This window comes from Rattus norvegicus, chromosome 2 (genome assembly GCF_021556685.1).
Source record: "Rattus norvegicus strain SHRSP/BbbUtx chromosome 2, alternate assembly SHRSP_T2T, whole genome shotgun sequence".
In the NCBI taxonomy this organism is placed as follows: domain Eukaryota; kingdom Metazoa; phylum Chordata; class Mammalia; order Rodentia; family Muridae; genus Rattus; species Rattus norvegicus.
The window spans coordinates 182,997,080-183,060,096 of record NC_141535.1 but is presented as its reverse complement, the minus strand read 5'-3'; the positions used below and the strand labels follow the sequence as shown (position 1 = coordinate 183,060,096).

Below are 63,017 nucleotides of genomic sequence, written 5' to 3'. Positions count from 1 at the left end.
AGAGCAATATCCAGGACAGCCAAGTTTAGACAGTGAAGGAGTTAGAAAAGTGGAGGCTAGTGATAGTATAATAGAGTAAGGGGTCCATGTTCCAGTTCCTGCAAGCAGAACTCAGCAGCTTTAGCCATGTGTCTCTGGCTCTATATTTAAGAGGAGAAGAAGAGAATTGATGCTGATGAAATAAAGTTTCATAGTTTCAGAGATATGAGAAACAAAGCTGTAAAAACAAGGTTTTGAGAAATATATCTGGTGGTCAGGATGCCTATGACAAACTTGTGACCTTTCTGAGAGATACATCTGATGTCAGGATGCCAAGTGATATGAAGTAGTTTTGGTGATCAAGATATTGATCACAGAGAATGTGTCCAAATTAACAAAATCAGAAATGAAAAGGGAGACATAACTACAGATTCAGAGGAAATTCAAAAAATCATCAGATCTTAATATAAAAGCCTATATTCAACAAAACTTGGAAATCTGCAGGAAACGGACAATTTCCTAAACAGATACCAGGTACCAAAGTTAAATCAGGAACAGATAAACCAGTTAAACAACCCCATAACTCCTAAGGAAATAGAAGCAGTCATTAATGTTCTCCCAACCAAAAAGAGCCCAGGTCCAGACGGGTTTAGTGTAGAATTCTATCAGACCTTCATAGAAGACCTCATACCAGTACTATCCAAACTATTCCACAAAATTGAAACAGATGGAGCACTACCGAATTCCTTCTATGAAGCCACAATTACTCTTATACATAAATCACACAACGACTCAACAAAGAAAGAGAACTTCAGACCAATTTCCCTTATGAATATCGAAGCAAAAATACTCAATAAAATTCTGGCAAACCGAATTCAAGAGCATATCAAAACAATCATCCACCATGATCAAGTATGCTTCATCCCAGGCATGCAGGGATGGTTTAATATACGGAAAACCATCAACGTGATCCATTATATAAACAAACTGAAAGAACAAACCACATGATAATTTCATTAGATGCTGAGAAAGCATTTGACAAAATTCAACACCCCTTCATGATAAAAGTCCTGGAAAGAATAGGAATTCAAGGCCCATACCTAAACATAGTAAAAGCCATATACAGCAAACCAGTTGCTAACATTAAACTAAATGGAGAGAAACTTGAAGCAGTCTCACTAAAATCAGGGACTAGACAAGGCTGCCCACTCTCTCCCTACTTTTCAATATAGTTCTTGAAGTTCTAGCCAGAGCAATCAGACAACAAAAGGAAATCAAGGGGATACAAATTGGTAAAGAAGAAGTCAAAATATCACTATTTGCAGATGATATGATAGTATATTTAAGTGATCCCAAAAGCTCCACCAGAGAACTACTAAAGCTGATAAACAACTTCAGCAAAGTGGCTGGGTATAACATTAACTCAAATAAATCAGTAGCCTTCCTCTACACAAAAGAGAAACAAGCCGAGAAAGAAATTCGGGAAACGCCACCCTCCATAATATACCCAAACAATATAAAGTACCTTGGTGTAACTTTAACCAAGCAAGTAAAAGATTTGTACAATAAGAACTTCAAGACTCTGAAGAAAGAAATTGAAGAAGACCTCAGAAGATGGAAAGATCTCCCATGCCCATGGATTGGCAGGATTAATATAGTAAAAATGGCCATTTTACCAAAAGGAATCTACAGATTCAATGCAATCCCCATCAAAATACCAATCCAATTCTTCAAAGAGCTAGACAGAACAATTTGCAAATTCATCTGGAATAACAAAAAACCCAGGATAGCTAAAACTATCCTCAACAATAAATGGACTTCAGGGGGAATCACTATCCCTGAACTCAAGCAGTATTACAGAGCAATAGTGATTAAAAAAAACTGCATGGTATTGGTACAGAGACAGACAGATAGACCAATGGAACAGAATTGAAGACCCAGAAATGAACCCACACACCTATGGGCACTTGATTTTTGACAAAGGATCCAAAACCATCAAATGGAAAAAAGATAGCATTTTCAGCAAATGGTGCTGTTTCAACTGGAGGTCAACATGTAGAAGAATGCAGATCGATCCATGCTTATCACCCTGTACAAAGCTTAGGTCCAAGTGGATCAAGGACCCCACATCAAACCAGATACACTGAAACTAATAGAGGAAAAACTGAGGAAGCACATGGGTACTGGAAAAAATTTCCTGAACAAAACACCAATGGCTTATGCTCTAAGATCAAGAATGGACAAATGGGATCTCATAAAACTGCAAATCTTCTGTAAGGCAATGGACACTGTGGTTAGGACAAAACGGCAACCAACAGATTGGGAAAAGATCTTTACCAATCCTACAACAGATAGAGGCCTTATATCCAAAATATACAAAGAACTCAAGAAGTTAGACCGCAGGGAGACAAATATCCCTATTAAAAAATGGGGTTCAGAGCTAAACAAAGAATTCACAGCTGAGGAATGCCGAATGGCTGAGAAACACCTAAAGAAATGTTCAACATCTTTAGTCATAAGGGAAATGCAAATCAAAACAAACCTGAGATCTCACCTCACACCAGTGAGAATGGCTAAGATCAAAAACTCAGGTGACAGCAGATGCTGGAGAGGATGCGGAGAAAGAGGAACACTCCTCCATTGTTGGTGGGATTGCAGACTGGTACAACCATTCTGGAAATCAGTCTGGAGGTTCCTCCGAAATTTGGACATTGAACTGCCTGAGGATCCAGCTATACCTCTCTTGGGCATATACCCAAAAGATGCCCCAACATATAAAAAAGACACGTGCTCCACTATGTTCATCGCAGCCTTATTTATAATAGCCAGAAGCTGGAAAGAACCCAGATGCCCTTCAACAGAGGAATGGATACAGAAAATGTGGTACATCTACACAATGGAATATTACTCAGCTATCAAAAACAATGACTTTATGAAATTCGTAGGCAAATGGTTGGAACTGGAAAATATCATCCTGAGTGAGCTAACCCAATCACAGAAAGACATACATGGTATGCACTCATTGATAAGTGGCTACTAGCCGAAATGCTTGAATTACCCTAGATGCCTAGAACAAATGAAACTCAAGACGGATGATCAAAATGTGAATGCTTCACTCCTTCTTTAAAAGGGGGAACAAGAATACCCTTGGCAGGGAAGAGAGAGGCAAAGATTAAAACAGACACAGAAGGAACACCCATTCAGAGCCTGCCCCACATGTGGCCCATACATATACAGCCACCCAATTAGACAAGATGGATGAAGCAAAGAAGTGCAGGCCGACAGGAGCCGGATGTAGATTGCTCCTGAGAGACACAGCCAGAATACAGCAAATACAGAGGCAAATGCCAGCAGCAAACCACTGAACTGAGAACAGGATCCCTGTTGAGGGAATCAGAGAAAGAACTGGAAGAGCTTGAAGAGGCTCAAGACGCCATATGTACAACAATGCCAACAAACCAGAGCTTCCAGGGTCTAAGCCACTACCTAAAGACTATACATGGACTCACCCTGGACTCTGACCTCATAGGTAGCAATGAATATCCTAGTAAGAGCACCAGTGGAAGGGGAAGCCCTGGGTCCTGCTAAGACTGAACCCCCAGTGAACTAGATTGTTAGGGGGAGGATGGCAATGCTGGGAGGATAGGGAGGGTAACACCCATAAGGAAAGGGAGGGGGCAGTGGTATGTTTGCCCGGAAACTGGGAAAGGGAATAACACTCGAAATGTATATAAGAAATACTGAAGTTAATTAAAAAGAAAAAAGAAAAAAAAAGAAAAAGGAAACAGACTGAGCAAACCACGGACAGAAGCAATAAAACAGCACCCTTCTGTGGCCTCTTCTTCAGGTTCCTGCCTTGAATTCCAACCCTGGCTTCCATCAGCGATGGGCTTTGACTGGGATGTGTAAACCAAACCAAACTTTCCCCCCAAGTTGCTTTTTGTCAGAACATTTTATCATAACGATAGAAAGCAGACTATGATAATATTATATACTTTTAAATCTTCTGCACACCACAATCCTATACAACTAATGCAAGCGAATGCTTGTCTCACTTTACACATGGGAAAACACACAGAATGGAGACAGGGCTTGTTCATAGCCACACACATAGGAAAGCAAAGAATCACAATTCCACGCAAATCTGACTAACTCTGAAGTCTGTGTGTCCCTCAGGACTGCCCTGCCTTTTCCCATGTGAGTCATGATGACTCTTTTCTCCTGGACATTGTCTGAGAGGAGAAGGACAGATAGGAAGTCATCTATAAGAAGACTCCAGGCTGCTTTTGTGAGATTTGGTTACTGGTACAGTTTGACTATGACATACTTCCCAAGGTCCACATGCTAGAGACTTGGTCTTGGTTCATGATGCTTCTGGGAGGTGGCAGAAACTTAAGAGGTGGGGCTTACAGGAATAATGTTAAGCATTGAGAGTGTCCCCTTGAAGGGGACAGTGGGACCCTGGTCTCTCTGCATGTCTCGAGCAGCTTCTTCCGGCACAGCTTCCACTGAGCTGTATTGCCTTACCACAGGCCCAAAGGCAATGGGGTCAAATAAGCATGAACTGAAACTTCTTAAAGTGTAAATGAAATAAACCTTTCCCCCTCAAAACTTTGTCATCTTAGGCATTCTGTCATAGTACCGCAAAGCTGACTAACACAGTTCCATACTCCTATTGCTCTGGTTGCTTCCTGTTTCTTTGACAGAATCACTGCGTGGGAGTACCAGGAAGGTGAGGAGAGTGTCCAGAGTCTAGAACCAGCGTCGGTAGCAGCTAACTTCGGCTAGCTGGTCAGAGGCATGGTAGGAGAGACAAACCGCTTCAACACTATCCCAGAATTCCAAGGAGGCCTTGTGAAGGAAGACGGAAAGCCAGCTGCACACCCAGATTTGTTGTAATGTGGGAGCAGCAGGGTCTGCACCTCTGTTTCCTCATCTATAAGGCAGAAGACACTGAATAACACCATGGTTTCCTAATGTGAAGCCCTGAGGATTCACAAGGCACAAACTAAATGCCACTCACAGGTGGCCTGAAGTAGCCTTTCAACCGCATACAATGTTATTACAGAATAAAAAATGTCATTCTAGTCAATTCTCCTGTCAATGCAAAAAGAAAGTTTTGTATTGGTTGTTTTTCTCAATTACTTTTGGTTAGCTCGTAATTTCTTCTTAAAACTTTAAAAAAATCTGCGTTTATTTTACCAATATATTATTACATCCAAATTTTTACCATTACCTTCCAAGCAACTGATGTTTCCCCCCAATTACTATAACATTAATTTCTTTTTAAAGTTTTAAGTCTAAGTTGGTTTAAATACAGAACAAACGTGTGGGGTTTTGTTTTCTGAGTAGCTACTATAGACCCTAAACTTCACACGTGTTGTCTAACAAATTTAAGAATCATGGTGTGTAAATGGTTAACAATACAACTGCAGACAAAGTAGTTTGTACGAAGTCAGATGCCTGCTTTGGTTTGTGAAGCAAATCTTTCTGATTCTCAAGGCAAAGCTCTGTCTACAATGTACTCAGCCCCACCCCCCATCTCCTCTCCGGGTTCTAACACCTGAGCTACATTCACTCAGGTGAAACCACCAGAGCCACATCAGGGAACTTGCTCAGACTTGGGCTTGCAGGCTTCTGGTGCATGGGTGTGGCCTGTGACTTTCTCTCTTGGTGTGGCTTTATCCAAGGTCTCCTCTACTCTCCCTAACCTTGATGTCTGCCTCAACTTCTGGGCCCTCGTCTTTCCTTTCATTCTGCTCTAGACGACGGGAAAGCCACACCCATCCGTGTTAGATCTTGAGTACTAGTCTAGATGTAGTCTAGAGCAGGGCAGTGGAGCCCACCTTTAACCCCAGGGCTTTGGAGGCAGAGGCAGGTACATCTCTGAGTTGGACTAAAAAGCACCAAAACTGAGCCTAGATATAGTTTTATGAATAAAGCTTTAAAATTTGCCCCTGATGTTTGACACTATATATTGAAACTTTCCATTGTGTGTCTTTAGAAAACAGAACAAACACCTAGGAATACATGTACAGACAGTGTTGAATATCCTAACCCAAGGAAATCGCAAGCACCTGCCCTGTATGAATATATGTGTGTGTTATTCTGTATCCTAAAATATGTAAATTTATTGTGTAACAAAGTTAAAATGTATTTTTAAAGGGAAAGGAAAGGGCCAGAGAGATGGCTCAGCTCACTGACTGCTCTTCCAGAGGTCCCAGGTTTGTTTCCCAACACCTACATGGGCGCTATCAACCATCTGTAACTCCAGTTCCAAGGGATCCAATACCCTTTTTTGGCCTCTGTGACGATAAGGCATACATAGGCATAAATAGGCATACATATAGTACACTGACATATATGTAAGCAAATACTGACACATATAAAATAAAATAAAAATAATTCTTTTCTTTCAAAAAAAAAAAGAGACACATGCTCCACTATGTTCATAGCAGCCTTATTTATAATAGCCAGAAGCTGGAAAGAACACAAATGCCCTTCAACAGAGGAATGGATACAGAAAATGTGGTACATCTACACAATGGATTATTACTCAGCTATCAAAAACAATGCCTTTATGAAATTCATACACAAATGGTTGGAACTGGAAAATATCATCCTGAGTGAGGTAACCCAATCACAGAAAAACACACATGGTATGCACTCATTGATAAGTAGCTATTAGCCGAAATGCTTGAATTATCCTAGATGCCTAGAACAAATGAAACTCAAGACGGATGATCAACATGTGAATGCTTCACTCCTTCTTTAAAAGGGGGAACAAGAATACCCTTGGCAGGGAATAGAGAGGCAAAGATTAAAACAGACACAGAAGGAACACCCATTCAGAGCCTGCCCCACATGTGGCCCATACCTATACAGCCATCCAACTAGAGAAGATGGATGAAGCAAAGAAGTGCAGGCCGACAGGAGGCAGATGTAGATCTCTCCTGAGAGACACAGCCAGAATACAGCAAATACAGAGGCGAATGCCAGCAGCAAACCACTGAACTGAGAACAGGACCCCCGTTGAAGGAGTCAGAGAAAGAACTGGAAGAGGTTGAAGGGGCTGGAGACCCCATATGTACAACAATGCCAAGCAACTAGAGCTTCCAGGGACTGAGCCACTACCTAAAGTCTATACATGGACTCACCCTGGACTCTGACCTCATAGGTAGCAATGAATATCCTAGTAAGATCACCAGTGGAAGGGGAAGCCCTTGGTCCTGCTAAGACTGAACCCCCAGTGAACGTGATTGTTGGGGGGAGGGTGGCAATGTGAGGAGGGTGGGGAGTGGAACACCCATATAGAAGGGGAGGGGAAGGGGTTAGGGGGATGTTTGCCCGGAAACCGGGAAACAGAATATGTAAATGTAAATAAGAAATGTAAATAAGAAATACTCAAGTTAATAAAAAAATAAATAAATAAAATAAATAAAAAAAAGGGGTCGGGTACAAGAATACCCTTGAGAGGTAATAGGGAGGCAAAGTTTAGAACAGAATCAGAAGGAACACCCATTCAGAGCGTGCTCCACATGTGGCCCATACATATATAGCCACCCAATTAGATAAGGTGGATGAAGCAAAGAAGTGCAGGCTGACAGGAAGTGGATGTAGATGTCTCCTGAGAGACACAGCCAGAATATGGCAAATAGATAGGCGAATGCCAGCAGCAAACCACTGTAGTGAGAATGGGACCCCTGTTGAAGAAATCAGAGAAATGTCTGGAAGAGTTTGAAGGGGCTTGAGACCCCATATGAACAACAGTGCCAACCAACCAGAGCTTCCAGGGACTAAGCCACTACCCAAAGACTATAGATGGACTGACCCTTTGCACCAACCTCGTAGGTAGCCATGAATAGTCTAGTAAGTACACCAGTGGAAGGGGAAGCCCTTGTTCCTGCCAAGACTGAACCCCCAGTGAACGTGATTGTTGGGGGGAGGGTGGTAATGGGAAGAGGATGAGGAGGGGAACACCCATATATAAGGGGAGGGGTAGGGGTTGGGGGATGTTGGCCCGGAAACCGTGAAGGGGAATAACAATCGAAATGTAAAGAAGAAATGCTCAAGTTAGTGAAGATGAAAAAATAAAAGAATTCACTTGTCACATGACCTTGTGCTGAGAACAACCCCAGGTATGTAATCAGACCAAGTGTGGCAGGGTGTGAAGATATGACTGAGTATTTAGGAGAACTGGCTGCCTGCCATTCAATAGAACCCAGGTTTCATCCCTAATAGCAAAGGCCAACTCATAACCATCTGGATGCCAGTCTCATGGGATCTAATGCCTTCTTCTGGTTTCTGTGGGCAACACACCTGGCAAGTAGTGTACAGGTACACAGGCAGGAACAACACTATACATATGAAGTGAACCGGTTTTCTAAAATACGAATGAGACAATGAAAACCAAAACGAGAAAGATAAGGTTTTCATCGCAATTGGAGAAACAGTGAAGTATCTCAAACATCAAGCTTCTGTACTATATTTTACTCTCTTTTTCTTGTGTTGTGTCCTGTTACATAGTTACTGCTGTATTTAGTGTTCCTAATGACATTACACTAAAACAAAATGTGAGGGGCTCTACTTAGTCAGACTTCTTATCTCATTCTGAAAGCTCTGGACAACTACTGTATTTTCTCCTCCCATGCATCTCCTCCTTCTGCCCCTTGTGCAATTAAAAATAGATTCTATATTAATACTCTATCATCTGAGTGAGTAGTGGTTCCCTCAATACTTCTCATTCTTTCCCATTTCCTCTCCCATATAGATCATCTAACTCTCTGTCTCTCATTACGAAAGGACAGCTTTCTACAAGATAACAACCAAAATTTGAAATAAAATATAGTAATATAAAACGAAAACCATCATATCCAATTGGACATGATCAACCAACAGAAAAATATAAAAGACCCAAGAAAAGCACAAGATTTAGAGGCTCACATGTTCACACACTCAGAAGACCCATAAAAAAAACTATAGTACAAGCTAAGTTATATATACAGACATCTGTGAAGGCACTGAGACGGCTGCCTCAGTCTGTTAGTTAAAGGGAATTCAAAGGGTTTTGTTTTCCTGATGTCTTCCATCTCCTCTGTCTCACTCACTCATTCTTGTTATCTTCCTTGAGGTTTTCTGAACTCTGAGGGCATGGATTCAATGGAAGCATCTCAGTAAGAGCTGTGTGTTTTAAGATCTCTGTTTTCTCTGTGTGTGTCTCTGTCTCCGTCTCTATCTCTCTTTCTGCACAATGTCTGTCTTTTTATCTCTATATTTTTTCAAAATCTGATATAGGAAGAATCTTCTCTGATGATGACTTTTTGATTAAGGAGATAACAAAGGATTATTGGGAGTTATATTATTGATACCTTGTCTTAAAGACCAGTTCTTTTTGGTTTTATTCCAGGCCACTGGTTTATGTACTGTCTGATTTGTGATTACCATTTCAGTCAGTATTCTTTTGCTGTGAAGAGACACCATGACCACAGTTCCTTATATGGAACCACTGAATTAGCCCTTGCCTACAGGATCAGAGATTTAGTCCATTCATATAGGATGAAGTCATTATGTAGGTAAAAGCAGGTACAAAATAGAGCGAGGCCTATCTTTGGACGAGATGACAAGAGGATGGGCAGGACGAAAGTTTTAGAGAGGAGGAAGAGATTGGAACCAAGGAAGAAGAGATTGGAACCAAGGGAGAAGCAGCCGAGAGATCCCGGAGGAGGATGATAAGGTTTTTCTCTGTATATTCACAAGTTTTTATGAATATGCTTAAGGGATGCTTGTGTACAGCGCTTTGTATGTCTAGGTGTGCAATTACATATTATCAACTGGATCAGAGGTTATTGTGTTGTGTGTTCTGTCATGTGGTGTTTTAATTAAACTTAAGAGATTATGTGGTTTCTGGAGACACTGGGCTGCCAGGGAATTGCGATATGTTTGTCTGGTATGGTGGTAACATGCCTTGGGAACTAGATTAGAAGACAGATTGTTGCCAGGCTCAAAGAGTAGCCCTTAGCAATGTGATATGAGATAGAGCAAAACAGGTGAGAAGATTTGCTGACTGAGATGAAGATACCTATCAGATATCTTGGGGCCCTACTGTGTGGGATCTAGTGCAGGGTAAAAGAAACACATTAATTTATTATTACAGCAACACATTTGTATCAAGGCAGGAAGAAGGATGGCAAGAAGGCAGACAGAGTACTGGAGATGTAGCTGAGCATTCCACATCCAGAACAGGCATCAGGAAGAGAGACAGACACTGAGCCTGGCTTGAGATTTTGAAACAGGAAACCACACACACAGGGATACTCTTTGTTAATCCTGACTTTCACCAGAGCAAACCAAATTAAACATTGGAGGCCAAATTTAAGAGATGAGAATTCTATATCTTGATACAAACCTTGTCAGGGTGAGATTCAGTTCTGCAGGCAACCATGGCTCTTTTCCTGACTGGTCAGAGCTTGAGCACTAGGTGTCGTGACAAATCTCCAACACTTCAATGCTAAAAAGACTCCCTCAAAGGCCACCTACCCATGACACACTTCCTACAACAAGTCCACACCTCCTTATGGTGCCATTTTACATGGTCCAAGCCTATTCAAACTACCACAGACATCCACCAGATTTCCTACAGCCAAGTGGTCCTTGTACATTTAGATGACTTCCAATGACATCTAAGACCATGGACATCCGCAAGAACATCCAACTTTGACATGGCCTATAGCAGCAGAACACGTATACCGGCACAGGTTCCAATGGCATCACAGAGAGCATAATGGTGGTTTGAGGAGGTCCAATTCAGAAAAAGAAATGTGATTCTTATTGGACATCCTGTCATTGCTCAAATTCCGGGTGATTCTGCAGCTAAGCAGCCCATTTGGGGACTGAGTCTGCACAACCTCCAAGCTGCTATACACCACCCTGATGGCCCTATTCAGCAGTGACTTATCCCAACCACTACCACTGAAAGCCTACTCTCACAACTGTCACTGCCATCCCATCTCCAGTTCTGCCTCTCTTCACCATGTATTTACTGCTCTGTTCCTCCATCTTTGCCACCTCTTCATCCCATATTTATTTGTCAGAGGGGCACTGTGCCACACAGTATGTATCTATCTCTACCAATCTCAACGTTCTTTATATGCAAATATTCATTGCAATGAGTTTTTGGTCTTGTTCAAGTTTTCTGAAACATCCAAAGTATGGGACCATTGCTGAGACTCTTCTCAGATAGTCTGCTATTGCCCGGTCTCAGGGAGATCCTGTGGCAAGCCAGGCATTTTGGGGGGCAGGTTCTATGTCAGCTGCAAGTGCTGCACACCTCTCTGCCCACCTGAGGCTCACGGGAGTGGGGAATTCACTAGGCTCATGGTATGTGCTTGTTGCCTGAACAAAGCACCAGTGCCCTGTGCTCTCTCCCTTCAGGATAAAAAATGCTAAGTGAAGCTGCAGCTGTTCTGTAATAAGGAGCAACAGACAGGTATAGGACAAGCCCTAGTTAGTAGAGACATCCAGTTTTGCAGGACTGGCTCTTCCTTGCACTTCATCAGCTCACAAATGAAGTAGATGTTGTGATGGATTAACTCAAAGTAGTGGATCTGGGCCTGCATGACAGTGAAGATTGTTAGTCCAGGGATTTTTACACATGGGCCTTCTGCAACTCATGATAGCACAGCCTTTCAGTTCTGTTTAAAAACACCTGAGTAATACTCCATTGTGCAAATACACCACATATTTAAAAATATACATTTGGCTGTTGAAGGATGTTAAGTTCATTTGCCATTTTTTGGCTATTATGAGTAGAGGAGCAATAAATATGTTTGACCATGTGTCCCTGTGGTAGAATGAAGCATCCTTTGGGCATATGACCAACAGTGGTGTTGGTGGATCGTGAGGTATATTGATACCTATCTTTCTGAGAATTCACCAGAAGTATTACCTAGTGGCTGTAAAAGTTTGCATTCCTACTAGCAATGGAGGACTGTTCTCGTGGATACACATTCTTGCCAGCATGGCTTGTCCTTTATCTTACTGACCTTGGCCTTTCTGAAAGATATAAGATGAAAACTCAAAGTAGTTTTGATTTGCACTTCCACTTCTTTAAGTGAATCTCAGCCATTTAAAATTCCTGAATTCTCTATTTATACCTATACTCATTTTAAATTGAGTTACTTGGAGATTTGTATAAATATCAAGTGTTTGGTTTCAGACCCTAGGTGAAGGGACTAAGATGCATGTTTTAGATGTCAAAAGAAACCATGCCTCCAGGTTCTTCCAGCGTCCCTTATTTCCTACCTGGCATACTCTGTCCCCAACCTTGGACATTTCAGCCCAGTTTTTAGGTTGCCCTTCCCCCAGATGCTATTTCCTTTATAACACACACATTTATCATTCTCTCTCTCTCTCTCTCTCTCTCTCTCCTGACTTCTTTTAGAGTATGTGCCCTTTCCCTCTCTCTCTCTACTCCCCTCTTCTATGGCAATTTCCCTGGCCTCCTGCCTTGGGGCCAGTGAACTTGCCAGCCTGAGAGCAGCTCCCCAGTAAACCTGCCTTTAATATATTCTCTTCTGACTTGAATAGGCTCATTTCACCAGCAAAGAAATAATCTATCATCAGGTTTCTTGATTTAAAAAAAAATTACATCCTCACTATCAGGCATAGTCAGATGTGCAATTAGTCAAATCGTTTCCCATTTTGTACACTCCTGCTATGTACAAATGACAGTGTCTTTTACCTTACAGAAGTTATCAGTCTTATTAGGTCCTACTTAGTAATTGTTGACCTTAGTGGTAAAACTACTAATGCTCTGTTCAGAAAGTCTTATCCAGTGCCAATGAGTTCAAAGATATTCCATACTTTCTTTTCTTGTTCAAAGATATTTCCCACTTTCTTTTCTTGTTTCAGTACCTGGTTTTATTTTGAGGTCTTTGATCCTTTTGGAGTTGAGATTGTGCGGGATAATAGCTATGGACTTATTTGCACGTTTTACATCTAACAATTTAGTTTGACCAGTACCCTTTGTTAAAGGGGTTGTCTGTTGTTCGGCGCTTATTGCTCTTTTTTTAATCAAAAATCAATTATTGATACTCATGTGGGTTTACAGCTGGGTCTTCAGTTTGATTCCCTTGATCAACAAGTTTGTTTTTATTCTGATTCCATGTGGATTTGTGGGCTCCCAGGCCCGATTATGGGCAGTAGAACATTATCCATACCCTGGACTTGTATCAGAGAGCATGGTCTTAGTTATGGTTTTAACGATGTAAACAGACACCCTGACTAAGGAAAGAATTTTAAAAAATTGGATTTATATTTATTTACATTTCAAATGATATCCCTTTCCTGGTTTCCCATCCATAAACCCCCTATCTCATCCACTCTTCCCCTTCTTCTATGAAGGTGTTCCCCACCCCACCACCCACTCCTTCATACCTCCCCACCCTGACCTTCCCCTACGCTGGGGGGTGGTCCAGCCTTGGCAGGACCAAGGGCTTTCTCATCCCATTGGTGCCCAACAAGGCCAAACTATGCTATACATGCAGCTGGAGCTTAGTCTGTGACTAAGGCAACTCTTAAAAGGCCACATTTAATTGAGGATGGCTTACAGATTCAGAAGTTCAGTTCATTATCATCAAGGCTGGAGCATGCAAGCCCCAAGCAGGCACGGCACAGAAGGAGCTGAGAGTTCTACTTATTTATCTGAAGTCTTCTAGGAGATGCCTCCAGGTAGCATGGTGCTATTAAAGCCCCCACCCACAATGAGATACTTCCTCTAATAAGGCCACCCTTCCTCCAATGAGGGCACATTTTCTTTTTGTATAATTTTATTTGTCCATGTGTTGTTGATTAAATTTGTTCTTGAACAATTTAATTCATGAAAATAAGTCAGTTATTTTACTGTTACTCCTTCCCTCCTGTCTCCCTTTCATTTCTGATACCAGCCCTTCCTCTCCACAAGTCATTTTCGTAGATTCATTAACGATGTTTTTGTTTATTATTGTTTTGTGACCCATTGAATTTTGCCAGGATTATTTGTGTATCTATGGCTTAGGAAATATGCCTTAAAAAGCCTAGTAGGTTTATGTTTAGAAGACAACTAAGGACAAAGATTATCCTTCTGTGATGGTTTGTATGTGCTTGGCCCAGGGAGTGACACTATTTGGAGGTGTGACCTTTATGGGTTATGTGTGGAAGGACGCCCTTCTTAATAGAGCCACTCCCTTGGCTAAGCATATTCAGAACATCATAGCCATGGAGAGCAGAAGGCCTTACATGCTCTGAGTCACCAGTTACAGATGATTGAGAACCTGTATGTGTGTGCTGGGCACTTAACAAGTGTTCTCCAAGAGAGTAAAAATTGTCTAGTATTCTTTCTAGTTCCACAAAATAAATATTACAGTTAGGGTTTCATTGCTGTGAAGAGACACCATGACCAAGACAACTTTTAAAAAGGACATTTAATTGGAGCTAGCTCAGAGTTTCAGAAGTACATTCCATTATCATTATGGCAAGAAGCATTACAGTGTACAAGCTGAAATGGTGTTGGAGGAGGAACTGCGTATCTTGATATGAAGGGAGTCAGGAAGAGATTGTGTGACATTGGTCAGAGCTTGAGCATATACATTATCTCAAAGCCATGCCTGCACAGTGACACACATCCAATTACAAGAGTACACTTCCTCCAAAGGGGCCACAGTTCCAAATAGTGACACTTCCCATGGCCCATGCATATTCAAACCACCAAACTCAGTTTTTAATAAAGAAAGCCTTCTCTTCCTGCCCCTTCTATTATGACCAAACATTCATGATTGATTTCTCCTCTGCTCTTGACCCTGGATATCTGTTCTGCTCAGTCCAATACACACAGGTTTCTCTGAAGAAACCCTTTTGGGCAGTGCTTCACGCTAGTTCCTAAGTTGAATCCCAGATTGCAATTCAGCAGACATAAGTCAAACAACAATATCAACAGGGTAGATTTCAGTTAGTGTCCCAGACTCTAGTGTTGCCCCTTTCACCAGCAAACATTCCAATATATTTAGAGCTCTTGTAAGTTGTCCTGACCCACCCTGTTGCCCCTGAAGTCCAGTGTAAATGCTACAGCAGTTCAATTGTGTAACCATGAGTTAATAGGACCAATATTGGTTGTTGATGTTGGAAGACATGTGTAGGTCATAGGTGACATGCTCTTAAAGAACACTTAAGACATTTCAGGTAGAAGGCCCAGGAAACACTCTTTGTAGAAGACAGACAGTGGAATACTTGAGACACCAAGTGGGGATGTGACTCCATTTTTAACTTCTATCCTGAGGTCTCAGAGACCTCAGAATTATGAACTGTAATGTCTTTAGCTGCTCTGCCCTGTGGAGGTCAGCCAGGATGAGAGTGTGTGCAGCATTCTCCACAGAGAGCATCCTCTAGAGTGCATCCTCACATGTGGCCTTCAAGTTTCCTAGGCCATACTTGAGAGCAACTGCCAGCACACCAGTAGCCATGGAGTGGCTGTGGATGTGTGGTGCTTTCCCCGAGTAAATGAAACTCATCATCTCCTTGGAGATTTGGGGATCCAGGTCATAGTCTCATCTCAGTTCTTTAGGCTCTCTTGCATTTCATGTTCAAACATGACTCTGAAAATTGGATAGTGAGCTGCTGGGATGGCCTTTTGAGCCATGAATTCATGGCAAGTTACCACCAGACAGCAGTCTGTGAAGAGGGAATTCTCTCACAGCTCTTCAACATTATCTGCCGATATGTATCTTGGAACCTTGAGCAAAGGTCTTGTGTTCTCTCCAGACATACAAAAGGAGCCTTGGACCGGACTCACATTGCAGAGGAGGGTGGTTTGTCATCCAGTCATAGTGAATGGGTTTGAGACAAAGAGGAAATCTCAAAGGATGGACTTTTTGTAACCATAGGCTTGGTGTGGCAGCAAATGGTAGACACCTGTGCTCTTTGTATTATTGCATTTTTCCCCATTGGCATTTAAGATACAAAATCAATCTTTGCCCAAACTGGGCTCTTTTCATAGCTGAACAACATCAGGTAAAGTGATAGGTAACCTTTGCTTTCTTCATCAACCCTGTTTGGGTATATTTTCAAACACCACATCACTTTGTTATTGGCAGCTGATAAGAACATTGGGCTTGTAATATATTATTCCATTTCCTCAACAAGAAAAGAGAATTTGCTAATGGACCACCTGTAACAGAATTTTTCATCACTCCTGTGTGTGTCATACCAATTCTTGACATCCAGGTCCCCTGACATTTCTGCTTGAGGTACTTTGAATGTAAAACAGGAACCTGAAAAGTAGAACTCAAAATTATTTACTCTTTATCCTACAGTTATCAATATTTTTAGATTTAAATTTTAATTTCTCCTAAATTGCCCCTCTATTTTGTTGAAAACTTGTATCTCTCTAAAAATTTCTGTCTAGACTTCAATATTAGTTTTAGAGAAAACAATCCAGGCTACTGTAGATGTTAAATCATTTTGAATCTCTCTCTCTCTCTCTCTCTCTCTCTCTCTCTCTCTCTCTGTCTGTCTCTGTCTCTCTCCCCTCCATTCTCCTCTCTATTCAACTCCACTTCTCATGCTGTAGAACAACTCTATTTTAAGTCTGTCATATGCCTGTTACCTCATGGGGAAGAGATGCCTCAGCCTGGGCCTGTCAGGGTACCACTCCCACACACACCATACATCAACTCTAACAAACATATCTAATCATCATGTAGCTCTCTAAACCTATCTTTCTGAAAACCAGCAAATTGTTAAGCTCTGTCTTCCAGACTGGTCTGGGTAAACATTCTCTGGTCACAGGAAAGGTCTGTTGAGTTTGCAGTCACCCTGTGGTGTCCTTATTGATGGAAACATTCATAGTCTTTATGCTGAATCCCCATTTCAGCACATTTTCCGTTGAGTGAAATTTTCCTCTCTCTTCTGCATCATTTCCTTTTCTCACTGCTGCAAAACCCCAGTCCCGAATGAAACATTCACCACACTGCCCACTCTGGCACTGGCCTGAGCTCAGACCCCAATTCATTGCTTGACGACTTGACCATCTGACCTTCTGTTTTTCTAGTTATTAATTTATCCTCAGCATGCTGGTGGGGGTGATTAATAAATGTCATTTCACCTAGAAGTGTATGTTTTTGCACCCACTTGTAGGCTCCCTACTGAGAATGCCCTCACTCTTAAATGCTTCTAAATTCACAAGGTAAATTTGGCCACAATCTATGAAACAATAAGTTTACATTGCCTTTTAAATGCACTTAAAAAAAATAAAACTTTTACAATTTTCTAGTCAGCCATCCAGAAGAATGGAAAGATTTCTATGTAGGCTCCCCCACCACCTCCATCACTTGCTACTTTATTTCTTTGCTCTCTCTCCTTCGTATAGACACAGCGACAAGACTGCCTAGATTGTGGTGTGATAACCACTGAGAAAGAGTGCTCCTTGCCTTGCCAGTGCCCAGGCTCAGCCTAGACTGTTGTTAAACTGAGGACACAAGAGATTTAATTGTCTCATATTTCCAAGGACAAGGTGAGTCATTTTTCCATTGTTCCTACAGAAAAAAGCTTTTCCTCTTTTGGGCTTAATAGACACACTGATTCTGCCCAAGTTGCAATGGAGACCACAGGCACCTGGGAAAAGTGTCTGGGTGGTAGACTATTGATCAATGTCTGTTATTTTAATTAACAACATTTTGATTATAATTTATTTCCCCCAATTTTGGACTACATTGGTAGGTAAGCTAAGTACATGCAGAAAACAGACCTCTAGCTCCTTACCTCAAGGTAATCTACCACCTTATTATCTCAGTAATCAATTTGTGAACTAGTTATAACTACCAGATCTCTTAGCAAAAACAGACAGGTTTGCCTTACTCACAGGCTTCAGGATAGATGATACACAAGTTCAAATGTAACCTTTCACATATATAACCTTCTGTTACTTTCTTTGCTAAACTCAGTTCCCCATGACTAAGAGCTCCATATATTCCCTGCTAGTTAGGGCACTGTCCTAATATGAACCGTTAGAGTTCTTATAAATTAGCCTAATCCTAATAAACATTCCACTACATGATCCAACTTTTATTTGTTTTTTGTTTTTTGTTTTTGTTTTTTTTTTTTTTCGGAGCTGGGGACCGAACCCAGGGCCTCTACCGCTGAGCTAAATCCCCAACCCTGATCCAACTTTTATTATTACAAGGTCACACTTTAAGTTTCCTTAGATTGCCCTTAAACTAAAGACTTAAAATGTTTCTTGTGTTAAATCTCTACTACCTAGCTGTCATAGTTACAAATATGCTTCCTTTGGTTACCTTTTAACTATAGACTGAAGATGTTTCTCATTCCAATCTGTATGTTCGATTTTCATATTCAGAAGGTTGTTAAATTATCCAGTTTTCTTTGTCTTTTCAATAATTACTTCAAAATGTTTCTCATTATACTAAATTTATATATATTCAGTCTCCTAGACTGAAGTAAAAGCCCTTCTCTCACCTGTTCCAGGAAAGTTTTTGTCTTCCCTTAGCTCACCTTAAAGACTGTTCACTCTGTTAACAAATGTATCTCTTTTATAAACTTATAAACCCCAAGAAACACAATCAGTCCTACCTCCCATGGACCAAACAGATTCCACCTGGATAAGTAACCTGTTAATCAATGGCCTAAGTTCCCACTTGTGACTTATTCTAGAGGGTGGGATTCCTCTTCTATTCTCTGGGATAGAAACTCCCCTCACACCAACTGCCAATACCTAAAGGTTTCAAATGTACACCTAAAACAATTCTTTTCTCCCAAAAGCACTTAACTTTATTCTCTACTATGCCTAATTTACTAGTTCTACTAGCACACACACACACACAGACACACACACACACACACACACACACACAAATACACACACATAGATAAACACACAGACACACATACCCACATACCAACACACAGACACACACAGGTAAACTGAGAGAGAGAGAGAGAGAGAGAGAGAGAGAGAGAGAGAGAGAGAGAGAGAGAGAGAATGTTTTAGTATCTTGTCAGGTCCAGGAGTTACTCAAAATCAACATTCATGACAGTTCCAGAGAAGCAACCTTCATGATCCATTCTACTCTCACAGACACAGATGCTTCAACTGAACCTGCTCCTTCTACCTATACATGGTTCCATAGGATCTTGATAGCAAGGAAACAGCAAACTCTTCTAAGACTGTATCAACATTCCCATCCATATATTCTTTGGTTCCCCAAAGACATAACAACCAAAAGTCAGCAGGAAGCAGCTTAAGATTATGATGACTCTATTCCTGCTCCACCATCCATCTCTCTGCAATATTTACTTTTATTTTAAATTAATCGAAGATGAAGGAATGTTAGCATTTGTTCTAGGTTCTACCCAACAGTTACCTGGCAACCGCCTGATAGGCCTGACTCACTATAATAGAGGCTGTTTGCCACCTTCTTGCTTTTATTTTCTCTTACTCTTACTCTCTTGAGTCTATCATCCCTTTCTTCTTCTCTCTCATTCCTCCCCACACCCCCGTGCTTTCTACATGTGTTCTTGGCCAGCTTCTCTGATTCTTTTTCTCTTGCCTCTTCTCTCTCTGTCTTTTTCTGCCTCTACTCCCTTCTCTTTCCTACTCAGTCTCGCTTCCTTTGCTCTCAAATAACTTGATTCTATCCTTAACTACATATATGTGTATATATATATATATATATATACATACATATATATATATATATATATATATATATTTGTCCAATGTATCTATCTACATAGTATATACAAACTTCCAACAAACTCAATTCTGTATAATGGCTGGTACCACAGGGGAAAGAAATACCTTAGAATGGGCCTGGCAGGGTACCCCTCCCACTCATTCCATACCTGTTTCTAACAATCATATTCTGGCTCTCTTTTCATAAAACACAACACTTATGGTATCAAACTATGGATGAGCTTCAGAAATGTTATACATTCTGATTTCAAGAATATTGTCTTAGTCAGGGTCCTGTAGAAAATGTACAGAATGAACTCCTCTATATATAATAGAAAGTGGAGGGAGTCTACTTCTTTTGGGAAAGAAGTGTTTTTGGGTCAATATATGCAAAAATCTTTTATCTGATTTGAAAATGAAGAGACTGATTTGTTATGGATTCACACTCCTTAAGCCAATGGATGGCAAACTTCCTAATGGTGTGAGCTTTTAATACATTTCTTCATGTTGCGGTCAATCAGAACCATTAAATTCATTTTGACTACTTCATAACTGTAATATTTGCTACTGTTATGAATCACACTGTAAATAGCTGGTATACAGGGTTTCTAATATTCAACATTTATGAAAGTGTCATGGACCAAAGAGTATGGATATCCACAGGTTGAGAAAACATGACTTGAGGCCAGGCTGTGAGCAAACCAGGGGAACTGTCTCTAAATCTCTCACTTCATTTCCCATAGACCAAATCCCACACTCTCAACCCCACCTATAGTACACCAACTGTGGGTGTCTTCACTTCCCATTTTCTCATATCCTGTATATCCCACAGGTCTTCCCCTTCTAACTTTCCTCCCCCCACTCTTTACTCTGTCCCAGCTTCCAAACAAGGTATGCACCCCTGCTAACACAAATGGCACACTTTCCATGGAAACAGAGGGCTAAAGCCATTTCCTCAACTCTTTGCTCACCCACTTACAATTTCCCCATTCCATTCTCATGTCAATAGCAGGAAATATGCTGTGCTTTTTCGTTCCTGTAAACCACCAACCCCAGTGGATCAAGAAGAACATTTTCCCCAATCTTCCTTTCCCCATCTCAGCCCATTATCTCACCCTCCAACCCCAGCAAACATTAAATAAGAATAGAGCAAAAGAACAGGGCAGTAAAATAGGTTGGACACTGAAGAACCTCATCATATCCTTCTCCATGCTAACTTCAATTCCTTAGTCTCATCTATAAAGCTATATCATTACACGAGCTTTCTTTTCTGCCTTCCTACACCTCCTGTGAATCCCAGAGAAAATTCCTTTTTAAGCTCCTCCACACAACTCCTTGCTGTATTCTAGTCCCCAACTCCAGCATGTACTCATTGATAACTCGCTGAACAATCCTTAAAGGGAAACATGGAAGCTGCTTGTAGATCTTCCCCTCTCCTTCAGTTGTTATACATCTGCAACTACAAGTCTAATCCCCAATTCTACAGCAAACCTTCTGGAAGACCTCTTTTCACTGTCTCCCCCAACTCCAAGGAGACAAAATAAGCAGATTCTAGTTGAATCTCCTCCCTCCTGTGAACTCCTTAAGACTCCTAACCTATGCCCATTCCTAAGTGTTATCTCCCTGTACACAGAAATATGAAACTACCAGTGACCAAAACTATTGGGTCCAAAGAAAAGTTCCTGCCTGACAGCAGTGATGGCTGCTCTCAGTTGTCAACTTGACTGTATCTGGAATCAACTACAATAAAAAACTTAAAAAGATATTGTAAAAATATGAAGAGACAATTAGGTCTAGGCCTAGTAGTACAGGGCTTTAATCACAGTATTCAGGAAACAGAGGCATGCAGATCTCTGAGTCTAATATCAGTTTATAGAACAAGTTCTAAGATAGCCAAACCTAGGCAGTGAAAGATGTAGTAATAGACAAAGGCAGCATGTTCCAGTCCCAGCAAGCAGCAGCAGTGAGCAGCTTGGGCTATGAGGCTCTAGGTTAGAATCACCTTTTGATCAAGGTTTATTGTTGTTGGTTCTTCCAGCACCAAGCCTGCCTGTATGATGACATTCTCCCCACTATGATGATAGTGGACTGAACCTCCCAAAGCTCAATGTATACTCTCGTGAGAATTGCTTTGGTCATGATATCTCTTCACAGCAATGAAACACTAGCTAAGACAACACACTTCCATCACACACTTCAAAAATTCAGAGTAGAAACAGAAGACAAGGAATAGAACTGTAATTCAACCTAGAGAAATGTAGAAATTGGGTCTAAATCTTTAACCATTGCAATCCCAGTACCTTAGAAGCTAGCATAAGCAACACAATCAATAATGCCCAGGGTTACATGTCTACATTGCAGCCCAGAAATCCTAACACAGCAGTACCTGAACATTCCAAGATGGTTGAAGCATAAGAAAAGACATTAAAACAATCTAAATGAAGGTGACAGAGGTAAATAAGGAGAGAATGAAGAAATCCCTTAAACAAATTCACCATAACACACACAAACAGTGTGCGGAAAGAAATCAATAAAAAAACAGTGGAAGGAAATTAAGAAAAAATTTTAAGGCCAGAAAATAGAAATAGAATTGATAAGCACATACATACTGAGGGAATTCTGGAAATGAGGAATTTAAAATTTCAATGCACCGAATTACTGAAATTAAGAGTTGATTCTTTGAGAAAATCAACAAGATCAATAAATCCTTTTCCAAACTAACAAAAATACAGAGAGAGAATATACAAATTCACATAATCAGAAGTTAAAGTTGAGACATAATAACAGACTCAGAAAACCCAGAGGCTCACAAGGTCACACTTTTACAAACTGTGCTTTACCCCCTTGGAAAATCTAAAATAACTTGATAGTTTTCTTGATAGGTAATACTTATCAAGGTAAACCACAGTGAAATGGTCAATTAAACAGACATAACTCCCATTAAAATAGAAGCAGTCAACAAAAGTCACCTTACCTGCCCCACTTCCAAACAGTATCCCAAACTCCTCTTAACTTCTTGTTGCTGTGTATAAGCCTCCTACTCAGGGGGCATTTCTGTGCCTCACCAGAAACCATGAGATGAGCAGTATTCCACCTTCTCACAGACATAGTCCACTCTCTCAATGGCCCTCCACTCCATGAATATCCCTAATCCCTCTTTTCCTCCTCTTCACTGTGTCCCAGTTCCCAAAGAGGACTTAGACGCCCTGGATGTACATGTTTACCTGACCCTGTCCACCCTCACTTAGGAGGCTCAATGGTGCAATTTCCTTAGACACAATAGGGCTATTGCACACACTCCTACCCTCTCTTCCTTCCTTCCGTTCAGAGTTGCTTGTCATCCCCCAGCTCCCTTAGATCCTTGGGACATTTGTAACTCCCTGTGCTTTCCTGACCCTTTAATGTGGATGAGACCACTATTCTAAAGATTGGTTTTTTCATCTTTGCCTTCTGCCTCCATAAATGCCCTGGTGCCAGATGCCTCATCTCTCCTCGGGGTTAGCCAGGCTAAGACCCTGAGCTCCATTGAAACAGTTGAAATCCCATTGTAAACCTTGAGTTTTCCTCCAGTCTAACCTGGGTCCATGGAGTCTCCCCTGACCATGCAGTGAAATCCTATTCCAGGCTCCACTTTTCCACAGGAAAGGTGTTTTCCATGCTATCTCACTCATTTTAGAGATACCTTTTAGAAAAATGTACAGATTATTTAGGTTGCACCTGATCTGAATATTCCTAAATTTATTCACTCTTGCAATAGAATTTGAACATAGTAGCCCTTGAATAATCAATCTAATGGCACCTAATAACACTCTAGATCCTAATATTATTAGGGGCTTTTACAGATAGTATAGGTGACCATGGAAGCGGAAAGAGATTCACTATTTCTTATTTTTCTTTTTTTATTACATATTTTTAAATTTACATTTCAAATGTTATCCCCTTTCCCTGTTTCCCTGTCCATAAACCCCCAACTCATTTCTTCATACCACTTGTTCTATGAGTGTGCTCCTTCACCCAACTACTCACCCTTCAGCTGCCCTGCCCTGACATTACCCTACACTGGGGGTCCTGCCTTGGCGGGGGCCAAGGCCTTCTTCTCCCACTGGTGCTCAACAAGGCCATCTTCTGCTACATATGCAGCTGGAGCTATGGGTCTGTCCATGTGTACTCTTTGGGTTGTGCTTTAGGTCCGGGGACATTGGTATTGTTGTCCTAATGGGGTTGAAAACCCCTTCAGCTCCCTCAATCCTTTCTCTAACTCCTCCAACAGGGACCTGGTTCTCAGTTCAATGATTGCCTGCTAGGATTCTCCTCTGTATTTGTCAAGCTCTGACAGAATCTCTCAGGAGACAGCTATATCAGGCTTATGTCAGTTGGCAGTTCTTGGCATCAGCAATATTGTCTGGGTTTGGTGGTTGTATGTATATGGGATGGATCCCCAGTTGTGGCAGCCTCTAAATGACTATTCCTTCAGTCTCTGCTTTAAACATTATTTCCATATCTCCTCCTATGAATATTTTTGTTCCCCTTTTAAGACGGACTGAATCTCCCACACATTGGTCATCCTTCTTTTTGAGCTTCATGTGGTCTGTGGATTTTTAACTTGGGTATTTCGAGCTTTTGGACTGATATCCACTTAGCAGTGAATGCATACCACCTGTGCATTTTTGTGATTGGGTTACCTCACTCAGGATGATATTGTTTAGTTCCATCCATTTGCCTATGAATTTCATGAAGTCATTGTTTTTAATAGCTGAGAAGTAATCCATTGTGTAAATGTACCAAAATTTCTGTATCCAATCCTCTGTTGAGGGACATCTGGGTGCTTTCCAGCTTCTGGCTATTATAAATAAGGCTGCTATGAACATAGTGGAGCATGTGTCCTTGTTACATTTTGGAGTATCTTTTGGGTATATGCCCAGGAGTGGTATAGCTGGGTCTACAGGTAGTACTATGTCCAATTTTCTGAGCAACCTCCAGAATGATTTCATAGTGGATGTAGCAGCTTGCAATCCCACCAATAAGGGAGGAGTGTTCCTCTATCTTCACATCCTCATCAGCAACTGTTGTTACCTGAGTTTTTGAACTTAGCTCTTCCTACTGGTGTGAGGTGGAATCTCAGGGTTTTTTGATTTGCATTTCCCTGATGACTAACGATGCTGAAATTTTCTTTAGGTACTTCTCATCACTTCGAAATTCCTCAGCTGAGAATTCTCTGTTTAGCTGTTTTCGAGTATTTATCATAAACCTGAAACACCTGGCAGAAGAAATAGTAAAAACATGCCAGTTTTGTCAACAAGTGAATGCCTGCCATACCAAGGTAGAGAAAGGTAAAAGACCTAATGGAAGCAGGCCAGGAGTTTTTTGGGACATAGATTTTACTGAGATTAAGCCTGGGAAATATAGCTACAATTATTTGCTAGTTTCTGTAGATACATTTTCAGGATGGATGGAGGCCTTTCCCTCCAAACATGATACTGACACGGTGGTGGCAAAGAAGTTACTAGAAGAGATTTTTCCCAGGTTTGGAGCACCTAAGGTAATAGGATCAGACAGTGAGCCTGCCTTCATACCTCACATTAGTCAGGCTCTTGAAATGGTCTTGGGGAATAATTGGAAACTCCATTGTACATCTTGTCCCCAGAGTTTGGAGCAGGTAAAAAACCTAATTAAAAGTCTAAAAGAGACCTCAAATAAATTAGTCTTGGAGACCAGTGGTAACAGGATGATAGTCCCTCCCTTTGCCTTATATTAGATATATATGGTGTTCTAGCCCCTATTCTATGTAGCCTACACTTGGCAGCTATTACAGAACTGAAAAATGATAATTTAATATTTAAAGTCACAACTACCCAATAGGCTCATGAATATGTTTGGCCTAAATTATGTGTCCTCTAGAAAGCAGGCCAGGTTCTAGAACCACACAAGTCAAAAGGGTCTATATGAAGAGATTTCATCAAGGTGCATCTAAACCCAGGTGAAAAGAACTACAATCACCATCTGGGTTTACTATCACCACACCAGACTTGCTTCTCCAATGAAGGAGACTGCCTTGCTCCAGCTGTACCAAAATAGAGGGTTCAAAAGGACACCAACCACATCAAGTTCAAGTTGACTCATTCTCAGTCCCAAGTCTATTGTCCCTGCTTAAATATATGTCTATATGTACTGTGTGTCTTATATCCCCCGTTTTAAGGTACTTTTATTTCTGACTTTTGGCCCTTAGATTCTTGCTTAAGAGAAAACACAGTCTAGTTAATGATCTTAGGGCAACACTGTATGCAGCTAGTAGCAGAGAAGCAAGATTATAAAGTTCAGGATTGAAGCTATGCTAAAAGAAAAGTGGGGAATGAAAGAGCCAGAGTTGAGGCCAATCTAGGGCCAGTGGGAAATTTCCCACCACAAACCTCCAAGCGGAAGGACCCCTCCAAGCACAAGAAGAAAAAGGCTGGTTTTGTTCCTGGAACAGCTGTAAGCCAAATAGTCACACAAAGCTACCTGTGGCTTCCAACCAACACTCCTTTGGGAAACTCTTGAGTGGTACACTGAATTCAATCTGAAAGTTGTTTCAATCCACCAAGTGTGCATTCTACCCCGCCTAGTTACCACTATGCAAACTCTGCCCCAATTGTTTGAATTCTGCCCCAATTGTTTGCAAGGCATAAAACTCCCTGCCAGAGTGTGCTCAGGGTCATCTCCCCTTGAAGTGGGAGGACCCCGACATGTTGGGAATTAAATTCTTACTGCTATTGCATTGATCACTTCCACTATGAGTCTCATTCAAGAGGTGGTGGAAGAGGTTCCAGTCATACCTCGCAATGGAACAGCAAAAAGCAATTATTTTGCTGATATCCAACATGCAGGAGTCTTCAATACATCAGGAAGGAAGAAGGAGGTGTTTGCTCTATGGATTTATTTTAAAGCCTATTAGGGTAAGGGTGGGTGACATTTATCTTTCTTTGCCTTATTTGGTTGGCTTTATCTCCAGGAGTATGGGTGCCTTAGGTATTACTCAAGGTTCTGGCAAGTTTTGGGTATTTTTAAAGAATCATTGGTGATTAACTACTTTGGGCTTAGGCTTGGCTTAGGTCAGGTGGTGGACAGCTCCTGGCAGCTCCTGATTGGCTGCCCATGAGGGGTGGTTTCTTCTGGCACTGACTTGTTTTGGACTTTCTGTTTCTGGGCAACAGATTCTCAGGCTATGTATTTTAGTAGGTTTAAATACTTCTGACAAAATGGAAGAGTCAGGAAATAGGTTATGTCATTTATTAAAGGTATACATGCCATAAACCATCTCCCACAGCCTTTATTGAGATTTGCAAAGTTGAATTCAGCTGTAAATAGAATAATATCAGGGTTGGCATTCATAAAAATACTGATTGAATATTTGGCTTTTGAAAATGCTAACTCAAAGTGCAAAAGTGTGATTAGACTTTTTTATCTTTATTAACTTGGGTATTTCTTATTTACATTTCAATTGTTATTCCCTTTCCCAGTTTCTGGGCCAACATCCTCCTAACCCCTACCCCTCCCATTCTATATGGGTGTTCCCCTCCCCTACCCCCCCCATTACCACCCTACCCCCAACAATCACTTCACTGGGGTTCAGTCTTGGCAGGACCAAGGGCTTCCCCTTCCACTGGTGCCCTTACTAGGCTATTCATTGCTACCTATGAGGTTGGAGCCCAGGGTCAGTCCATGTATAGTCTTTAGGTAGTGGCTTAGTCCCTGGAAGCACTGGTTGGTTGGCATTGTTGTTCATATGGGGTCTCAAGCCCCTTCAAGCTCTTTCAGTCCTTTCTAAGATTCCTTCAGTGGGGTCCCGTTCAGTGGTTTAATGATGTCATTCGCCTATGTATTTGCTGTATTCTGGCTGTGTCTCTCAGGAGAGATCTGCATCCGGTTCCTGTCAGCCTGCATTTCTTAGCCTCATCCATCTTATCTAGTTTGGTGGTGGTATATGTATGGGCCAAATGTGGGGCAGGCTCTGAATGGGTGTTCCTTCTGCCTCCGTTCTAAACTTTGCCTCCTTATTCCCTCCCAAGGGTATTCTTGTTTCGCTGTTAAAGAAGTAGTGGAGCATTCGCATTTTGGTCATCCTTCTTGAGTTTCATGTGTTCTGTGCATCTAGGGTAATTCAAGCATTTGGACTAATAGCCACTTATCAATGAGTGCATATCATTTATCTTTTTCTGTGATTGGGTTACCTCACTCAGGATGATATTTTCCAGTTCCATCCATTTGCCTATGAATTTCATAAAGTCCTTGTTTTTGGTAATGGAGTAGTATTCTGTTGTGTAGATGTACCACATTTTCTGTATCCATTCCTCTGTTGAAGGGCATCTGGGTTCTTTCCAGCTTCTGGCTATTATAAGCAAGGCTGCTATGAAAATAGTGGAGCATGTGTCTTTGTTATTTGTTGGAGAATCTTTTGGGTATATGCCCAAGAGAGGTGTAGCCGGGTCCTCGGGTAGTTCAATGTCCAATTTTCTGAGGAACCTCCAGACTGATTTCCAAAATGGTTGTACCAGTCTGCAATCCCACCAACAACGGAGGAGTGTTCCTCTTTCTCCATGTCCTCGGAGGTATGTATGTATGTGTATATATATATATATATATATATATATATATATATATACATATATATATATGTATACATATACATATATATACACATACATGGAATATGTGTGCAATTATTTAATGTGCATTTGTGTATCAGAGTTCAGGAGGAAAATTGATCTGTGATTTGTTGTATCAGGCTAACTGTAGTCTCATAAGATAGATTGGGTAATGTTCCTTCTGCTTCTATTTTAAGAAATAATTTGAAGAGTATAGTCAATAACTCCTCTTGGAATATCTAGTAGAATTTTTGTGAAAATTATCTGGTCTTGGGCATGTTTTGATGTGGTGTCTTTTAATGGCTGCTGCTATTTTACTGATAGTCTATCACTATCAGTACATAGGAAAGAGAGTTGGTCTTGAGTACATGCAGATTTCCTCTGTAAAGATTCCTGGGGTCTCTGCTTCAACTTAGGGCTCCACCTTCATCTTTTTTTTTTCTTTCTTTTTTTCGGACCTTGGGACCAATCCCAGGGCCTTTCACTTGCTAGGAAAGTGCTCTACCACTGAGCTAAATCCCCAATCCCTACTATCAGTACATGAGAATCACAATGCAGTTTAAACCAGAGTACTGTTTCCCTTGCAATCTTAGGTGTCCTTCATTTGGTGCACACCTGGTAATAATTGAAATGCTAGCTTGGGGCCTTTTTCTTTAGATGAGTATGTAATATCCTTTACCTACCTATTTTTTCTGAATAGTTTTCAGCTAAAATCTATTTTTAGTTTGATCTTAAATGTCTACAACATATTGCTACTTAGGTCCATTTGCTTGGAATAGCCTTTTTCTAACCCTTTATTCTGAGGTACTCTCTATCCTTGAGTTGTGTTTCTTGGATCAGCCAAAGGAGTGAACCTGTTTTTACATGTACTCTGTTACTCTATGTCTTTATATTGGGGAGTCAAACTGCTGATACTGAGAGATATCAATGACCAATAGTAGATCATTTGTATCATATTATTCTCTTGGTGGTGGTCTTCAAGTGGTGATATATCTATGATGTGTGTGTGTGTGTGTGTGTGTGTGTGTGTGTATTTCTCTGTGTTTCTATCAGATTTTTCCTGAAAGAAACAGTGATTTTTGTCTGATATAAGCCATGTCTCCCTGACATGGCTTAAGAATTTGCCCTATCCTGTTTCAAGAATCTGAATAATTTTGGCTCTGTCATATCCTCCTAAAATAATCCCTTACCAAAAGCAAATTCAACTGTAATTGTTCTTTTGTCCTAGGACATTGATCTGCCCATACAGGCTTATTACTTAGCCATTTAAATGGTAGGGTGGTTTTTACCTTTGAAAGAACAACACCTGTCATGTTCTACTTATGGACAACTGGAAAAGCCTTTGAGTGTTCTTGTTAATACATTTTAAGATTTATGTTTTATTTTATGTATCTGAGTACACTGTCAATCTCTTCATACTCACCAGAAGAGTGTATCAGATCTGATTACAAATGGTTCTGAGCCACGACGTGGTTGCTGGAAATTGCACTTGGGACTTCTGGAAGAGCAGAAGGTGCTCTTCACAGATGAGCCATCTCTCCAGCCCAATATTCATTTCAATATTTTTTTCTCAGGACACTCTTGAATTTATAGGTTGTTTCTGATGTTGAAGGAATGTTAATCTGTGTTTTCCATTGCTATGAAGAATCATATCTTCATAAAATCATTGCTATATTAACTATATTTGGCTAGTTTACATATTTGTCCTTCCAACCCTATACCCACTGTGCACTTGGCTTTACCTGAGATGAAGATCCAATTCCTAGAAGCTGAACATTTACCTCCAAAAAAGGCCAATCTGGATGCCAAAATTTTGATGAAATTATTTTGAGATCTGGTTCTGTGACTAGTAATCCTTCTAATTCAATGTAACTTAATAGTAACGTTTTTGGTTTTGGTCTCTGATCATTTCCAGCAGTTTGCCAAAATATTTATTTGCTGGTTTTTCCTGAATTTTTCCTTTTAGCTACTGAAGTTGTTTTGACTTTAATTTTCTCCAGAGCAATATTGTTTTTAACAATGGGCATTAAATCTCTTAATTGATCTTTGGCTGAGTTTCTTCCATAACAACAGGGAATAATTGAATAAAATGTGTAGGAGGCAACTTAGGACATTATCTGATGGCAACAGGTTAAGTTCCTTATCCCTTGTTGATCTTCCCTCATTAGAACAATGCCAGGCTTTTCTATACCTTCTGCATTTTACAGAAAGCTGAGGTCTTCTCTTTGGATCATTTCTAGGAAAAACAAAACAAAACAAAACAAAATAACACCAACAACAAAAACATTGTTTCTATGAATGACTTGCCTACAATCTATGTTAAATAGACCTTGATTACAATTAAAATATCTGTCATTTTGATTTTACTTTGTTCTTTTAGAAATGATTTCTATCAAATTAGCACCATAAGCATGAGATTCAACATATACTGTATCTCTAATCTATTCCTCTATTGGTGCTGACCTCATCTTTAAATATCTAATCACCCAGTTGCTTTCTGAGTTATCGTTTTCAAAAGCCAAAGATTAAATCAGTATTTTTTTCTGACTTCTGAATCTGATAGTATCCTGTTTACAACTGAAATCAACCTTTGCAAAAAATCAGTGATGGCTTCTTTTGGCCTTTGTTTAATTTTAGTAATTGATACAGACCTCTTTCTTGACTCTTCAACTGTGTCCCAAGTACTTAAAGTTGCTTAACTACACGTCCTAAGTTTTTGTTTTCCAGAAATAGAAATGTCCAAAACAAGTCAATTCTAGCAAAAACCATACTTCATGGGCTGGCAATCAGGATCTGCCCACATCCTGGCTTGAGCCAAGCCTAAGCACAAAATAGTTAATCAACAAAGATTCTAAAAAGACCTGAAAACTTCCCAGAACCTTGACCAATTGCAAGGGCTCCCATACTCCTGGAGAATAATCCATCCAGTCAAGGGAAAGAAACATAAATGTCACCCACTCCTACCCTAAAAGGGTTTAAATTGACTGTGTAACTCACAAACCTCTGTCTTCCTTTCAGCTATATGGCAGACCCCGACATGTTGACTCTCTGTAAAATAACTCCTGTTTTGCTGTTGCATAACGTTTGAGTGTGGGGTATCAATCTTCAGTGAATTGCAGACCCTTATATTTGGGGGCATGAGCTGTGCCTTGCGTTACTGATCTTGGTCATTCTGACAGATAGAAGATTTACCAAGCCAGCTCACTTAGTCATCAGGGTCTCAAGGGAGGGAGAGAAGATTGAAAGAAAAATACAGTTAGACAACATTTTAATATGATTCCAACCAGTGTTAAGGTTGAAGTGGGTTTATTTTTACTAGTGTGCTTTTATACCATTTTAGGTATATCCAAAGTATAGGGTCAGTTCTTAGATCAAAAACAAAGTAATCAAACAAGGGAATAAACAAAGAGATCAAACAAGGTCTCCTGGTCACCTTTTCTAGGGGCTTGCCAGGAAGACCAAGATAAAAGGAATACCACACACCTCTAGGCTGAATTTATCTTGAGCTTTGAATTAACTCAGATGTTTTATATAATGTAGGGCTATTAGCCAATCCCTAAGGAAAATCTTCCAATGATATTGATTCATGGATTCTTTAAAATTACAAGCAGACATGCTAAATTCAAATCTTTTAGAATCATGAAGGTGCAAAGAAATAGTATACAGTCTTTTAAATCTATAATGATTTTATATGTATTTTTTGGAATGCCAGCTGGAGTATGTAAGCCAGATTGTAATGTTCCCGTATGTTCCTAGTTTCATTAACCTTTTCTAAATCTTGCAATAATCTCTACTTGCCTGATTTTTTTTCTTAGTTACAAAATAGGTGAGGCCTAAGGAGAATTAAAACCTTGAACTTGTGATTGAACTGTAAACTGCAGCTAATGAAACATTGGCAGTTTAATTATAATTTTTAAGTTTCTTCTGCAATATCAGTGCATAACCATTGTTTTGGAAAGCAAAACCCAATTTTCGGCAGTGTAAACCATCCATTCTCTCTAAAATCAATACCTAGTGCATTACTTTCATGTTACAAAGCTTGTCTGCCAGTTCTTATACATGAATTCATGATGGTACTGTTAGTATTCTGTCTAAGCTCCACTCCCACAGCTACCTGGCAATAGCCAGGTATGCTCCACTCCACAGTTGCCTGGTAATAACCAGGTGTGCCTGAGTATAAAGGGGGTTGCTTGCCCTCTCCTCTCTCTCTTACTCCTCTCTTCCTTTTCCTCTTTTCATGCCCTCCTTGTCCCTGTCCCTTCTCTCACCATCCCCCCCCATCCCCTTTCCCCCACGTGTCTGTGACTGGTCTTTCCTCTCTTCTTCTACTCTTCTGTCATTAAACCTCTCCACTGATAACCATGTTGGCTTGGTGCGTTCTGTCTGGATGTGAGCTGAGATTTTAAACCCCAACATTGGTGACCCTTATGTGGTGATTGATCTCCCAATGCCTACATGACTTGGTGCCCTGCCCCCGGCCTGCTGAGCAAAGCTGTGGTAGGGAGTGATGGACCCACAATTAGGAGTCACTCCTGCCACAGTGCCTGTCCCACAGCTGGTGGTAGCTCTGCTAGGGCCTCACGCTTTTAAGGGCTGTGGTGAGGAGAAATGGAGCCACATGCCCCCGCCACGGCATCCACTGGCCCTCAGCCCACCCTGGGCCAGGGGCACAGTTGTGGTCACTGCCATTGGCCCTGTGCTCAAGAGGGGCTATTGTGAGGAAGGATGGAGATGTGTGCCACTTCCCCGCACACCACCTGATCACTGCCATGTGTCCTACTGTTTCATCCCCCATATCTGGTGCATCATTGGACACAGCCATCTGCTGACTGCTGTGGCACTCTGGACTTCCATTAGGTGATTTTCTGCTTCAGCTAGCGCACCTTCAGATACTTCGTGTGTCTCTGCTCTCCATGGTTCTCCATGTGGTGCCATCTGTTGCCATTTGGACAGGCCTTCCCCAACCACACAGTTCCACTTTTCCTGCTACCAGACTGCAGCTCCAATTTCCACACAAACACTAGCAGATTGGGCAGAGTTTCCCTCGAAAGCCATCCCTTGCTCCCCTCTTGCTCTGGGCTCTGGCAGCTGATCAGGAAATCCCAGTCCCAGGTAGGAACGCTCTCTGGCAGGTCTGGGACCGGTCCTTTATAGTCTCCAGGAGTCTAAGTGACAACTCAGACACCTGGCCTGGCAGACTACTACTGTTACCATTAATTCCTCCTGGGATGCCGGTGCAAATTAATTGGTGACTTCCCCCAGCGGGAAATTCGAGGTCTTCGAATGTACCCCTAGGATGTCTTTTGGAGAATTTCAAAAACTTGAATATTAATGCCTCACCTGAGGACATCAAATTGATAGACCTATGCAATAATGTCTAGACCCATTATTTATTAAATAATGGTTCAAAATGACCACATAACAGCACTCTAAATTCCTCAATTTTATTGGATCTTCACAATTACTGCCAGCAGTCTGGTAAATGGAAAGAGATTCTTTATGTCCAAGCATTTATATAGTGTCACACTAACCTCTTTCTGTGTTCCTCTTCTGGCCCCACCCAACTCCTCTTAACTATAAAACAGGCTCCAGATGACAGTACAACTCTTGACCCAGCTAATGAACTGCCTCCTCTTTGCCACAGACCTGCTCCCACACTTCCAAAAACCCAATCCACCACCTCACCAGGTTATCACAGAGCGTCCTCAATAGACCTCTCCAGACCCCTCCCCTCCTGTGCTGCAGGACACTCCAATCTCCCTGCCCTGGCACCTTTCACTTCTCCTATCACCTGCTCCAAGATCATAGCCAAACCCCCAAACTCCTCATTGCCAGAGATGCCTGACCTAGCACTGTTCCTTCCGTTAAGAGAGGTGGCCAGTATTGATGGGCTGGTCAGGGTACATGTCCCTTTTTCACTGAATGAACTTTCTCAAATAGAATACAGACTGGATTCCTATAACTCTAACTCTATAGTTCCCTGGCAACAGCCAGCTGTGCCTGACTATAAATTGGGCTCCTTGCTCCCTCCTCTCTCTCTCTCACTCCTCTCTTGCTCTCTCTTGCTCTTCCTCTTCTCAGGCCCTTATTGTCTCTGTCCTTTCTCTCCCCACCCCTCCCTTTTCCTCCACATGCCGATGGCCAGCCTTTCCTCTCTTCTTCTACTCTTCTTCCCTCATTAAACCTCTCCACATAGAACCGTATTGACTTGGTGTGTTCTGTCTGAGTGCAAGCCAAGATTTAAACCCCAACAGGGGCACCTTTTAATACCTCATTGTTTTAAATTCTCTTTTGTAAGTCTCGTTTTAGGACAAGAATTACATAAAATATTATCCCAAATTAGAAGTATCTACAGAGACCTATTTGCACAGTTGATTCATGATATGTGTTGTCTAGAATGACTCTAACCCTGAGTCACAGGTTTTAAGCCAACTTTCTGTTACCAATGTTACAAATTTTTAATCATATCCAATAACTTATATGCAAATACTCTACAACCAAGACTTTTAAGACTAGTCAGAAACAAATATGAGACTTCTACACACATTTACTTAATTAAACCAGAAAATTTTTTCTTACTTTTTCTAGGTCTAATTTCAAAAGAAAAGCACCTGGTCATATGCTGAACTCAATAAACACAATCACAGAGAGTTTTCTAGGAAAACAACCATCAACTTGCTTACCGTAGAAGCTGAGAAGCAGGTGGCCCCTTTAAGAGCAGCTTGTGCAGACAATCAGGCCCTGGCAGAGCTTCTCCAGCTGTCCTTGACTCCTATCTCCAAGTGCAGAGCAACTTAGCAGTTTTTGTTGCGCACACTGAGACCACCTGTTGTTTGTTGTTTGTTTTGTTTTTTGGGGGGTTGACATGGGTGCAAACTAAATCAAGAGGTGAATTAGCAGATAAAAGTTTTAACTATTTTTTTGCACTGAACATGAAACACAGAGAAACAAAACAAAAACACAGACATAAACTAATAGATATGGACAAATTGGTGTGTCATGGACAAACAATAGAGAGAGAGGGTAGAGAATGAAATGTGTCGCTAAAGGGACCCACATATCCTACCGAAGGGACCCAGAACCAGAACTAAGTATACCTCCAGTAGGAGCCAGAGAGGAAGCATGAAGTTTCCTGACTCCTTCTGTCCCTGGGAGAGCTCCTGAACAGATTAAGTTCATTTTCCTTCTCTTTCATTAAACCATCCCCTACAGGTGATAGAATGGTTTTCTGAAATCTATTGTCCCTCTAATGTCCAGGACTAAACTGTCTCTAATCAGGGTCCAAAGACTAAAACCACATATGTGAATTATCTTCACTTCTCTAGATTTTACCATAACTCTAGCCACATACACAAAATGCATTCTACCATTACCTTGTCCTGTTCCTCCTTGCTGGATGTTGAAAACTGGTATCTGGCCCTGGTTCCCTCTGCTGACTTGCTAAGCAGCCCAAACCTGTTCTTCCACAGAATTCCTGGAGTTAATGCTCTCCTTCTACCCAATGCCTGGTCTGCAGACCACCAAGGACCACTCTGCAGTTTCACCCTCTCTCTTGCTCACATAAATCATCGAAAGTGGAAAACACCAGACAGCATTAATATTTAATACCAATTACATTTTTATCAGTAAATCTCCAACCCCAATATTCTGGGGCAAAGTATGCATAACTCAGCTATAATATTTATAAACTGCACATCTAAACTAGGTAAATAGACCACTCTACTGCTCTATTCCCAGCAATGAGATCCTGGATATTTGTACCCTGTTGCAGTATACTCCAGCACATGTTACTCTGCTCCATCCCCATCTCCTCTTCCCCCATCTTCCTTTCTCCCTGTCCTTCCATCTCATCTTCACCCCCCATCCTCTCTCCTCTAAAACTTCTTGACTTTCTTTTCCCTTCCACTGCCCAATGACAGTATCTAGCCTTTATTTGACCAGTTTAAACAGGAAGCAGGTTTACATGGAATCACCTGAGTACAAGATATGCTCCTCATCAAAATGCACCCGAAACCCAGGCAACCCACAAAAATAATCATAACCATTTCAATAGTTTTCATATCATATTTGATTAGGATATGGTATTGTCTAAAGAGCTGGTTGTGTCCATTGTCTTAGTTGGTGTTTCAGCGCTGTGAAGAGACACCATGACCAAGACAACTTTTAAAAAAGGACATTTAATTGGTGCTGACTTACAGTTTGAGGTACAGTCCATTATCATCATCGCAGGAAGCATGATGGTGTCCAAGCCAACAGTGTCCAAGCCCACATGGGGTTGGAGGAGGAACTAAGTACCTAGATGTGCAGGCAGTCAGGAAGAGACTGTGTGACCCTGACCAGAGCTTGAGCATATACAGTACCTCAAAGCCATGTCTTTACAGTGACAAACTTCCTATAACAAGAGTACACCTCCTCCAAAGATGCCACAGTTCCTAAGAGTGGCTCTTCCCATGGGCTGTGCATATTTAAACCACCAAACTTGAGTGTTTTTTTTTAAAAACAAAGCCTTCTTTCCATTTCCCTTTTGTTAATACTAAACATTCATATTTGGCTTCTTCTTTGCTCTGAGACCCTGGTCATCTTTTCTGCTTAGTGCAGTGCAAACAGGTTTCTCTGACAAAACACTTTTGGTCAGTGCTTCCAGGGTATCAGTCTAAAATCAAACAAGAACATCAACAAGGTAGATGTTAGGTAGTGTCCCAGACTCCATTGCTGTCATTTCCCCCACCCACCATTCCAACTTATTTAGAGCCATTTTAAGTCCTGAGACACCACACTGCCTTTCCCTGTATCAGTGTAAATGCTCCAGCAATACCATTGTCTAACCAGGAGTCACTGGGTACAACACAGGTTCTTGCTATTGGAAGACAGGTGTAGGTCATAGCTGGTCAGGTATTAAATATCACTTAAGTAGTTTCAGAGGGAAAGCCCAGAAAAAAACTCTTCGCAGAAGCCAGGGAGTGGAATGCTTCAGCTACCAAGTGGGGATGTGACTCCACCATTGACTCTCACCCTGAGGTCTCAGAGACCTCAGAAGCATGAACTGTAATGAAAGCCAGGGCCTGAGTCTTTAGCTGCTCTGTGCTGTGGAGGTCAGCCAGGATGAGAGTGTGTGCAGCACTCCTCACAGAGATTTTCCTGCAGAGGACATCCTTACCTATGGCCTTTAATTATTCCAGGCCATACTTGTTAGCAGCTGCAGAAGTCCAGGGACAATGGAGAGGCTGTAGACATGTGGAGCCTTCCTGGTATAAATGAAACCCATCATCTCCTTGAATACTTGGGGATCCAGGTGATAGATTTCAAGTTGTTTCTTTAGGCTCTCCTGCCATGTTCAAACGTGGCTCTGAAAACTGGAGAATGAGCGGCTAGGATGAACTTGTGAGCTCTGAATTCCTGGCCAGATACCAGCAGGCAGCAGGCTGTGAAGAGGGAATTATCCCACAGCTCACCTAGGTCATCTGACAATGTGCACCTTGGAACCTTGATCACAGGTCTTGTGTTCTGTCCAGAAATGCTGAAGGAGCCTTGGACCACACTCACATTGCAGAGGGGGTAAGTCTGTCATCTGGAAATATCAAATGGCTTTGAGACAAGAGAAAATCTGGAAGGATGAACTTTTTGTAACGATAGGATTGGTGTGGCAGTAAACTATAGACACCTGATTTCCTAGCATTATTGCTCCCCCACCCTTTCACAGTTAAGATATCAAAGTGTGTGTCTGCTCAAACTGGGCACTTTTCAGAGCTGAGCAACATCAGGTAAAGTGACAGGTAACCTTTGCCCTCCTAATCAACCCCATTTGGGTGTACATTAAAACAACATGCCCCCATCGGCCTATGATGAGAGCACTGGGCTTGTAATGTATTCTACCATTCCCTCAAGGAAAAAAGAGAAGCTGCTAATCATCCACGTGTTGCAGAATTTCTGGTTGCTGCTACTTGGTGTGTAGTACCTATTCTTGGCATCCAGGTCCCCTGACATTTCTGCCTAAGGTACTTTGGATGTAAAATTGGAACCTGAAAATAAGAGCTAGAAATTGTTTACTCTTCAACCTATAGTACACAATTAGTGATATTTTTATATTTAAGTTTCAATTGCTCCTAAATTGTCTCTTCTATGATATTGAAAACATGCCTCTCTAAACTGTTCTGTCTAGACTTCAATATTATTTTAAAGAAAACAATCCAGGCTGTTAAATCATGCTGAATCTCTCTCTCTCTCTCTCTCTCTCTCTCTCTCTCTCTCTCTCTCTCTCTCTGTGTGTGTGTGTGTGTGTATGTGTGAGTGAGTTGAGTTGTAGGAGAGTTTTGGTTATTGTTAGCATCTAGGCTCTACCCAATTGCCAGGTTAGGCGTGGCTCACTGTAGAGTGGCTACTTATCCCTGGCCCTAGCACTATTTCTGCCTCTTAGTCTGTTACTCTCCCTGAATCCCTAATCTCTTTCCTTTTTATATAGAGGTTTTTTTTTACCTTTTCTTGGATATTTTTATTGTATTTCAAATGTTATCCTGTTTACCAGGTTCCCCTCCAGAAAGACACTATTCAATCCCCCTTCCCCTGCTTCTATGAGAATGCTTCCCCACTCAACCACCCATTCCCTCCTGCCTCCCTGCCCTGTCATTCCCCTACACTGGGAAATCAAACCTTGACAGGACCAAGGGCCTCTTCTCCCACTGATTTCTGAAAAGGCCATCCTCTGGTAGATATGCAGCTGGGGCCGTGCATCCATCCCATTCCTGTGTACACTTTAGATGGTGGTTTATTCCCTGTGAGGAGCTCTGGGGGTGTTGATTGATACTGTTGTTCTATCTATCTTGTTGATTTTCTCAAAGAACCACCTCCTGGTTTTGGTGATTTTTTTTTTATATAGTTCTTTTTATCTCAACATGATTGATTTCAGCCCTGAGTTCGATTATCTCCTGCCCTCTAATCCTCTTGGGTGTATTTGCTTCTTTTTGTTTCACAGCTTTCAGGTGTGCTGTCACACTGCTAGTGTGTGCTCTCCAGTTGTTTTTTGGAGACACTCCAAGCTATAACTTTGCCTCTTAACACTGCTTTAGTTGTGACCCATAATTTTGGGTATGCTGTGCCTTCATTTTCACTAAACTCTAAAAAGAATTTAATTTATTTCTCCCTTGACCAAATTATCATTGAGTAGAGGATTGTTCAGTTTCCATGTGTACGTGGGATTTCTGTTTTTGTTGTTATTAAATACCAGCCCTAGTCCATGGTGATCTGATAGGATGCATGGGATTATTTCAGTCTTCTTGTATGTGTTGAGACCTGTTTTGTGACCTATTATATTGTGAGTCTTGGATAAGGCACCATGAGGTGCTAAGAAAAAGAATCTTTTGTTTTAGGATGAAGTGTTCTGTAGACATCTGTTAAATCCATTTGGTTTATAACTTCTGTAAGTTTTTCCTTGCCTCTGTTTAGTCTGTTTCCATGACCTGTCCATGGATGGGAGAGGAATAGGGAAATCTCCTACTATTATTGTGTGTGGTAAAATGTGTGATTTGAGTTTTAGTAAAGTTTCCTTTATTAATGTGGGTGCTCTTGCATTTGGATCTTGGATATTCAGAATTGATACTTAATCTAGGATTTTTCCTTTGAGTTTGAAGTGTTCTTCCTTCTTTTTTGATAACTTTTGGTTGAAAGTCTATTTTGTTCTATATTTAAAAGGCTACTCCAGCTTGTTCCTTGGGACCATTTTCTTGAAAAATTATTTCCAGCCTTTTACTCTTAGGTGATGTCTATCTTTGTCTCTGAGGTGTATTTCCTCATGCAGCAAAATGCTGGTTCCTCTTTACATATCGAGTCTGTTAGTTTATGTCTTTTTTATGGGGGAATTGATTCCATTGACGTTGAGAGATATTAGGGACCAATGATTGTTGTTTCCTGGGGTTGTTGTTGTTGTTGTTAGAGGTGGAATAATGTTTGTGTAACTAACTTTTTGGGGGGTTAGTTGAAAGAAGATTATTTTCTTGCTCTATCTGTGGTGAAATTTCACTCCTTGTGTTGGAGTTTTTCATCAGTTATTTTTTGTACAGCTGGATTTGTGTAAAATATTATGTAAATTTGGTTTTTGTCATGCAATATCTTGTTTTTCTATCTATGGTAATTGAGAGTTTTACTGGATATAGTAGCCGTGGCTGGCATTTGTATACTCTTATGGTCTGTATGACATCTGCCCTGGCATTTAGAGTCTCTCTTGGGAAGACTGATGTAATTCTGATAAATCTGCCTTTATATGTTACTTGACCTTTTTCCCTTACTGCTTTAAATATTCTCTTTGTTTTTTGGATTTGGTGTTTTGACTATTATGTGAGTGGAGGAATTTCTTTTGTGGTCCAATCTATTTGGAGTTCTGTATGCTTCTTGTATGTTCATAGGCTTCTCTTACTTTACGTTAGAGAAGTTTTCTTATATAATTTTGTTGAAGATATTTACTGGCCCTTTAAGTTGGGAGTTTTCACTCTCTTCCGTATCTATTATCTTTAGGTTTGATTTTCTCATTGTGTCCTGGATTTCTGGGATGTTTTGGATTAGGAGCTTTTTGTGTTTTGCATTTTGACTCTTGTCATTGTTTTCTATGGTTTCTTCTGACCCTGAGATTCTCTCTTGTATTTCTTGTATTCTGTTGGTGGTGATTGTGTATATAACCCCTGCTCTCTTTCCTAGGTTTTCTATTGCCAAAGTTGTCTCCCTTTTTGATTTCCTCATTGTTTCTATTTCCATTTTTAGATCCTAGATGGTTTTGTTCAATTCCTTCACTTGTTTGTTTGTATTTTCTTATAATTATTCAAGGGATTTTTGTGTTTCCTCTTTAAAGGCTTCTATGTCTTTATCTGTGTTGTCCTGTATTTCTTTAAGGGAGTAATCTATGTCCTCAATGTCATCTAATATCATCATGAGATTTTAAGTCAGAATCTTGCTTTTCTGCTGTGTTGGGGTATGCAGGTCTTGCTGTGGTGAGAGAACTGGGTTCTGATGATACCAAAAGGCCTCAGTTTTAGTTGCTTAAGTTCCAGCTCTTGCCTCCCCAATCTGGTTATATCTGGTATTTGCTGGTCTTATTTTCTCTGGCAGTGGCTTGAACCTCTTCTAAGCTTGTGTGTCAGCACTGCTGGGAGATCAGCTCTCTCTCCTGACAGGATTTGTGAACAGAGATCTCTGGCACAGGGTCAATTCTGTGTCCAGACAGAAACTCAAGGGATCCTGTTCCAGACTGCTTCTTCATTCCTGTGTCCTGAGGGTTCCAGGTAGGTCCCTCTGAGCAGAAGTGATGGTCTCACCTGTGCTTTCATGTGTGTCAACACTCTCTCAGGGATCTGGGTACAGGGAGCTATGGCACAGGGTCATCTCCCCTGAAGCTCCTTCTTCCTTTCTTCCCTCCCCCTCTATTGTATCTCTTACTGGAGTTTCCTCTTTTTCCCCTTCTTCCTCTTCCCCTTCCCCTTTCTCCTCCTACTTTTCTTCCTCTCTCTCTCTCTCTCTCTCTCTCTCTCCTCTCTCTCTCTCCTTTCTCTCTGCCTCCATTTCTTCTCATCTCTACTCAACTACCTTTCCCTTTCTCTAAGTAAATACTATTCTATATGAAAGCTATACTAATTTTATATATATATATATATATATATATATATATATATATATATCTCAAACTATATAATAACCTCTATTCTATACTATTGCTGGTACCTCAGGGGGAAGGATGTCAAAGCATTTTCAGGAATTCTTTCCCAGATTCACTTAAATATGTGGTTTGGGAATATCCTAAATGCTTCTCAATTCAACCACTTTAATTGGCAGAATTCAGCTTATCAATACCTCATAGCCTGCATCCTCTACAGGTTAGTTCTGACCTCTTCAGATTTGGAACTGCAGTGATTGCTCTGCTGGTCCTGAAAAGGGAGAGGGTATTCTGTTTTCCAAGGGCTATAGCATATCAGATATCAAAGAGTAGAATTTGGGATGTCTGCCTTTAGGTAAAGTGAAATGTAAAATTCTAGATACATTTCTCATCTCTCACTAGTTTGACATGTCTTAGAGAGTCCCTACAGCCCAGAGGACATAGAAATAATTACAGTGATTCAATCAGCTCTGCAGTTCCTAGCTCTCCTGTATGTCTTGCTCCAATTTTGCTTATCCCTCAAAATTGGATAAACCAATTGATTTTGATTTTTTATTCCTCCATTAGACTTATTGCAAACTATGAGCATCAGTGACTTTGTATCTGGTGCTTTGGGGGCCTCGATAGAAGGATCCTCTGTTTCTAATCTGAAATTTAAAATGCTTGTATGTTTCACTGTGAAACATACCCCCTCCCCCTTTGCAGAATCTAAATTATTCTTTTCTTAACTCTCAGGAGCATGCACCTATATGGTAGAAGTCGCTTATTAGAGGAGAACTGAGAACCCCTGAGCAGGAAACATGGGCTCTGCTCATGCAGTCTCTGTCACACAATGGGACAGGTGTAAAGATTTTTTTAAAGAGGTTGAGGAGAGAAGTGATTTTATGGGTGACCTGCCAGATCCAAAAAGACAGCAGGACAACAGGTGTTTTAGCCAGAAAAAATAGTCTCCTACCACAGAAAGCAACTAGACATTACAATAAAACCAAACTGAAAAATGCACACAGAAAGCTAGAGAGAGAGAGACAGAGACAGAGAGACAGAGAGACAGAGACAGAGACAGACAGACAGAGACAAACCTAGACAGAGACAGACAGATGGACAGAGAAACAGACAGACAGAGACAGAGACAGAGACAGACAGACAGAGAAACAGATTGACAGACAGAGACAGACAGACAGAGAGAGAGACAGACAGACAGAGAGAGAGACAGACAGACAGAGAGAGAGACAGACAGACAGAGAGAGAGACAGACAGACAGAGGGAGACAGACAGGGAGAGGGATGGACAGGCAGGGAGAGGGATGGACAGGCAGGGAGAGGGATGGACAGGCAGGGAGAGGGATGGACAGGCAGGGAGAGGGATGGACAGGCAGGGAGAGGGATGGACAGGCAGGGAGAGGGACGGACAGACAGAGGGACGGACAGACAGAGGGACGGACAGACGGAGACAAGCAGACGGAGACAAGCAGACGGAGACACAGACACAGGCAGACGGAGACACAGACACAGGCAGACGGAGACACAGACACAGGCAGACAGAGACACAGACACAGGCAGACAGAGACACAGAGACAGGCAGACAGACAGAGACTCAGAGACACAGAGACAGACAGAGACTCAGAGACACAGAGACAGACAGAGATTCAGAGACACAGAGACAGACAGAGAGACACAGAGACAGGCAGACAGAGATTCAGAGACACAGAGACAGACAGAGATTCAGAGACACAGAGACAGACAGAGATTCAGAGACACAGAGACAGACAGAGATTCAGAGACACAGAGACAGACAGAGATTCAGAGACACAGAGACAGACAGAGATACAGAGAGACACAGAGACAGACAGAGATACAGAGAGACACAGAGACAGACAGAGATACAGAGAGACACGGAGACAGACAGAGAGACACGGAGACAGACAGAGAGACACGGAGACAGACAGAGACAGACACGGAGACAGACACAGACAGACACGGAGACAGACACAGACAGACACGGAGGCAGACACAGACAGACACGGAGGCATCCACAGACACGGAGGCAGACAGAGAGACAGACAGAGAGAGACAGACAGAGAGAGACAGACAGAGACGGACAGACAGAGACGGACAGACAGAGATGGACAGACAGAGACGGACAGAGAGAGACGGACAGAGAGACGGACAGACAGAGACGGACAGACAGAGACGGACAGAGAGAGACGGACAGAGAGAGACGGACAGAGACAGAGGGAGACGGACAGAGACGGACAGAGACGGACAGAGACGGACAGAGGGAGACAGAGGGAGACAGAGGGAGACAGAGGGAGACAGAGGGAGACAGAGGGAGACAGAGGGAGACAGACACTATGTAGATAATCAATGGTGGCTGCCATACATCTTAACTCCCAGAAAGAGGAGAATCTGGTGATATCTTTCACAGTTTCTAGAAATTGGTATCTAAACTGAAGATGCCTTAACCATATTTTACTCCAGAGGTGAGAGTCCAGGCAACCTTCAAATATTTTCCTGTAAAAGTAACTTTTATTTGCACTATTCATTGTGCAAATGAGACATTCTCCCTTGATGTACTGACATAGGACTAGTCCTTGAAGTTTCGAGCCTCCTTCAAATCAAATTAGGCTTTAGAATGTTCTCAGCTTCTGAGGCTTATGACTGAATAAACTCACCAATTTCTAGTTCTTACTGAACTTTGGCTTTCTGATTTCATTTGTTCTGGCTCAAAACTCCTCTCCACTGTAACTGATACAATCTGGCTTTCTTCAGCTGCCCAAGAATTGCCCACTTGGACTCATACTAACTTTGAAAATCCGTTCTAATCTTCTGTTTCCACCTCACTCTCTGGCTTGTTTAGTATTTACCTAGACATATCCCTCTTGTTCTCTCCTCAACTGGTCTCTGTACCACTGTCCCAGTAAAACTGTCCCCTCTCCTTTTCTCTTTCCACTGATCTCTTAAATAGCTTCCCTTTCCTCTCTTATAACAGTTGAACATATCATTTTCCGTCTAATCTTTCTCTGATTTTTTACTTTCTCTACACACTGGTGCTTCTTTCTAGAAACTAACTTTACCTTCAGTGTTTGGAATTAAATGTGCATGCTAAAGTTATGTCTGTTCTGGTAAAAATAAAAAAATAAAATTGCAGAACTGATTTCCTGCATGTACCCCAGCAATCTGGTTCCTGCTAATTCGAGCTCTAGGTGGGCAATTGGAACTAGCAATAATTTATCTGAGAAGCTAGATGATCCCCCCAGGTCTCAGTGGCAGCTATTCTCTCATAACTCTCTGCCTCTGCTTTGTTTACATACCCAACACCTACCCCCTAATAGTTGTAGTAGAAACTCCCAAAATCCATTAAAATTAGGACTCAACAAAGCAGATTTATATGCTAAATTCTCAATCCACAATACATCCACACAATAAACTTAGAACCAACTGATAAGGATATAAACTGCCTAAGTAGATAAGAAAAAAAATGCCTATAGAAATCTATCCCAGCTTCCTTTGCAATGCAGGACTGCTAAGATCTTGGTCATCCTTCTCCATCTCAATCTCCATCTTGATTCTCCTTCCTACTTTTTCTCTCCTGCTTTACAAAAACTTTGTACCCATCTTATGACTGTCCAATCATGGCCTTGACCTAACTGGCACCAGTCCTCACCCGCATATTGTCATCAACCTACATATGTCTGTCTGTATTCCAGCAAGAAGGATGAAAGACGTGTGCCCAAACTGAGCCAATTTACAAATAAAATCAGTTTTTTTTTTCCAGTAAGTAACAGAATTTTGGAATTCACACAATGATCAAATTGGTGAAACAGTTTTCATTTGGGGTGGAGGTGTCAAGCTCCTCCTCAGTGTTTTGGGAACAAATTGATCAAACAAATCTTGGCAATCTGGATTACAGGTTGGTTACCCTCTGAAATTTCTTGACCACTGGCCTCTTTTTGCACTTAGAGACTCAGGTCTCTAATGTCCTTCAAAGTCAATCTCTAGAATTTCTGTGGTTGAGAAGAAAACAATGGAGACACAAGTGAAGACATACTGATTAAGAGAATGAGAAGGAGCCAGAAGAGTAGAACAGATGGTCACAGTTAATATGAGGCCAAGCAGAGCAGTTCAGGAAAAACTACAACAACCCAGATTGAATCGGTTACACTGGAGAGGAGTTTTAAATGACCCAGTCAGAGCTCTGAAAGAACTAGGAAGGAGTGTCTTTTTCAGACATAAGTGTCAGATGCTGAAAATATTCTAGGACTTGAATAGAATTTATGGAGGCTAGAAGCATTGAGTACTAGGTCTATATTGGCATGTGGAGGCAGAAAGCCTTAGAGATGACAATAAATACAGATGAATAATAGTTATGATTACAACAAACATGTTAGAAAGCCAACTGCTCTGTCACCTCTGGAGGTATGTCTTGAAAGAACAAAGATTTTTTTTTTTTTTGGTTCTTTTTTTTGGAGCTGGGTACTGAACCCAGGGCCTTGCGTTTCCTAGGCAAGCGCTGTACCACTGAGCTAAATCCCCAACCCCCAAGAATAAAGATTTTTAAACTATCCCCCACTGACCCTGCTGTGAGGGTCAGTGCACATCACAAAAGAATAACATCACATGTTATGGGGAAGTAGTCCAGCCATAGACCACCTGACCTCGATAAGGCCTGGATGAACTTAAACCATCCAGCCTCGATAAGGCCTGGCTGAACATAAAAAGAGTTGGGGTCAGCTTGCCCCAGAAGCAAGGTGGCCTGGAGTTGAACTGAGCCCAAGTTAGATCATGTGTGCCAATGTAAACAAACGAGTGAAATTGCTTTGCTTTGTGTAACTGTTGCCAACTACCTATGTAATTTTCCCTATAAATACCATCCCCTATTTGGGCTCCGGGTCGACTCCTTTATCTCCTGTGTGAGATACATGTCATCCCCAGAGCTCTGGTTCCTCAAATACACCTCTTGTTTATTACATCAAGACTGGTTTCTCGTGAGTTCTTGGAAGGTTGCGTCCTCTCGAGATTTGAGTGGGGGTCTTCCCCACCCTGGTGGTCTTTCAGTCTGATAAAATCATCTTCATTTTAGATACCAGTGTCTAAAAATGGTGAAAGATCTGATTCCAGTCTTTTGAGGATTCGAAGAACCCATGATGCTAATACTAGCAATAAGTCTAAGGAAGAAATCAAAAATCAAAACCAATTGATTGAGTAATCCTGTATTGAGGAATACGTGGCATTGGAGCCAGACATACAGGAGAGCTGGGAGTGACTGAGCTGATTGAATCACTAGTCATTTAGGTGTCCTCTAGACTGTAGGTCTAAGATATGAAGAACTGGAGAGATCAGAGAGGTAGGCAGAGTTTTACATTTCATTTTATATAAGGGTGGTACTTACAAACCCTAAACTTTGATAAATTTTGAATATGTGCTGCAGGTATTGGCAAACAGCAAAATCTCTCCCTGTTGAGGCCCAGCAGAGCATGCACTGCAGATCGAATCTGAAGAGGACAGAACTCACCAGTAGAGAATGGAGACTACGAGGTATGGAGAAGATGAATCCTGCCAATTAAAGGGATTAAATTGAGAAGCATTTAGGGTATTCCTGAACTCTCGAGTGACTCTGAAAAGGGATTTCCAAGGACAAATTCCTGAGGGGGAAGTATAAGACCACCAATCAAATTGGGCAGAGCCATCACAAGGTCTGTGAGTCTGATTGGAGTAACACACAGGAAATAAGAAAGCCACCTTCAGAGGTTTGGGGATCTGCTTCCTGCCCACCATATAGGAACTTTTCCTGCTGCTCTCCATTTTGTGACCACTCAGACATCTGACAAGGTAAGGGAAATATTCCTTCCCTGATCATGTTTATGTCAAAAATCAGTGTAAGACCATCCCAAGGGAAAATAATAGCCATGCAGAGATGACATTGTCCCCTCAGTTATGGAGCATTTACCGCAGAAAGCAAAGTACACTGGTGGTGGCTATTCTTCCTGTCTGGAGTTAAGTAATGAATAAAACTGGTGGGCATGCCTTTTAAATTATTTACTTAAAATAAATTAGATACAGTTCAAATACCAATGCTTTAGGTAGAAAAATGCACCTTTAATCTAGATCTTGAGACTAGAATACACACCTTCAACTGGGCCACACCTTTTGCTGGAGGCCTATGTAAGCACATATGTAAGCACATGGAAGAAGGAATCATTGAGTCTTTGCTTGCTCTCATCTTACTAGCAAGCCCATCTTCAGAATTTAGGTACATAAAAAAGAACACCTGAGACTTCAAACCTCATGGAATTAGTACTAGTTTTATCCATTGTAATATTAACATAACAGTACCCTGCATGATATTCTCATATTCCACTTTATATTTATATAAAGGAATTCATTCTGTACTTTTTCCATAGGACCCTGACTAATACAACACACTTGAAATAAGAATGTATAAAATTTTCTAAACACTTCCAATGTTGGGTAGGCTGGCCAAAACTAGTTACCATTGACCAAAGAATCAGTAAATACACACAGAGATATACACATGCAGAGGCAAGAACAGAGACAGCGACACACACAGAGAGAGAGAGATGAGACAGAGAGGGGGAAACAGAGTTAAGTCACTACATGTCAGTATAGTCTTCTAGAAAACAAATATTGAAACCTGGAGAGAAAATTGCATAAATACACATTTCCAACATTGGGGAAGGAGCAATTTTGGAGAAACTGAAAGTAAAGTCTAAAATAGATCTACAATTGTATCCTATAGGATGAAGAATAAATAACTTGTACTTTTTCTCAGATCAACATTAACCTCTACACTACCTCCAGCCGAAATGTCAGGGTACCTTGAAGCCAAAGGCTGAGGCTACACACATCAGTGTTCAGAAATTCTGTTACAAGTGGATCATTAGCAACTTTTCATTTTACATGGAGGGAATTCAGGAAAATATTACAAGCCCAGTGTTTGACATCTACTTCTTCCTGAACACCAGCTCACCCTGTGCTGCAAGGTAAGCATATCAGAACCCTTTTTTAGCAGGCCTGGACAGAACATAACACCTGCAATCAGGGATCCAAGGCAGATGTTGGCCAATGACCTAGGAGAGCTGTGGGAGAATTCTCTCTTTACAGACTGCTGCCAGGTGGTAGCTGGCCAGGAATTCAGGGCTTGCAAGGCCATCCTAGCAGCGCTTTCTCCAGTTTTCAGAGCCATATTTGAACATGAAATGCAGGAGAGCCTAAAGAACTGAGCTGAGGCCATGAACTGGATCCCCAAGTCATCAAAGAGATGATGGGCTTCATTTACACAGGAAAGTTGCCACACTTCTACAGTCATTTCGTGGTCACTGGTATGCTGGCAGCTACTGACAGGTATGGTCTGGAGGATTTGAAGATCATGTGTGAGGATGCCCTGTGCAGGAACCTCCTTTTGGAGAATGCTGCATACACACTCAATCCTGGCTGACCTCCAAAGTACAGAGCAGCTGAAGACTCAGGCCCTGAATTTCATTACAGTTCATGTGCCTGAGGTCTCTAAGACTTCGGGTTGGAAGTCATGGTGGAGTGTCATCCATACTTAGTGGCTGAAGCACTCCACTCCCTAGCTTCTGCACAGAGTATTTTCTTGGAGCATTCACTCAAACACCTTAAATTGTCTTAAGACCTGGTAAACAATGACCTACAGCTGACTTCTACAATCAAAAACCAGTATTGTTAAGAATTACCCCTGATTAGATAATGCTAACTATTGCTGGAGCATTTACACTGACGTTGTGGGAAGAGAATATGGTGGCTCTGGACTTAAAACAGTTGTAATAGGTTAAAATGGCAGGTGGGAAAAGGCAACATTAGAGTCTGGGAAACTCTACCTGATATCTACCCTGTTGATGTTCTTGTTTGATATTTGTCTGATGTCTTGGAAACTGGGATTCAATTTAGTTACTGGCCAGAAGCTAGCCCAACTCACTTTCATCAGAGAAACCTGTCTGCATTGAACGAAGCAGAACAGAAAACAGGACCCAGAGAAAAGGAAAAATCAAACATGTTTACTCATCAGAATGAAAAGACAATGAAGACTTTTTTAAAGATTCAGTTTGTGGAAACTCAGCTGAAAAAGCAAATACTGCTCTCTCAGAAAACTCTGGTTAAAGTCCCTGCCTGCATAGAACATGATACCTACAATCATGAGGATACACAGAGGAGTTTTTATCCATCTATAACTGGTGATCCACAGGATCTGAGACCATCTTCTGGTCTCCATGGCCATATAGAGATCTCTGGAGAAGTCCTTAACATCATAAAATATAATATAAATAAAACTTGTGAAATCAGTTTGTGGGTTCCAGAGATGTTTATGTGCAGAGAAGTCATGTGTATTCCTATCAGCCAAGCTCAGCTGCATTTGTCTGTGTAGACCCTTCACTGTCCTCCAAGTATTAGAAAACCTATCACTTTTTTCTTAGAATTTAATGTTGGAAAATTGGAACTCCACCATCATGCTCCTTTGAAGTCTGGGAAGAGTAGGCCAAAGTGAAAGGAGTCTCCTCCTTCTGGGAGAGAAGTGTCTGTGGGTCAAGGCATGCAAAAAAATCTTTATCAGTTTTGAAAGCATTAGAAGGGATTGATTCATTGCAGATTCATATGACTTAGGTGAGTGGTTCTCAAACTTCCTAATGCTGTGACACCTTAATAAAGTTCTTCATGTTGTGGTGAACCAGAAGTACTAAAGTTCTCTGTAGTTACTTCATAACTGTAATGTTGCTACTGTTATGAATCATACTGTAAATAGCTAATATACAATATATATGATATTCAACCCCCGTGAAAGGGACATTAGACCACCAAAGAGGATGGGGTCCCACACACTGAGAACCATGGCTCAGGCCATACCTGTCAGCAAACCAGGTCGGCTGCCCACAGATCACCTATTAAATTCCCACAGACCCAATCACACAATTTCAACCCCACCTCTGTAGCACACCACTGTTAAGAGTCTTCACTGCCCATTCTATCCATATCCTGTGTATCCCACAGATCTTCCCCTTCTAACACCCCTCCCCAACTCTTTGTCTTGTCCCAGCCCCCAAGCCAAGTATGCACCCATGCTAACACAAGTGCCACTCTTCCCCTGGTAACAGAAGGCTAAAGGCAGATCCACACCTCTCCTTTACTCCCCCACTTACAATTTTTCCATTCTTATTCCAAGCTCTTTGGCAGGAAATCTGTTGTGCTTTTACTTATTAAAGTGACAACCTCAATGGATCACAAAAAACTTTTGCCCCAATCTTCCTTTCCCCATCTCAGCCCATCATTTCTTCCTCAAACCAAAGCATGCATTCAGTAAAAACACAGGAAAAGAACAGCCAGGGAAATAGGATGGAAATTTTAGAAAATCATCACTCCCTCCTCTATGCCAACTTCAACCCCTTAGTGTCATCTATACACCTGTATCATTACACCAGCTGTAGCCTTCCTGCTTGCCTACATCTCCTGTGAGTCCCACAGACAATTCCTTTTAAAGCTCCCTCCCCCTAATCCCTTGCTGTATTCTACCATCTAACTTCAGCATGCACTCACTGATAACTCACTGAACAAACTTACAGGGAAGCACGGAAAGTGCCTGTAGATTGTCCTGTTCCTTTCAGTTCTTGTAGCTCTACAACTACTAGTCTATTTCCCACTCTACAGGAAAATTTCTGGGGTAACGTCTTTCTACTACCTACCTCAATTCCAAGGAGACAAAATAAGCAGATTCTGGTGGAATCTCCTCCCTCCTGTGAACCTCTTTAGACTTCTAACTTATGTGCATTCCTAAGTGTCAGCTCCCTGTTCAAAGAAATCTGAAACCACCAGTAGCCAAAACTGTTGGGTCCAAAGAAAAGTTCCTGTCTGGCAGCAGTGATGGCTGTTCTCAGTTGTCAACTTGACTACATCTAGAATGAACTACAATCCAGAATTTAGAAAGATATTGTAAAAATGTAAAGAGACAATTAGATGTAGACCTAAGTAGTACAGGGCTTTAATCCCAGCATTCAAGAAACAGAGGCATCTACACCTGTGTCCCAGGTCAGTTTACAGAACAAGTTCTAAGACAGCCAAGCCTAGGCAGTAAAAGATGTAATAATAGATCCAAGGCAGCATGTTCTAATCCCAGCAAGCAGCAGCAATGGGCAGCTTGGGCCATGAGGCTCTAAGTTAGAGTCACCTTTTGGTCAAGATTTAGTGCTGTTGGATCTTACAACACCAAGCCTACCTAAATGACGGCATGTTCCCTATCATGATGATAATGGACTGAACCTTCAAAAGGGCAAGTTGGCCCTAGCTAAATGTTTGCATTCATGAAAATTGCTTTGGTCATGATGCCTCTTCACAGCAATAAAACCCTATCTAAGACAACACACCACAATCACACTTTTCAAAAATTCATAGTGGAAAGAGGAGACAAGGAATAGAGGTGCAACTTGTCCCAGACAAATGTAGAAATTAGAATATAAATCTTTAATCATTCGAAGCCCAGTATCTTAGATATTAGCATAAATAAAACAATAACAGCCAGAGTAATCCTAACACAGCAGTCCCCAAACATTCCAGTATGACTGAAGTACAAAAAGAAAAGACTTTAAAACAATATGAGTGAAGGTAACAGAGGTAAATAGAGAGAGAATGAAGAAATCCCTTAAAAATCCATGATACTACATACTAACTGTGAGGAAAGAAAGAAATCCATTAACAAAATCTGGGGGGTGGGGGGAAATAGTGGAAGGAAATGAAAACAATTTAAGGCCCGAAAATGTAAATAGAATTGATAAGCAAATACAGACAGAGGAAATTCTGGAAATGAGAACCTTAAAATTTTTATGCAAAGAATTAATGAAATTAAGAATGGGTTTTTTAAGAAAACAAGATTAATGCATCCTTATCCAAATTAACAAAAGTGCAGAGAGAATATACAAATTCACATAATAAGAAATTAAAGGTGAGACATAACAGACACAGAAAACCCAGAGGCTCACAAGGTCACACTTTGGCAAACTGTGCATTACCACCTTGGACAATTTAAAGTTATGTGATAGTTTTCTTGATTGGTAACACTTATCAAGGTCAAATCACAGGGAGATGTTCAATTAGACAAACATAACTCCTAATAAAATAGAGGCAGTCAGTAAAAGTCACCTCACTTGCCCCACTTCGAAACAGTATCCCCATCCCCTCTTTTCTCCTTGTTGCTGTGTACAAGCCTCTTACTCTGGGGTAGTTTCCTTGCTGGACTAGAGGCCATGAAGGCCGTGCCATGAGAATACCAGTTAGGCTACCTTCTCACAGAAATATTGTACTCCTCTTGATTACCCTCCACTTAATGATGATCTCTAATCCATCTTTGTCTCTCCTTCACTGTGTCACAGTTCTCAAAGTGGACTTAGAAACCATGGAATGGATACAGAAAATGTGGTACATCTACACAGTGAAATGTTACTCAGCCATCAAAAACAAGGACTTTATGAAATTCATAGGCAAATGGATGGAACTGGAAAATATCATCCTGAGTGAGGTAACCCAATCACAGAAAAACACACATGGTATGCACTCATTGATAAGTGGATATTAGCCCAAATGCTCCAATTACCCTAGATGCACAGAACACCTGAAACTCAAGAAGGATGACCAAAATGCGAATGCTTCACTCCTTCTTTAAAGTGTTCCCTTCTTTAAAGGGAACAAGAATACCCTTGGGAGGGAATAGGGAGGCAAAGTTTAGAACAGAGGCAGAAGGAACACCCACTCAGAGCCTGCCCCACATGTGGCCCATACATATACAGCCACCAAACTAGATAAGATGGATGAAGCAAAGAAGTGCAGGTCGACAGGAATTGGATGTAGATCTCTCCTGAAAGACACAGCCAGAATACAGAATACATAGGCGAATGTCATCATTAAACCACTGAACTGAGAATGGGTCCCTCATTGAAGGAATCTTAGAAAGGACTGGAAGAGGCCAGAGGAAAACACCAAACGCCATCTGGAACCCTGGTGCACGGAGGCTCCTGGAAAGAGCCGCGCAGATCTTCCCGGTTGCTGCCACAGCGGAGAGGACTTAGGCAGTACCCCACGAGCAAACTTGAGCCTTGGAACTGCAGGTAGGACCAACTTTTCCCCTGTAAGAAACCTGCATGGTGAACTCAGGACACACAGAGGCAAAATTCCTCTAAGGCCGGGCACTTCCTGTGTTTACCGGAAGTCCCACACCGGCGGATCCCGGACCGCAGCAGCTCTCTGCTCCCAAACCCCGTGGGAGAGAGACTTCACCGCCTGATCAGGTGGGCACTCCTGAGGCTGCAGAGCGGAGGAGACCACCAACACTGCCCACCCCTGCCCACATCCCTGGCCCAAGAGGCAACTGTATAAGGCCTCTGGGTTCCCGTAGGGGAGGGCCCGGGAGCGGCAGGACCCCTGCGCCTGAGACACTGCCGGAACCTGAAGGAAACAGACTGGATAAACAGTTCTCTGCACCCAAATCCCGTGGGAGGGAGAGCTGAACCTTCAGAGAGGCGGACACGCCTGGGAAACCAGAAGAGACTGCACTCAGTGCACATCCAGGCGCCAGAGGAAAACACCAAACATCTTCTGAAACCCTGGTGCACGGAGGCTCCCGGAAGGAGCGGCACAGATTTTCCCGGTTGCTGCCACAGCGGAGAGGACTTAGGCAGTACCCCATGAGCAAACTTGAGCCTTGGAACCACAGGTAGGACCAATTTTTCCCCTACAAGAAACCTGCCTGGTGAACTCAAGACACAGGCCCACAGGAACAGCTGAAGACCTGTAGAGAGGAAAAACTACACGCCCGAAAGCAGAACACTCTGTCCCCATAACTGGCTGAAAGAAAACAGGAAAACAGGTCTACAGCACTCCTGACACACAGGTTATAGGACAGTCTAGCCACTGTCAGAAATAGCAGAACAAAGTAACACTAGAGATAATCTGATGGCGAGAGGCAAGCACAGGAACCCAAGCAACAGAAACCAAGACTACATGGCATCATCGGAGCCCAATTCTCCCACCAAAGCAAACACGGAATATCCAAACATACCAGAAAAGCAAGACCTAGTTTCAAAATCATATTTGATCATGATGCTGGAGGACTTCAAGAAAGACATAAAGAACTCCCTTAGAGAACAAGTAGAAGCCTACAGAGAGGAATCGCAAAGATCCCTGAAAGAATTGCAGGAAAACACAATCAAACAGTTGAAGGAATTAAAAATGGAAATAGAAGCAATCAAGAAAGAACACATGGAAACAACCCTGGACATAGAAAATCAAAAGAAAAGACAAGGATCTGTAGATACAAGCTTCACCAACAGAATTCAAGAGATGGAAGAGAGAATCTCGGGAGCAGAAGATTCCATAGAAATCATTGACTCAACTGTCAAAGATAATGTAAAGCGGAAAAAGCTACTGGTCCAAAACATACAGGAAATCCAGGACTCAATGAGAAGATCAAACCTAAGGATAATAGGTATAGAAGAGAGTGAAGACTCCCAGCTCAAAGGACCAGTAAATATCTTCAACAAAATCATAGAAGAAAACTTCCCTAACCTAAAAAAAGAGATACCCATAGGCATACAAGAAGCCTACAGAACTACAAATAGATTGGACCGGAAAAGAAACACCTCCCGTCACATAATTGTCAAAACACCAAACGCACAAAATAAAGAAAGAATATTAAAAGCAGTAAGGGAAAAAGGTCAAGTAACATATAAAGGCAGACCTATCAGAATCACACCAGACTTTTCGCCAGAAACTATGAAGGCCAGAAGATCCTGGACAGATGTCATACAGACCCTAAGAGAACACAAATGCCAGCCCAGGTTACTGTATCCTGCAAAACTCTCAATTAACATAGATGGAGAACCAAGATATTCCATGACAAAACCAAATTTACACAATATCTTTCTACAAGTCCAGCACTACAAAGGATAATAAAGGGTAAAGCCCAACATAAGGAGGCAAGCTATACCCTAGAAGCAAGAAACTAATCATCTTGGCAACAAAACAAAGAGAATGAAAGCACACAAACATAACCTCACTTCCAAATATGAATATAACGGGAAGCAATAATCACTATTCCTTAATATCTCTCAATATCAATGGCCTCAACTCCCCAATAAAAAGACATAGATTAACAAACTGGATACGCAACGAGGACCCTGCATTCTGCTGCCTACAGGAAACACACCTCAGAGACAAAGACAGACATTACCTCAGAGTGAAAGGCTGGAAAACAATTTTCCAAGCAAATGGTCAGAAGAAGCAAGCTGGAGTAGCCATTCTAATATCAAATAAAATCAATTTTCAACTAAAAGTCATCAAAAAAGATAAGGAAGGACACTTCATATTCATCAAAGGAAAAATCCACCAAGATGAAGTCTCAATCCTAAATATCTATGCCCCAAATACAAGGGCACCTACATATGTAAAAGAAACCTTACTAAAGCTCAAAACACACATTGGACCTCACACAATAATAGTGGGAGATTTCAACACCCCACTCTCATCAATGGACAGATCATGGAAACAGAAATTAAACAGAGATGTAGACAGACTAAGAGAAGTCATGAGCCAAATGGACTTAACGGATATTTATAGAACATTCTATCCTAAAGCAAAAGGATATACCTTCTTCTCAGCTCCTCATGGTACTTTCTCCAAAATTGACCATATAATTGGTCAAAAAACGGGCCTCAACAGGTACAGAAAGATAGAAATAATCCCATGCGTGCTATCGGACCACCATGGCCTAAAACTGGTCTTCAATAACAATAAGGGAAGAATGCCCACATATACGTGGAAATTGAACAATGCTCTACTCAATGACAACCTGGTCAAGGAAGAAATAAAGAAAGAAATTAAAAACTTTTTAGAATTTAATGAAAATGAAGGTACAACATACCCAAACTTATGGGACACAATGAAAGCTGTGCTAAGAGGAAAACTCATAGCGCTGAGTGCCTGCAGAAAGAAACAGGAAAGAGCATATGTCAGCAGCTTGACAGCACACCTAAAAGCTCTAGAACAAAAAGAAGCAAATACACCCAGGAGGAGTAGAAGGCAGGAAATAATCAAACTCAGAGCTGAAATCAACCAAGTAGAAACAAAAAGGATCATAGAAAGAATCAACAGAACCAAAAGTTGGTTCTTTGAGAAAATCAACAAGATAGATAAACCCTTAGCCAGACTAACGAGAGGACACAGAGAGTGCGTCCAAATTAACAAAATCAAAAATGAAAAGGGAGACATAACTACAGATTCAGAGGAAATTCAAAAAATCATCAGATCTTACTATAAAAACCTATATTCAACAAAACTTGAAAATCTTCAGGAAATGGACAATTTCCTAGACCGATACCAGGTATCGAAGTTAAATCAGGAACAGATAAACCAGTTAAACAACCCCATAACTCCTAAGGAAATAGAAGCAGTCATTAAAGTTCTCCCAACCAAAAAGAGCCCAGGTCCAGACGGGTTTAGTGCAGAATTCTATCAAACCTTCATAGAAGACCTTACACCAATATTATCCAAACTATTCCACAAAATTGAAACAGATGGAGCCCTACCGCATTCCTTCTATGAAGCCACAATTACTCTTATACCTAAACCACACAAAGACCCAACAAAGAAAGAGAACTTCAGACCAATTTCCCTTATGAATATCGACGCAAAAATACTCAATAAAATTCTGGCAAACCGAATTCAAGAGCACATCAAAACAATCATCCACCATGATCAAGTAGGCTTCATCCCAGGCATGCAGGGATGGTTTAATATAAGGAAAACCATCAACGTGATCCATCATATAAACAAACTGAAAGAACAGAACCACATGATCATTTCATTAGATGCTGAGAAAGCATTTGACAAAATTCAACACCCCTTCATGATAAAAGTCCTGGAAAGAATAGGTATTCAAGGCCCATACCTAAACATAGTAAAAGCCATATACAGCAAACCAGTTGCTAACATTAAACTAAATGGAGAGAAACTTGAAGCAATCCCACTAAAATCAGGGACTAGACAAGGCTGCCCACTCTCTCCCTACTTATTCAATATAGTTCTTGAAGTTCTAGCCAGAGCAATCAGACAACAAAAGGAGATCAAGTGGATACAGATCGGAAAAGAAGAGGTCAAAATATCACTATTTGCAGACGACATGATAGTATATTTAAGTGATCCCAAAAGTTCCACCAGAGAACTACTAAAGCTGATAAACAACTTCAGCAAAGTGGCTGGGTATAAAATTAACTCAAATAAATCAGTTGCCTTCCTCTATACAAAAGAGAAACTAGCCGAGAAAGAAATTAGGGAAACGACACCCTTCATAATAGACCCAAATAATATAAAGTACCTCGGTGTGACTTTAACCAAGCAAGTAAAAGATCTGTACAATAAGAACTTCAAGACACTGAGGAAAGAAATTGAAGAAGACCTCAGAAGATGGAAAGATCTCCCATGCTCATGGATTGGCAGGATTAATATAGTAAAAATGGCCACTTTACCAAAAGCAATCTACAGATTCAATGCAATCCCCATCAAAATACCAATCCAATTCTTCAAAGAGTTAGACAGAACAATTTGCAAATTCATCTGGAATAACAAAAAACCCAGGATAGCTAAAGCTATCCTCAACAATAAGAGGACTTCAGGGGGAATCACTATCCCTGAACTCAAGCAGTATTACAGAGCAATAGTGATAAAAACTGCATGGTATTGGTACAGAGACAGACAGATAGACCAATGGAATAGAATTGAAGACCCAGAAATGAACCCACACACCTATGGTCACTTGATTTTTTACAAAGGAGCCAAAACCATCCAATGGAAAAAAGATAGCATTTTCAGCAAATGGTGCTGGTTCAACTGGAGGGCAACATGTAGAAGAATGCAGATCGATCCATGCTTATCACCCTGTACAAAGCTTAAGTCCAAGTGGATCAAGGACCTCCACATCAAACCAGACACACTCAAACTAATAGAAGAAAAACTAGGGAAGCATCTGGAACACATGGGCACTGGAAAAAATTTCCTGAACAAAACACCAATGGCTTATGCTCTAAGATCAAGAATCGACAAATGGGATCTCATAAAACTGCAAAGCTTCTGTAAGGCAAAGGACACTGTGGTTAGGACAAAACGGCAACCAACAGATTGGGAAAAGATCTTTACCAATCCTATAACAGATAGAGGCCTTATATCCAAAATATACAAAGAACTCAAGAAGTTAGACCACAGGGAAACAAATAACCCTATTAAAAAATGGGGTTCAGAGCTAAACAAAGAATTCACAGCTGAGGAATGCCGAATGGCTGAGAAACACCTAAAGAAATGTTCAACATCTTTAGTCATAAGGGAAATGCAAATCAAAACAACCCTGAGATTTCACCTCACACCAGTGAGAATGGCTAAGATCAAAAACTCAGGTGACAGCAGATGCTGGCGAGGATGTGGAGAAAGAGGAACACTCCTCCATTGTTGGTGGGATTGCAGACTGGTAAAACCATTCTGGAAATCAGTCTGGAGGTTCCTCAGAAAATTGGACATTGAACTGCCTGAGGATCCAGCCATACCTCTCTTGGGCATATACCCAAAAGATGCCTCAACATATAAAAGAGACACGTGCTCCACTATGTTCATCGCAGCCTTATTTATAATAGCCAGAAACTGGAAAGAACCCAGATGCCCTTCAACAGAGGAATGGATACAGAAAATGTGGTACATCTACACAATGGAATATTACTCAGCTATCAAAAACAACGAGTTTATGAAATTCGTAGGCAAATGGTTGGAACTGGAAAATATCATCCTGAGTGAGCTAACCCACTCACAGAAAGACATACATGGTATGCACTCATTGATAAGTGTTTATTAGCCCAAATGCTTGAATTACCCTAGATCCCTAGAACAAAGGAAACTCAAGAAGGATGATCAAAATGTGAATGCTTCACTCCTTCTTTTAATGAGGTAAAAGAACACCCTTGGCAGGGAAGGGAGAGGCAAAGATTAAAACAGAGACTGAAGGAACTCCCATTCAGAGCCTGCCCCACATGTGGCCCATACATATACAGCCACCCAATTAGACAAGATGGATGAAGCAAAGAAGTGCAGACCAACAGGAGCCGGATGTAGATCGCTCCTGAGAGACACAGCCAGAATACAGCAAGTACAGAGGCGAATGCCAGCAGCAAACCACTGAACTGAGAATAGGTCCCCCGTTGAAGGAATCAGAGAAAGAACTGAAAGAGCTTGAAGGTGCTCGAGACCCCAAAAGTACAACAATGTCAAGCAACCAGAGCTTCCAGGGACTAAGCCACTACCTAAAGACTATACATGGACTGACCCTGGACTCTGTCCCCATAGGTAGCAATGAATATCCTAGTAAGAGCACCAGTGGAAGGGGAAGCCCTGGGTCCTGCTAAGACTGAACCCCCAGTGAACTAGACGATGCGGGGAGGGTGGCAATGGGGGGAGGTTTGGGAGGGGAACACCCATTAGGAAGGGGAGGGGGGAGGGGTATGTTTGCCCGTAAACCGGGAAAGGGAATAACACTTGAAATGTATATAAGAAATACTCAAGTTAATAAAAAAAAAAAAAAAGAAAAGAAAAGAAAAAAAAAAAAAAAAGAAAGGACTGGAAGAGCTTGAAGGGGCTTGAGATCCCATATGAACAACAATGCCAACCAACCAGAGCTTCCAGGGACTAAGCCACTACCCAAAGACTATACATGGACTGACCCTGAACTCCAACTGCATATATAGCAATGAATAGCGTAGTAAGAGCACCATTGGAAGAGGAAGCCCTTGGTCCTGCCAAGACATAACCCCCAGTGAATGTGATTGTTGGGGGGAGGGTGGTAATGGGGGAAGGATGGGGAGGGGAACACCCATAGAGAAGGGAAGTGGGAAGGGTTAGGGGGATGTTGGCCAGGAAACAGTGAAGGGGATTAACAATCGAAATATAAATAAGAGATACTCAACCTAATAAAGATTTAAAAAAAAGAAACCATGGCTGTCTTATGTACCTTACTTAGTTGATTCAGAGAGTCTTGTTCTACTAGTATCCTCCATCCCCTCTTCCTACACTTATTTTGCCTCCTCTTTTGCAGGCTTCCCTGAAATCTGATGGAGATTCATATTCTCTCTCTCTCTCTCTCTCTCTCTCTCTCTCTCTCTCTCTCTCTCTCTCTCATTATAATGTCTTGTTTTGGGTCTCTGAATATATTCCCACTTGCTGCAGGAGGAAGCTTCTCTGATGGTGACTCATTTATGACTACTTATTAATGAATAGAGCAGAATATCATTTGGTTTGTCTTACCTTTTTCTAAAGACCTGTTTTCTTTGTTTGAATCCTAGGTTTCTGGCCTATCTGGTTTCTGGTTCTTATTTACCTAAGCAGTGTTGAGTATGGGTCCTGACGCATGAACTGAGCTTATATCAAATCAATTATTAGTTGGCTACTATTAGAGGTTCTGAGCCACTATTGCCCTACCATACTTTCTAGGCAGGACAAGTTATAGGACAAAGGATTTGGTGTTTCTGTTTCTGTTTTGGTAGTCCACAGAATTACTTTCCTGCACCAAAGCCACTAGAGCAGAGGGGGAACGCTCCATGAAAGGACCAGGTAGAATTCTTCATATTAAATGTGTGTGTGTGTGTGTGTGTGTGTGTGTGTGTGTGTGTGTGTGTGTGTTGTCCTTGGCAATGGTATCCTGCTGTCAATTTGCAGACAGCAACTCATTGTCTTGGTGACAGCCTGGATCATTTGTCAGCTTCCATGGTATCCTCTTGGTTAAACAACTCAATCGAATGCAACCCAGTCCCAGTACTGGAAGCTTTATTTGGTAACAAGGGATGACTAGTTGAGATTCTTATCCCTGATAAGATCACCTTGGTGTATTTTAGGAAGTTTGTGCTGAACAATGTATCTAAATCATCACTCAAATGCTTTAATAAATCACTCATTTACTTAGCTCCCGATAACCACATATCTGAGAATACATACCATATTTATCTTTCTGAGTCTGAGTTAACTCATTCAGGATGAATTGTTTTGGTATTATCCATTTGAAAATTCCATGATATCTTTTAAAAAGAGCTGAGTTATAATTTATTGTGTTAATGTACCACATTTTCTTTATTTTTTTCTTTTGAGGGACAGAAGTTTGTTTCTAGTTTCTGGCTATTATGACTAGAGTAGTTTGAACATCTCTTAGCAACTCTCCCTCTGCTAGTGTGAAATAACCTTGGGTATATGCCCAAGAGGAGTTTAGATGGACCTTGGGGTAGAACAATTCCCACATTTCTGAGTACCCACATGCTGATTTCCATAATGTTTGTATAAGTTTGCACCAGAAATGGAGAATTATTCCCCTTAGGTCACATACTCAATAGCATGAGCTGTCACTTGTATTACTGATCTTAGCCATTTTGAACATTGTATGATGGAATCTCAAAGTAGTTTTGATTTGCATTTCCCTGATGACTAAGGATATCAAACTTTTCTTTAAGTGTTTCTAAGCCATTTGAGCTTCCACTATGGGAAATTCCCTGTTTAGATCTGTACCATTTTAAAATTGGATTATTTGGCTTTTTCATATCTACATTTCTAAATTATTTGTCTATTTTTGGCACAAGTCATTGATTAGATGTGGAGTATCCCATTCTCTATGTCTCCTATTGTCTGAATGATGGTGTCCTTTGCCTAATATAAGCTTTTAAATTTCATGAGGTTCCATTTATTTGTTGTTGATTGTAGTGCCTGTACTATGGGTATTCTGTTCAGAAAGTATTCTCCTATGACAATGATTTAAAGACCACCACACCCCACTTTCTCTTCTATAAAATTTAGTGTATTTTGGTACTATCTTGAGGTCTTTTGGTTCACTTAGACTTCAGATTTGTGCAGGGTGGAAAGGATGGATCTATTTGCATTTTACTACATGCAGCCATCCAGTTAGACCAGCACCATTTATGGAAAATACTGTCTTTTTTCCAATATGTATATATTTGTGTCTGGGTCTTCAATTCAAT

At 41.3% G+C, this 63,017-nt stretch overlaps 3 pseudogenes; 1 reads left to right on the top strand and 2 right to left on the bottom strand.

Annotated features, from left to right (window-relative positions):
• Positions 1-15,062: 15,062 nt before the first annotated feature.
• On the bottom strand, positions 15,063-15,775 carry LOC147996396 (TD and POZ domain-containing protein 4-like; annotated as a pseudogene).
• Positions 15,776-24,899: 9,124 nt separating this feature from the next.
• Tdpoz1-ps22 (TD and POZ domain containing 1, pseudogene 22) lies at positions 24,900-38,304 on the bottom strand (annotated as a pseudogene).
• A 10,619-nt stretch (positions 38,305-48,923) lies between these two features.
• Positions 48,924-49,603, top strand: LOC147996395 (TD and POZ domain-containing protein 2-like; annotated as a pseudogene).
• Positions 49,604-63,017: the final 13,414 nt, after the last annotated feature.